The 72089-nt window shown below is 33.8% G+C and overlaps 1 protein-coding gene across 1 annotated transcript; it reads right to left on the reverse strand.

Moving 5' to 3' along the window:
• Positions 1–28016: 28016 nt before the first annotated feature.
• LOC142349370 (uncharacterized) lies at positions 28017–35354 on the reverse strand. The gene is made up of 2 exons (XM_075400858.1): positions 34705–35354; positions 28017–28637 (listed from the first exon to the last, which is right to left on the reverse strand). Exons 1-2 carry the CDS (start codon positions 34830–34832, stop codon positions 28193–28195), a joined length of 573 nt encoding a protein of 190 aa, XP_075256973.1. The 5' UTR covers positions 34833–35354; the 3' UTR covers positions 28017–28192.
• Positions 35355–72089: the final 36735 nt, after the last annotated feature.

Raw genomic sequence — 72089 nt, forward strand, 5'->3', positions numbered from 1 at the left:
ACTAACAAGAGAAGCTAAAATTTTACCAGTCTCAAATCTAAGGGAGACTTCGAAAAACTGTTCTCTTTTGAACAAAAAAGTATGCAAGGAGTTTCGGTCTTGTGCCTTTGCATCTAATGCTTTGACCACTCATCAAAAATACTTTCGACTAAGTTCTGTACCAAATCATTTAGAGACAGAAATTGTTCAAAATTCATGTTTTGAGCTAAAATAAATTGAATTTTTAGCGCATTAGATGACAAAGCGTTCACAAATTATTAAAGAAACAAACAATGCCGCAATTAGCTGAGATACCAGACAAGACGAACAAAAAGAAAAAAAATAAGCATAGCAAATTTTAATCACAAACAAAACTTGATGACTAATTAGAATCTAAACAGAACATATTAATTTTACTTTACAAAAAATGATATGGTAATTGTTCCTAATGAAAATGGATACCTAGCCAACAAAAAATCTGAGTTCAAATACATGGTTCAACTTTTTTGAAAACAATTAAATTCAAAGTCATTAGAACCGTTAACTATCAACTAAAGTCATCATTTATCTCTATAACACCATAGAAAGCGAATGAGATTTTTTTAATTAAGATTTTGTTATAGGAATACAAAAGGCACGACAAATACAAAAGGGATTAGAAAGAAAAACATAAAATGATTGTGCAACGATAAAATCATCAGCAAATCACAGGAAACCTTCGGCATTCCCAAAACAAGAAAACTAGTAATTATAAGCCCGAAAGCAATCAGTTAGAACATAAAAGTGGTTTAAAACAATGCTAATTTTCAATCCACTTAAGGGAGGCGACTTCTCATTTTCGAGACTGTGCTGAGAATTGACAGACTTAAGATTAAAAAGGCAATTTCCGTTAGCCGCTTCAATTATCATAAAAAAAGAGCAACAAAAGACCCTTAGAACGATTAGATAGTCTCTATACTCACGCATCTTAGGCAGGCAAAATGGATCTTTCTTCAGCAAATCTAAGTCATGAGACTATAAACGAAACTTAAAAGCAGGCAAAACACTAGAATTCAATCAAGGTTGATGGAAAGATGTTGTCAAAGGCATAAAATCAATGAGCCTTTCTCTGAAGACATGAAATTTGTTTATTCGGACTTATGTGTACAAAATTAAGATCGTTCAGTAGTTGAGCCTTGATTTAAAATCTTTATGGTCTTTAATTTACATTAAAAATTTTTGGTATAACTTTTGGTTGTATTTAAAAAAAACAGCGTCTCAATATAATCCGGATAGTTTTCGATTGTCAAAATTCATGATGAGACTAAAATAAGCTTTGCTGAAACTTTTTTCATTGCTGTAATTGTTTCATATTCGGCGAAATAGAAAATTTGCCAAAGAAGAAATCACGATATCAAATGCGTTAGATTTAAAGTTTATGCGTAAGATTTAAAGATCACGATAACTATGCGTTAGATTTAAAGAAATTTATTGGCGAGAAACGGAAGCTTTTTTAATTTCGGAAGATATTCATGGGAAGCAGAAATAGAAGTAGTTCTCCTCAGAGTTTACAAAGGTTTTGTCAACGGTATCTAGGTCTGTTTTTACGGCACGTTTAAACAATATGGGCGAAATAATAATATTTGTCCCAAAATCAATGAAAAAAGACTGAATTTTGAAAATTGTAGCCAAAGATTTTGACAGAAATGTCGGATCGAACAATTCAACGTCCACCCCTCTTAAAGTCTTTAAAGTTAATATAATAACAGTATGTTTAAGAATGTTAACATAATTCAGGAGAATGCAGTAAAATTGGAAGAAAGATACGGCAAAAAAGTGAAAAAATTGACTGACATCAGTGAAATGTTCACAAAACTTTTAAACATCATTACGCCTCGGAAAAAACAAAATTAAAAAAAATCTTCTCAATTATATATTCTACGCTGTACGGGCTTCCCAACAATGCCACTCACCACTCTCGTACTAAGATGGGGTTGGAATTATAAATAAAAGCTAATGATTATATTTTTAGATGATAAAAAAGTATTCAAATATTCATATTAATATATCTTAAACCTTTATGAAGCATCGGTACGTTACGTTATTTAAACAAAATACCTCAATTGTCAACTCTATTTTACCTGTTCTAGTTCTAGTTGGAAAGACACAAGATAATTTGATCCATCACTCATGTGAAAATACTCCACATGATATCAGTGTAAACTGTGCATTAATTCTGTTCAAAAACTTGCACCGCTTTTAACGCATTTTAAAAAGCCTTCAGTTATAGGTATTTTTTGCTCATTTATTTGGAAGATTTGGTTTGTGTCCGTTATGAATACAAAATCAAAGATTAAGCATTGCTAAACTGCAGGGATACAAGTATATATTGGTAAAACATTTATAAGGATAAAATACTGAATTTTTGAAATGTTGCGTGTTTGTTGATAAAGTTTGAAATATTAATGAGAGCATTGAAAAATACCGGTTGTGCCTTTTACCCGAGAAGTTATACTTTTGTTCAGTTTTAAAGAGTTTATGAACATCTGAAAATCACGATGCGGACTTGAAAAAACAAAAGAGAATCGGCAATGCCTGAAATTGAAAGTTCAGACCAAATATTTCGTATACATAAAACAAAGAAATTGAAATTAACAATTAATTTTGCGTAAATAAAATGAAAAAGTGAACAAGATTTCCACCGAGTGATTTCCACTGTGCGTGTGCTTTGCGCTGCTGGACTTACATCGTTTAAAAGTAGGGAACGTGCAGGGAAAGAGTAGTTGCTTGGACATTTTAAAACGTGATCATTATTATCAGCCACAACTTTTGTAATGCCGGCAGACAGATTGATAAGCAACAAAGAAGGCATAAGTTTAATAAAAAAATTATTGCAAAACCTGAGAAGCATTTCGGTTTATACTGATCCGGTGCTTATGTATTGAAACGCGAGATTTTAATGAACAAAAAGCCTATATAGGTTTGATTTTAAGTGTTTTTTAATGTTCAATTTTCTTAAAAAAAAACATAAAGTGATGTATCAACTAATCAAATCTTTCATACAATGACAGTTTGATACTTGTTTATCCTTGCTGTACCTCACAGGTAACGGAAACCTGGTGACAGTAAGCTGAGTTTGCTATAGCTTTCTTTCAATCACGTCTTAAAAAGGTATTATAAGACCAGAAATACAATGCCCCAACGATTATTGGTAACCATAAGCAATTATAAATTGAAAAATCTTTTATCTATAATTTTAATGAAATGTATCAAACGTAAATTGTAACTTTGCTCACTCTGTACCAATAAACTACACGAAAGAATGTACTTAAGTCATTATAGAGGTACGAAAGTGCTTTAAGGTGTTGACAAAAAGTTTTAAAGTTCAGTATTTTTTAAAGTTCAGTTTTAAAAATCTATGGAAAAATCTACTCGCAAGCAAGTGGAGGCGGATCACTTCAAAGTTTTACAACTTTTTCTTCAAGGAAAGTTTTCAAAGTTCTTCAAATTTAACAGCCAAACAATTTGCAGTAGCATGATATCCGTTATATTTGGAGCAGCAACATAATTTTTGGACAAATAAAATACAGAATTATTTGATTAATTTCCTCCTGCTTAGTAATTATTTTTTTAACTTACATCTTTACCTGCCATTTGGTAATGACTGTCCATATTTTTTGTCTGAACCGCTTTTATTCTGTAGACTTACTTGATTCCAAGTATTAGGAAGTTACTGTTATATTTAGTCAATTGTTGACAACTTGAAACCTCATATGTTAATTGAAAAATTCCAAACCTGAAACTGCGTTTTAAACAAGAAGGCTCCGCAATGTGCGTGCGCACATAATGTTCCGACCCCGCTCATCCACATTCTTGACTTAATTGTCTACCGAATGATGTAAAGAACGAAATTTTTCGACAACACTACTGTTCATTAAACGAGTAATAGAATAGAATAATTTCAGAGGGCCGATGAAACTTGTTGTTAATAGGACTACATGAAAAAAGAGTAAAAAAAACAAATAATAAATATTAATTACGACCAAAACTCGATGTTTATAATCAAAAAATAATAACAAATGCAAACTTGCATCAGATCAAACCTACACAAAACAAGTTAACCTATACTTCATTTGAAAAGCTAAGGGATCTTTCCTCAATGTGACTGGGTAACAGGTCAGAAAAAACAGCAAAGAGCAAAATTCAAATATGCGTTTTAAAAAAACTAATTTGAAAACAACTATTATGAATAGATTTTAACTCAAATTACTAAAATTTTCATTTATATCTCCACAGTACGTCATACGACTAAAAAAAGAATGACAAATACCAGCAAAAATAAAAATTCAACTAAACCTTGCACAAAAATGGAAGTGAAGTCCTTAAAAGCTTAAAATTGTCACTAAGAGCATTAAAATTGATCAATTAGGCATTATTTGAACGCCAATGGACTTCCAGTTTTTGTTAAAAATTCAAACAAAATCAAAACTTTTTAAATTGCACAAATATATAGAAATCTCCAACATTTTATGAAGTCTTGCAGGAACAGCATTAACAAAGCCAAGAAACAAATTTTACCGAAAAAAAAAACTTAAACCGTTATAAAGAATAAATTTTAACTCACTAGATTTGGGTAGTAACCTGTCTTTACAGAGACAAAAGCTACAAATTGTTCGACAAACGATTGAAGAAAGTGAGGAAGCTCAAAAATCCAAATTATGTTTTGCAAAAAAAACTTTTTCAACAAGATTCCAACAAAAGGAGATCGATTAAATTTCAACAACTCAAGTAGCCAATTGCGCCTGTTTTTAATGAGACTAAGTGACGAGATTTCAAAATAACAACAATTTTAGTCAGAAGTCAAAACTTTACAAAAACAATTTTCCGACACCACAGTGTTCAAGGCACTATAACTATAAGATGTTATCAGCAAGAACTTTAAGTCACAATTTTTTTTTTCCTCTGACCAACAGTGGGTCTTCCTTTTAAAAGTAACGCATACAAATGACAACAAAAAGAAACCAAAAACTTGAACAGTAAAAAAATAAATCTAGAAGTTTTGGTAAAACTGATGGTCCAAGCCATCACCCAAAACACATAATCCAACACAAAAATGACGTTCGAATCAACAAAAGCAGTTGAAACAATTGTTTTATGCAGACTGATCTATATGGAGACAAAAATGAAACCAAGAACAAAAGAGTTGAAAAAAAATTTTTTCAAATATTAATTTGAAAGTCAATAAAACAAACAGCTATATATTGAAACCTTTAAATAAGTCAACTATTTGTACCAGGGAAGCTATTGAGACCCATCTTTATCAGGTATATATCGTATAACAACAAAAAGAAAGACAAACATTAGAAAAAATTGTGAAAAATCCATTAAAAATTCTGCGAGAGAACTGTGTCTCATTCCAAAAGCTTAAGTACTCGATAATAAACAACAAAATTCAGATATGCCATTTTTGAACGCTGTATTTTTCTAAACTATGCTCTATTTCAGGTGAATCTGTTCTACTATGATAATTTGACAAGGAAACAAAATGAGCAAGATAAAATGTGCAATTATACTCAAATATCAAAAAAAATTTGAAATTTCGTAGTATCAAAACCAAGAAACCTTTAGTTTAAAATAAAACTGTTGCATACAATTTTATAGAAATGAGTTTCAGCCTGTTCTTACTGAGACTATAACAGAAGTTGAGTGGAATAAGATAAAATAGCGGCAAAGTTCAAAGATTCGCCGACATTTTCTTTAAGAAAATTCAAAACCATCAGAGTCTTTAGATAACTACTCTAAACATTTGTCTACGCTCATTTACATCTCTGAAAAAAGCAATTGGAGCTTTGATCGCGGAGACTAGGTCATTGGTCTACAGAATAAATAACAAACAAAGGCAAAATATAAGAAGTCGATAAAAGTGTACGAAAAAAATTGGTCAGAGCCATAAAAACCAGGAGCATAACTCTTCAACCATAATAAATGGCCGTTGAGCCATTTATCTGTATATTTTATCGGCCAAAAATAGAGCCCTGATTTGAAATTCTTGTCATTAGTTTACATTAAAAAACTAAAAATGCGGAAACATTTTAAAGGAAAAAGCCGCAACCCATTAAAATGTAAAATAATTTTAACGTATGAATCTATAGATCAGCCCTGATATTATTGCACGGCCACGAAAATACTCAATTATCAAATGGTACCGCATTACATCAATTTTTTAACAAAACTTTTCAGTGTATCAATAATAAATAATGCATTCTGTATAATAATAGTGTTTAACTTCTCAAAAACAGGCAAAATTATAATTCCAGAAGAATCTTAAAGCCAGCAAGAGTTCAACTAGCTCTTTTTTCGAGCTTGCAAAGCCTATATCTGCAGTTTTAGTGTGTCTACCTCCAGCAAACTTATGAAAAGGGCGCAAAAAAGCTTATTTGGTCACATTTCTGACGAAAAAATTCTGAATAATGAAAAAATTGGCATTATTTCTAGCCAAAATTTGGGATTAATTAACTTTATATTTAATGATAAAGTCAATAACACCATCGTTAAGATTTTTAACATAGGTGTTGCAAAATTGGCGAAAAATTTTCTCAAAAATACGGAAAATGTGAATAAAAACAACGCAATATAGTCCACTATTCACAAAACTTTAAACCTCTTTGAAAACCCATTTGAGTATATATTCCCCCCCACCCCACTAACGCGGGTCGGAACAAAAATAGATTGACAGGCGAATGTCAATGGTGTCAGTTTTAAGTCTCTTTGAAAAAGATATTGTTCGGCCAAAACTGGCTCAACAAAAACAATACCAGCTGACATTTTGCGGAAGGTGGGAACAGAAAAGAAAATTTTGGTATGTTTTTGGAAGTTATGTTTCCACAGTTCTATTTTGTTTCATTAGTTCACAATTTTTCAAACTTGATTCAACTGTCCGTAAAATTTCTGCATTGCTTTTTTACTTTTCTGATTTTGTGCATAAACTAATTCACCCTGGTTTTTGGGTAAGGAATCCTCAGAATAATAAAGCATTCGTAAAACAAATCCGCATGCCTCCACAACCATCTGATTGTCTACAAAATTTTTGCCTTATTTCATCTGAAAACCAATAAATGTACGTTGGCACGACAAATATTTGCAACACGTTTATCGGCTTCACCGTGAAACTTTGTTTGCTAAAAAAATCTTCTGGGTTTTTAATTGAACCAATTTTTGTGGGTTGATAAAAAATCTTTCCGTATCTCAATTTGACATTCTTGGCGCGGTGAAACTTACAAAAATAATGCATGGAAAGTCAAATTTGAGGCCAATATTACATTGTATTCATACCTGAATCTTGGAAGAAAATGTAAAAATTGTGAAACTTTTTGTTTATTTACATGTCATGATCATGATTGATACGTTTTTTAAATTCCGAAATGAGCATCCATTTATGATGAAGACCCATTTAGCTCCACTTTAATGGCTTTATTGGCTATATTTCTCGCTTTGTTCACATTTAGTGCTTGATATAACATTTGGTCAGCAGTATTGTTTGCTGTTTCCGTATAAAATTAAAAAGAATGTTTCAAAAATTAGCAACAAAATGAAAATTTTTATGGTTTTCGGGAGTGAAAAATGATTTTGTTCCCATCCCAAACTATGCACGCCATGAGAGTGTATAAAGTTACACGATCATAATTTTGATTCATTTCCTTATGTTAGACTTATTATGTATGCCCAGTACGGAAATTGAGTTAATGTTAACTCCAGGTACCTACTATATTATTTGTATAGCTTTCGTGGTCGATAACACGGGCCAAAGAAATCAAAAAATTGAGTTTTAAATTAAAATTGGAACTGAAAGTATACAAAAATAAGCTCGTATTTTTAGTACTTATCTATGCAAAAAAATAGAGAGAATTTAGATCACTTAAAAATATTTTACACGATGGACATTCGAAAACATTTTATTTCCGAATCCCGGAGGTGATTTTCTATTTTCATCAACATTTCATGAGAACCATATATGGCCAAGGTACAATCGAGTTCATTATTTGGAGAGGGGTGGGTGTTAAAATCAGGTTTTTGTTAGCGGGAGAATTTAGTGCTGACATATGATTGATAGGTCAATAAGATAATGATGGTACCAAGACTGAATTCGAAATGAGTTTAGTTCTGTGGCCATTACTTATTGACAAAGTTCATCGGGCAAGTTTTTCTTTCGTTGTTTGAAACTTTGAACACTTCTAAGTTTTTTGATCCTTGTTTGAAAACATCACATCCTCCCTACTTTTTAAGCAACTTTGTGTGTTCTCCAAATCTGTCCTGCTGTTTTCTGTTTCTTGTTGATGTTCGTGAAGGCTCTGTTTGTTCAAGTTGTTGATGCTCTGCAGATGCTGTGGCTGCAGAAACTTCATCTTGATGTGAAAGTCCAACATCTGTGGTCTGAAGTTGTGGTTCTGATTGAAATATGGTCTCCTCCACTGATGGTTCAGTTTTCAACTTGTCCTCGTCTAGCCTCGCGATTTGGTTGTCGCTCACTAGAATAGTCCGTGTTGAGTTTTCGGGCTGTGTGAAAGATTCTTTCAAGCCCTTCCTGATAATGAAGGTAGCGGGAACTATCTTTTTTATCTCATTGGCCTTGAATAGAATAGGTTCGCACAAGTCGAAATCTGCTATTTCTGGTAGTTCCACTCTGCGTCCCAACAGGAGTTCAACTCCAGTTTTGATCCTCGTGTCTTTGAAGTGTTGCGATATGTCATCAGTGCTCTTTGCAGGAATGTTCTAAAAGACACATTAAGATTGGGACTTCATGCTTGAAGTGCCCGCTTCACTGTCTTAACTGCCCTTTCAACTATTCCAATAGCTCTAGGATGGTAGATGGATGATTCCATTTTCCTAATTTGCAGTGATTCACACCACTGTTTAAGGTCACCACTTACAAATTCAAGGCCATTATCAGACACTAATTTTGTTGGTTTTCCTAATATTGCAAAGATTTGACTAAGATACACTTTATCTGTTTCTGATGTTCTATTTCACTCGGGGAAAGCTTCTATCCAGCTAGAACCAGAGCAAACAATAACTAAGATATTGCCTTGCTCCTTAACATAACCCAAGTCCATGTGGAGCCGTTGTCAGACGTCGGCTTGTGGCCACGTAGAGACTGTATTTCCCAGGGTAGGCCCGTTCATTTGACAATTATTACATTTACTAACAAAATGTTTAAAATCTTGGGTAATGCCAGGCCACAATGCTAACATTCGAATTGATACCTCAGTTGAATTCTTCCCAGGATACGTCTCATGCGACTTTGCCAAAACCAAATGTTGTACTTTGGTCGGAATTAAAGGATCAACAACTCTGAAGACGATTCCATTGTGCATAGTCAGTGCATTTTTCTGTGGTTTGAATCCCTTTTCCGCTTCTGAAAATTTTTTCCAATTGCTGCTTCGGATTCGTTTCTTTATGTCCTGGAAAAGTTTGTTTGTTCCAAGTTCAGTTTTGATTTCGGCTTGGGTCACCAAATCATTCTGAGCGAAGTAGATGTTATTGATTGCGAAGCACACTCGGTCGTTGATGAATTTGTCTTTGTCAAAATCCATTCTCTTCAATGCATCTGCGTGGGGTATCTGCTCTCCTGGTGTGTGCTTCAACTCATTGTCGAAGCCCGTTCGAGCTATTGCCTATCTTGTGACACTAGCTGAGATTGTCTTCGGGATCGCCTCATCTGGTGGAAAGAGATATTTGAGTGGTTTGTGGTCCATTTGCAGAGTAAATTGTCTTTCAAGAAGGAATTGCTTCAACCTTATGACCACAAACACAATTGTCAATACTTCCTACCCTGTATTCGAGTAATTTGGCTCTGCTGGAGTCAACTTTCTCGATACATATATCGCTAGATATCTTTCTTGGGAAAGAACCCCGCCAATGGATTTTTCGAAGGCGTTAGTAGTAACTGTTGTTTCTTTTTGTAAACTATATGGCTGTATAGTTGGGTTAGCACATAACTCAGGTTTTATGTCTTCAAAGGCTTTTTGTTGCTATTCGCCCCATGAGAAATCATTATTTCTCATAATAATTAAGGGTAGCATTATTGTTGCAAAATCAGGACTCATTCTTCCGTAAAAATTAGCTAGCCCAACAATCGACTGGTGTTGTTTGTTGGTAGTTGGTTCTTTTGCAGTTTTTTCCCAAAATATTTGAGATCTAGTGCTATTCCCTCCTTTGAAATGGAATATCCCAAAAAACTAATGCTATCGACTGGTTTTAAGTTAGTTTTTCTCATTAATAATAAAATTTTTCTCACGTAGTCGAACTTTGACTGCAAGCATTCTCTTGTCAAACTGCTCCTGAGTAGTACCATAGGCCAGCTGATTCGATGCAATTCTGGAAGATTGAGGAAGAGTTTTTCAATCCCTGAGGTAGTCGGCACATCTTGAACAGTCCTTGAGATGTGGTGATTATGCATATATCTTTTGCCTCTTTGTCAAGTTCCTCTTGATAGTAGGCGTCTGAGATGTCAGTTTTGCCAAAATATGGCCCCTTTTAGGTTGTGGAAGATTGTCTGCATGTCTGGTAAAAGGTAGTCATCATCCATCTCCGTGCCATTGATATGCATTTTCAAGTCCAGGCAAAGTCTCAGTTGTCCACTCTTCTTTTTCTGTCACATCACTAGAGATGCATTAGTGACTCCTCCTGGCGCTCCCGGTTCAAGGATGCCCAGTTCGACCATCCGTTCCAGCTTCCCTGTGACCTTGTTTTGAAGAGGTAGAGATATTTTCTGGCTTTGCATACCTTGGCTGTGATCCTGGCATCAGCTTTAAATGAGCTTTGTAACCCTTCACAGCAGGTAGGTGCTTTGTTGTGATGTTGTTTACACAGTGCTTGGGTAGAAGGGCTCTACCAAGTAGTCAAAATTCTGTATCAGACTGCACAACTGCTCCACTCAACGTCACCAGTAAGTTATCCCAGAAGCGTTAATTGATGACCATCATAAGCTTCAAGATGTCTTATTATACCATCCAACTGAAGTTTACCAAGTGAGTCCGTGTTTTTGATGACATCATTCAACTGTCTGCACCTGTGTCCACCTGCATTTTTAATTTGCAGTTGTTTTTGAGATATATTCCCATATCGCAGACATGCTAAAGATTTTTTCTTCAGTATAGAACATTCCCATCTCCAATTGTGGAGAAGCTTGCTGTGAAAAAAAATTCTTCTTCGCAAAATTTATTCTGTTTATTGTACCTACCTGAAATTGGTTGAGGTTTGCTTCTACACATTTTTGATAAGCGTCCCACCTTTTCACAGGTGTTGCATTTTTGGTTAGCGTTGGACAGGGACTACTAGAGTGTGGCTTACCTCCACACATAGTGCACATGTTGCTTTTATTAGCCGTAAGTTTTCATTTGGTTTTTGAAAAGTCTTTTTGAAGTTGAACTCAACTTCTTCTTTTACAGTAAAAGGTTTATTACCTGATGAAAAATTTGCAAATCCATTGCTTGACTTCTGAACTGTAAACTCTCAATCATTTCATTAACCAACATTGGTGGTTTTGCTTTAATACCATCTAGTAGTCTAAGTTTTGCTTCATAGTCCCTCAAGTCTGAGATAAATTTTATTTCTAGTTACTCCTTTTCGGAAATGGCCGCTGTTTTGAGTTTTTCGAAGTCACAAAAGCTTGCTTCTTCTCTAAAACGTGCTAGGAATTTGTCGTCTGACTCCCCTAAACCTTGTATTACGGACAAAAATTCAGCCTTTTCTGCCGTTACTACTCTCTCCTTTGGAGAAATATAACTTTGAATCGCCAATCTGATGTCTCTATACCGAGTGTCTATCACATTACTAGGACTAATCGAGCTACTAATTTCAATAACTGCCTCTTGCCCGCAAACACTAAGAAAAAGATTGGTTACCTGTAGGTCCTGTACTGTACCATCAATGTTGATCGTGTCCTCTTTCTTCTCTGCGCATTATTTCGCCACAAAAGAAATAAATAAGGCGTAGTTGATTCTGCGTTCTGTAGATCCAAAACTTGTTTGTCTGTAGCTGGTCTGGACACCATTGTTGTGGTCGATAACACTGGTCAAAGAATTCAATAAATTGAGTTTTAAATTTAAATTGGAACTGAAAATATACAAAAATTAGCTCGTATTTATTGTACTTGTCTATGCAAATTTATAGAGATAATTTAGATTAACTAAAAATATTTTTCATGGTTGACGTGCGAGTACATTTTAAATCCAAATCCTCAAGTTGATTTTCTATTTTCATCCAAAATTTCATGAGAATCATATATGGCCGAGGTACAATCGAGTTCATTAGTTGGAGGTCGGTGCATGTTAGAATCAGGTTACTGTTGGTGGGAGAGTTTACTTCTGACATATGATTGAGAGGTCAAAAAGATAATGATAGCACCAAGACTGAAATAGAATTGAGTTTAGTTCTGTGGCCATTAGGTATTGACAAAGTTCGTCAGGTAATTTCTTCTTTCGTTATCTGAGACTTTAATAAACCTTCTAAGTTTTTTGATGTTTGTTTGAAACCATCACAATGGCAGATAGCACATTTTTCGGGTCTGGATTATTCTCGCAGAGAATAGTTAAAGGTGCTGATAAACTTCATTGAGTTTTTTTGTATATATCTGCTTACTGGTTGCTACTAAAATTGGTTACTACTGAAACTGGTATCTATTTATCAGGTTTTAAAAAAAATTGAGAAAAGTGTTTTGAACGAGAAATTTAAGATTAGATTAATAAATCCTCAGACTGATGTGCATGATTAGAAGCGGCAAGGGACTTAAGAGTACTGGGACGTTTTGCTTATTAGAAATTAACAATTTTATTTGTCCAAAGTAATACTTTTTCAAAGAGCAGAGCCTGTACAATACAATTATAAATCCTTTTTCTGACCCCTAAATTTTTAAAAGATGATAGTTAAGAGATTTGAATTGATGATTTTAATGAATGCTAAAGTTGACACACATAATTGGAAAAAAATAAACTTTATTCACTTAATGCCAAAGAAACAAACCTGAGTTCATGGAAAAAATATTTTAATTGTTTAATTACATTTTGATACAAGAGTATTCCTAATGAATATAACACTTATTTTTTGTGAAGTTTTTTTCCTTTATTTTGTTTGGGTCTTTGCATTCTTATCACACGACGACGAACGTTGGAAAATTAGCGTTACTGAAGTTTGCGCCGTAGTATCTATTATGGTCTTAAAAACAAATTTTCGCATCTTTCACATATCATACTATATACAAATTTTCCGATATTGGTTAAATACTACGTTTCCGACCCCTCTTGAGGGGGGAGGAACTATATAGTAGAACAAACAGCTTAATGGGTAACATTAATTAATAGCCAGAAGTTTGATGTATAATTTTGATTATTTAAATAAAAATTCGTGATTATTCTGAAGGCATGTAAACTTTAAGCTTTCGGTTATATTATTAATTTACATGTTTGGAAAAAAAAAATATACTCAAATGGGTTTTTTTGTTCAGTCATATTTGGCCGATCAAATACTAATCGTAGAGAGTTGAGATTGGCATCATTAGAAAGCTTGTCCAGCGTAGAATATGGAACTAAAAAATTTTTTTTAGTTTTCGTTTTTTACAGGGAGTTATCGAGGTTTAAATTTTGAGAAAAGAGTGTGAATTCCGGTGAGATTTTGTTCACATTTTCCAGAATTTTTGACTAAAAAATTGTTAATTTTTTTAGAAAGCTATGTTGATTTTTCTTTGTAAAGACAAAAGTCTTTACTGCAGGCTATTTTTATTAATTTTTTTGTCAAAAATTCTGGCTAAATTTTTCAAACTAAAGACTTTTTCATCAAAAAAAGCACGAAATAAGTTTCTTCAGTCCAGTTTGATTATATTCACAGGAAGTACAGACCCAAACACCACCAACACAATATTTTGAGACTCAAAATGAGGCTTTCTCTACTTCAGATATCGTTGAGAGTTCTATGTAATTAAAATTTTGCCGTTTTTTGCTAAATTTATTTGTTGATTATCAAAAACGCAGCATCTATTTTTGAACTTTCAAACACACAAAAAATCAATATCTAGATCATTCGAATAATTAAGTGTTCCTAAAGGACAAACAACATTAGCAGGGCTAGTTATAAAATCTTGGACTGGTATAATCCAAAAAAAAATTCGGATTGTAATCAGTCGGTCTTTTTTATTAAAAAAATCCATCTTTTCTACATTAATTAAATAAAAGAACATTTCAAACCAAAGCTCGCTAATGCTAGTCCAAATAGATTCCTAAACAACTCCACATTGTTGTGTCTAGTTAATTACTTGAAAGCTTATGGTCGTTTTGATTTTATAAAAGCATTTGATTTTTGAATAAATATTGACTTATTGAAATTTTTCTCCATTTTTTTTATTATTTTGGTCAACTTGTAGCTTATTGTTAGCAATGAAAGAATGCTTTTTCATTCTATTAAAATCAAATTCAATCTTGTTTGCGGTTTTACGCCTTAAGTTATGGTTTTCTGGCTGATATTACTAGATTTCACATTTTCAAAATATTTTTTAGATATTTGCCCATTTTTCACGTTTTAGTTTTGTCACATTATCTTATTATTGACAGTTCGTATATGACATTATTGGCTTTAAAAATAAAGCACAATTAATAATATTAAAATCCTTGAAGATATAGATTTTGATTTTTACGGCTTCGACACTACTTTCCCGAAAAATTTAATTGACCTTTTTAAATTTTGTCTTTTACTGTCCTTTCTACTTTGTCTTTTCCGTCGTATGAAAAATCCAGTACAAAGAACCGGTTTCATTGGCTTTTCATGGAAGAATAGATGATCCGATATTCTAATATTAGTAGATAGCTGATGGCTTTCATGACTCTGAAAACAATTGTTTTAAAAAATTTAATAAACACTTTGTAGCTTCTCAATTTTGCTCTTTTTATTGTCTGTTTGTAATACAGTCTCGTTAATTACAAGCCAAATATGACATTATTGTTGACGAAGGATATTTTCAGGAGGGATTGGTTCCACGCTATCTAATGTTTAAAGAATTCGTTGACTTTACTGGCTTCGACACGGAAAAAAAAGTAATTTAATTTTTTGATTTTTGTCATGTTTGACGTTCTTTCTGTAGACGTAAGACATATTCTGGTTAATTTCAATTCTTAGGGGCTTGTTTTGGAAGAATAAACGAACCCATTAAGTGTTACATAATATTGCATATTTTTTTTTCATTTTTGTCTACTTGTTACCTAGCTTGGTTGATGAGAAGTTACTTAATATATTAATGGTGCTCGCAAATGCAGTCATATTTTGATGGCCATAGTATGGTTTTGCGGTTTCGAAAGCGTTTTCTGCCATGTTTTAATTGAATTTTTGTTGGTTGTCTATTTGTTGTTCTTTTTGTAATCGCACCAGAAAAGGAATACCGGTAGTTCTTAACTCTTTCTATAGAAGCATTGGTAATTGTACAACTATGGGATATTTTAGTTGATTTCTGTTGGTTTTCATTACTTTGAAATTAACTTTTTCTTAAAAAAAATAAGTGAACTTTACAACTTTACTGTTTTTGTTCTTTATTGTCTAATTGTTACCAAGCCTTTTTATTGAGTAGTCCCATATGTTTTCTAGTGAATTAAAAGTTATTTTGTTTAATACCAGTTTTATCTGAGGCCATTTTGACTGTGTTTTTAAGTTTTGTTTTTTAAAAAGGACAAGAATTTTTTGATGTAATCAATTTTTGTTGTTGTTGTTGTTGTTTGATTTTGCTGTTCGTCTTGACTTGCTTTCTTAATATTTGCACATCAGTCTAATGCGCCATAACTCACTCCACCCCTGACTTAATTGCTTTGAAGGCTATCTTTTCGTTCATCCGCCAATTTAAAAAACATACTTGACTTTTTGTGTTTTTCTATATTTCTCATTTGGTAGACAATCATGCCAAAATTCTGGATGAGCGGAGTCGGAACCTTATGTGCAATTGCACATTACCGAGTCGCCTTGTTATCTTAAAGTTTTTAATGAGCTAGGATAGTTACAGAATAATTGGCACAATTATAGATACCGAAAGAATGAAAATGAATTCTTTTAGATGGTCTCCATGATGCTTTAAAAGTGTTATTATTATCTATCATTTCAACATTTACTTTAAAACACTTTAGAAAACTGCAAGTTAGTTTAAAAATATAACTTAACGAGTTATCACAAAAAGTGACACTTAAGTTTTCACTTTTGTGGTAATTTTTATTGTTTGTGGGCACAAACGTGCATCCGGTTTAAACAGGTCTATCTTTATGAACGGCTTTTGCTTTTCAATCGTTTTTTTTTAATCGTTTTTTTTTTTTACTTTTCATTAGTGGTACCAATGGACCATCTTTTTTGGCTCAAAACAGCTGAAATATTTTCCTTCAGATCGCTTCCAAAACCTCTGCCTGTCTATACAGCATTGGCTAACTCTTTTTGTTTCTTCATTGAGTAAATGTGATTAGTCTAAACAAAATTCGGCATTCTTGTCAAAAATTTTTGCAATTTGGATCTGCGAATACGAAATCTGTCAAAATAAGACAATGACAGTTCACACTGATTGCCAAAAAAGCGATACGATATAAATGCCCAGAATCATCTGATACCTTTTTCTTAAATTATCAAAAACTGTTCGAATTTTTAAGTGGCACCATTTTAATTAAGTCGCTTTGTTTTTGCAAGAAAATAGAAAAGAAACAAGAAGGCTGGTTAATGTGCGTTCGAACATGATGTATCGAACCACGCTCATCTACATTTTTGACTTAACTGTCTTTTGACTTAAATATTTGACAAAGAGATGAGTTTGAAAAAAGCTTTACGCAACCAAACAAATGATTTAATTAAATAATGCCATGCCTCATTATAACGAGAAGATCTGTCGTTAAACAGACTGCGAGAAAAGAAACAACAACAGCATTTACTCTATGCCAATGCAACAGTTAATATTAGGAAATTATGTTAACATTCCAAAAGGAACCAAAATTACCAAAACATATTCAAATTTTTTAAAACAAAATTATGAAATCTTGTGCATCGAAGTCTTTACACCAATAGTTAGAAGATAAAACCCTTAACTAGTTTAAATCTGGTTGAATTAAAAAGCAAGGGCTCCGGCTATTACTGAGACTGACTTAGAGTTCACGAAAAAATACTTAAGATTGGTTAATTTTCACAAAAAAAAAGATTTCGAATTTTTTTAAGTCTAAATAGCCATTAAAATCAAAGGCTTTCAACGGAAGTCAATAAATACGTCCAGTTATGCTTTGATTGGAGAACAAGGATACTTGTCCTGAATAGGCTATCATTAAGACATTATAATAAGTCATTGACTATGAAAACAACATCAAATACAGGAAAAATTCGAAAATTAGGGAGAAAAATGCAAGAAGAAAGTGTCGACGCCATTTAAAGCATAAGCTTTTCTCTGAAAACTTTGAATATGAACCATTGAACTTCTTCTCGATGCCAAGTCAACAGTTAATATTAGGATAATATGTTAAGATTCCAAAAGGAAACAAAATTATGAAAAAAAATCGAAAGTTTTTTTTTTAAAAAAAATGAAAACTCGTGCATCGAAGTCAGAACACCAATAGTTAGACGTTAAAATCGCTAACTAGATGAAATCTGATTGAAACAAAAAGCAAGGGATCCGGCTATTACTCAGACTGAATTACAGTTCTCGAAAACAAGCTTAAGATTGGTTAATTTTCAAAAAAGTATTTCGAATTGTTTTTAAGTCTTAATAGCCATTAAAATCAAAAGCTTTCAACGGAAGTCAAAAAAATCCTCAGTTAAGCTTTGATTGGACAACAGGGATACTTGCTCGGAATAGGTAATCAATAAGACATTACAATAAGTCATTGACTATAAAAAAAACAACAAAAACAGGAAAAAGTCAAAAATTAGGGAGAAAAATGCGAGAAGATAGTGTCGAAGATATTTAAAGCATAAGCTTTTCACTGAAAATCTGAAAAGTGGAACATTGACCGTCTTCTTTATGCCAATCCACCAAACAATTTATATTGGGATATTACATTAAGATTCCAAAAGGAACCAAATATTGATAAAATACCCAAACATTTTTTAAAAAATTATGAAAACTCGTGAATCGAACTCGTAACACCAATAGTTAGAACATAAAACCACTAAACAGATTTATTCTGGTTGAATTAAAAAGCAAGGGGTCCGGCTACAACTGACACTGACTTACAGTTCTCGAAAATAATCTTAAAATTGATTTATTTTCAAAAAAATAATTCAAGTTTTCTCTAAATCATAAGAGCCATTAATATCAATAGCTTTCAACGGAAGTCAATAAATACGCCCAGTTATGCTTTGATTGGAGAACAAGGATACTTGTCCTGAATAGGCTATCATTAAGACATTATAATAAGTCATTGACTATGAAAACAACATCAAATACAGGAAAAATTCGAAAATTGGGGAAAAAAATGCAAGAAGAAAATGTCGACGCCATTTAAAGCATAAGATTTTCTCTGAAAACTTTGAATATGAACAGTTGTACTTCTTCTCGATTCCAAGGCAACAGTTATTATTAGGATAATATGTTAAGATTCCAAAAGGAAACAAATTTATGAAAAAATATCAAAAGTTTTTTTTTTTTTAAAAATTAAAACTCGTGCATCGAAGTCAGAACACCAATAGTTAGAAGTTAAAAGAGCTAACTAGATTAAATCTCATTAAAACAAAAAGCAAGGGGTCCAGCTATTACTCAGACTGAATTACAGTTCTCGAAAACGAGCTTAGGATTGGTTAATTTTCAAAAAAGGATTTCGAACTGTTTTTAAGTCTTAATAGACATTAAAATCAAAAGCTTTCAACGGAAGTCAAAAAAATGCTCAGTTATGCTCTGATTGGACAACAAGGATACTTGCCCTTAATAGGTAATCAATAAGACATTACAATAAGTCATTGACTATGAAAAAAAAACAACAAAAACAGGAAAGAAGAAAAAATTAGGGAGAAAAGTGCGAGAAGATAGTGTCGAAGATATTTAAAGCATGAGCTTTTCACTGAAAATCTGAAAAGTGGAAGATTGAACATATTCTTCATGCCAATCCACCAAACAATTAATATTAGGATAATATATTAAGATTCCAAAAGGAACCAAATATTGAAAAAATAACCAAACATTTTTTAAAAAATTATGAAAACTCGTGCATCGAACTGGTAACACCAATAGTTAGAATATAAAACCGCTAGATAGATTTATTATGGTTGAATTAAAAAGCAAGGGGTCTGGCTATTACTGAGATTGACTTACAGTTCTCGAAAATAATCTTAAAAATGATTAATTTTCAGAAAAACAATTCAAGTTTTTCTATGTCATAAGAGACATTAAGATCAATAGCTTTCAACGGAAGTCAATAAATACGCTCAGTTATGCCTTGATTGGAGAACAAGGATACTTGTCCTGAATAGGCTATCATTAAGACATTATAATAAGTCAATGACTATGAAAACAACATCAAATACAGGAAAATTCGAAAATTAGGGAGAAAAATGCAAGAAGAAAGTGTCGACGTCATTTAAAGCATAAGTTTTTCTCTGAAAACTTTGAATATGAACCATTGAACTTCTTCTTGATGCCAAGGCAACAGTTTATATTAGGATAAAATGTTAAGATTCCAAAAGGAAACAAAATTATGAAAAAATATCGAAAGTTTTTTTTTAAAAAAAATGAAAACTAGTGCATCGAAGTCAGAACACCAATAGTTAGACGTTAAAACCGCTAACTAGATTGAATCTGATTGAAACAAAAAACAAGGGGTCCGGCTATTACTCAGACTGAATTACAGTTCTCGAAAACAAGCTTAAGATTGATTAATTTTCAAAAAAAGTATTTCGAATTGTTTTTAAGTCTGAATAGCCATTAAAATCAAAAGCTTTCAACGGAAACCAAAAAAATCCTCAGTTAAGCTTTAATTGGAAAACAGGGATACTTGCCCGGAATAGGTAATCAATAAGACATTACAATAAGTCATTGACTATGAAAACAACATCAAAAACAGGAAAAGTTCGAAAATTAGGGAGAAAAATGCAAGAAGAAAGTGTCGACGCCATTTAAAGCATAAGCTTTTCTCTGAAAACTTTGAATATGAACCATTGAAATTCTTCTCGATGCCAAGGCAACAGTTAATATTAGGATAATATGTTAAGATTCCAAAAGGAAACAAAATTATGAAAAAATATCGAAAGTTTTTTTTTAAAAAAAATTGAAAACTCGTGCAACGAAGTCAGAACACCAATAGTTAGACGTTAAAACCGCTAACTAGATTAAATCTGATTGAAACAAAAAGCAAGGGGTCCGGCTATTACTCAGACTGAATTACAGTTCTCGAAAACAAGCTTAAGATTGATTAATTTTCAAAAAAGTATTTCGAATTGTTTTTAAGTCTTAATAGCCATTAAAATCAAAAGCTTTCAACGGAAGTCAAAAAATCCTCAGTTAAGCTTTGATTGGAAAACAGGGATACTTGCCCGGAATAGGTAATCAATAAGACATTACAATAAGTCATTGACTATGAAAACAACATCAAAAACAGGAAAAGTTCGAAAATTAGGGAGAAAAATGCAAGAAGAAAGTGTCGACGCCATTTAAAGCATAAGCTTTCCTCTGAAAACTTTGAATATGAACCATTGAACTTCTTCTCGATGCCAAGGCAACAGTTAATATTAGGATAATATGTTAAGATTCCAAAAGGAAACAAAATTATGAAAATATATCGAAAGTTTTTTTTTTTAAAAAAAATGAAAACTCGTGCATCGAAGTCAGAACACTAATAGTTAGACGCTAAAACCGCTAACTAGATTAAATCTGATTGAAACAAAGCAAGGGGTACGGCTATTACTCAGACTGAATTACAGTTCTCGAAAACAAGCTTAAGATTGATTAATTTTCAAAAAAGTATTTCGAATTGTTTTTAAGTCTTAATAGCCATTAAAATCAAAAGCTTTCAACGGAAGTCAAAAAAATCCTGAGTTAAGCATTGATTGGAAAACAGGGATACTTGCCCGGAATAGGTAATCAATAAGACATTACAATAAGTCATTGACTATGAAAAAAAAACAACAAAAACAGGAAAAAGTCAAAAATTAGGGAGAAAAGTGCGAGAAGATAGTGTCGAAGATATTTAAAGCATAAGCTTTTCACTGAAAATCTGAAAAGTGGAACATTGGCCGTCTTCTTTATGCCAATCCACCAAACAATTAATATTAGGATATTACATTAAGATTCCAAAAAGAACCAAATATTGATAAAATACCCAAACATTTTTTAAAAAATTATGAAAACTCGTGCATCGAACTCGTAACACCAATAATTAGAACATAAAACCACTAAATAGAATTATTCTGGTTGAATTAAAAAGCAAGGGGTCTGGCTATTACTGAGATTGACTTACAGTTCTCGAAAATGATCTTAAAATTGATTAATTTTCAAAAAAATAATTCAAGTTTTTCTAAGTCATAAGAGCCATTAAGATCAATACCTTTCAACGGAAGTCAATAAATACGCTCAGTTATGCCTTGATTGAAGAACAAGGATACTTGTCCTGAATAGGCTATCATTAAGACATTATAATAAGTCATTGACTATGAAAACAACATCAAATACAGGAAAAGTTCGAAAATTACGGAGAAAAATGCAAGAAGAAAGTGTCGACGCCATTTAAACCATAAGCTTTTCTCTGAAAACTTTGAATATGAACCATTGGACTTCTTCTCGATGCCAAGGCAACAGTTAATATTAGGATAATATGTTAAGGTTCCAAAAGGAAACAAAATTATGAAAAAATATCGAAAGTTTTTTTTTTAAAAAAATGAAAACTCGTGCATCGAAGTCAGAACACCAATAGTTAGACGTTAAAACCGCTAACTAGATTGAATCTGATTGAAACAAAAAACAAGGGGTCCGGCTATTACTCAGACTGAATTACAGTTCTCGAAAACAAGCTTAAGATTGATTAATTTTCAAAAAAAGTATTTCGAATTGTTTTTAAGTCTGAATAGCCATTAAAATCAAAAGCTTTCAACGGAAACCAAAAAAATCCTCAGTTAAGCTTTAATTGGAAAACAGGGATACTTGCCCGGAATAGGTAATCAATAAGACATTACAATAAGTCATTGACTATGAAAACAACATCAAAAACAGGAAAAATTCGAAAATTAGGGAGAAAAATGCAAGAAGAAAGTGTCGACGCCATTTAAAGCATAAGCTTTTCTCTGAAAACTTTGAATATGAACCATTGAACTTCTTCTTGATGCCAAGGCAACAGTTAATATTAAGATAATATGTTAAGATTCCAAAAGGAAACAAAATTATGAAAAAATATCGAAAGTTTTTTTTTTTAAAAAAAATGAAAACTCGTGCATCGAAGTCAGAACACCAATAGTTAGACGTTAAAACCGCTAACTAGATTAAATCTGATTGAAACAAAAAGCAAGGAGTCCGGCTATTACTCAGACAGAATTACAGTTCTCGAAAACAAGCTTAAGATTGATTAATTTTCAAAAAAGTATTTCGAATTGTTTTTAAGTCTTAATAGCCATTAAAATCAAAAGCTTTCAACGGAAGTCAAAAAAATCCTCAGTTAAGCTTTGATTGGAAAACAGGGATACTTGCCCGGAATAGGTAATCAATAAGACATTACAATAAGTCATTGACTATGAAAAAAAAACAACAAAAACAGGAAAAAGACAAAAATTAGGTAGAAAAGTGCGAGAAGATAGTGTCGAAGATATTTAAAGCATAAGCTTTTCACTGAAAATCTGAAAAGTGGAACATTGGCCGTCTTCTTTATGCCAATCCACCAAACAATTAATATTAGGATATTACATTAAGATTCCAAAAAGAACCAAATATTGATAAAATACCCAAACATTTTTTAAAAAATTATGAAAACTCGTGCATCGAACTCGTAACACCAATAGTTAGAACATAAAACCACTAAATAGATTTATTCTGGTTGAATTAAAAAGCAAGGGATCCGGCTATTACTGAGACTGACTTACAGTTCTCGAAAATAATCTTAAAATTGATTTTTTTTTCAAAAAAATAATTCAAGTTTTCTCTAAATCATAAGAGCCATTAATATCAATAGCTTTCAACGGAAGTCAATAAATACGCTCAGTTATGCCTTGAATGGACAACAAGGAGACTTGCCCTGAATAAGTAATCATTAAGATATTACAATAAGTCACTGACTATAAAAACAACAACAAATACAGGAAAAATTTGAAAATTAGGGAGAAAGGTGCGAGAAGAAAGTGTCGAAGCCATGTAAACCATAAACTTTTGTCTGAAAACTTTATATGCAATCAATTGAATACCTTATCGATGCTATTGCAACAACCAATATTAGGATAATGTGTAAAGATTTCATAAGAAATTAAAAGTAGGGGAAAATATCCAAAAGACTTAATTGTCGTTTTAATTAAATATTTGACAAAGAGATGAGTTTGAGAAACCTTTACGCAACCAAACTAATAATTTAACTAATAAAACGCCATGCCTCATCATGACGAGATGTGCAGTTAAAAAGACTGCGAGAAAAGAAACAACAACAGCATTTACTCTATGCCAATGCAACAGTTAATATTAGGATATTTTGTTAAGATTCCAAAAGAAACCAAAATTACGAAAACATATCCCATTTGTTTTAAAAAAATATATGAAAACTTGTGCATCGAAGTCTTAACATCAATAAGTAGAAGATAAAATCCTTAACTAATATAATTCTGGTTGAATTAGAAAAGGATGGGTCCGGCCATTACTGAGACTGACTAACAGTTAACGAAAACAAGCTTTAGATTGTTTGATTTTAAAAAAGAGATTTTGATTTGTTTTAAGTCTTAGTTTGATTAATTGTTACTGAGATTGACTTACATTTCACAAAAGTAAGTTTATGATCGGTTAATGTTAAAAAAAACCTCTCGGAATTTCATTTTTAAAGTCTTAATAGCCGTTAGCTTTCCACTCAAGGCTCTAGATAGGCTCGCATAACGCTCATTACGAAATCTATTGACCTTTCGGTCAACAACTCTATGGCATAGATTCCAAGAAAATAGTAAAATCTCAAAATCTTATTTGAAAATAGAAATTCAGAGTCGAAGACAAAAAAAAACACTAGCGATTCCTTGAAAACTTTTTCTTTGTTCATGGGGCTTAATTTGGCTGTAAACCAGGTTTGTCATCAACGAAATTTCGACATGAAAAAGGACTAGTCTCCAGGTGACTTAAGAAAACAAAAAAAATATAAGTTTTCTAAATAAGAGCTCTCACTCTCAAATAGAATTCGAATTTTTTTGATAGTATAATTCCCAATGAGACCAGAACTAGTCTTTTTTCATCAACTTTTTTCCATGAGGAACTTTAAGTTGATTCATTTTTGGCGTGAAATGTAATCTTGAATTAAAATATTTACAAAAATGATTTTAATTTGAAGAAAAATTTCACTAAAAGTGAACAAAGTCATGCCAAATATCCTGTGTTCACTCAAAACTTCAATCTTCGATAACTCCTCGAAACAATCGAAATTCAAAAAAAAAACTTTTTAGTTTCGAATTCTACAATGGACGAGCTTCTTAAGGATACCACTCACATTTCTCTACGATGAATATATCGATCGCCCAAAGTTGACTGAACAGAAAAATCCCATTTGAGTACACAAATCCTACTACACTAAAGTTTTTTTCGGAACAACAAGCAAAGTTTATTAGCAGCTCTCTATAAGTAATTTTTCAATTCTTTTGTCTTTGCACGGTTCAAAATCAATCGGTTATTTTGCTAGAATCTGGCAGATTCTACCAGATTCTTGAAAGAATATGCATATTCTTGCAAAATTTCTGCCAGAATCTTGCAAGAGTACTATTTTTCTGCCATAATTTTACAAGATGGCCATTCTTTCAGCACGCTTGAAAAATCGCGCCAAATCCACCCCCAAGGTCCTTAAAATTTAAGCTAAAAATATTTAAACATGGCAATATTCAAATGTACACATGTTCTGTGCATTGACAAAAGAAAAAGAAAATAATAACATCAGAAAAACATTAAGGCAAGGCATCAGAAAAGAATTCTGCTATGCTTTATTCATTTTTAATTCCTAACATTACATGCCTTTAAACTATGTTCTGTATTTTCTAGTTCATACTCCAAGGAATTAACAAAGTTTTTTCCTCGCTTTCACTATTGTCCGCTCACGATTACAACTCTTTTCTTAAGACAGGGACTGTGAAAATGCCGACATTTTATTGAAATATTACACGATAAATAAGTGAAAGGCTTGTAAAGCCTAAAAAGACAAATTTTTATCATGATCTTGACGTTATTTTAGGCACTTTAAATATCTTAAAGTCCACAAAGGCAAATATCGGCAATTATTCATAATTTTATTATCATTACTCTACAGTTTCTAAATGTTTTGACCCGAAAGGTTTTTGACCCCTAGACCGACAGATAAGACTTCTCAAATTTTCTACCTCAACGGGCGTCTTTGAGAAGGTTGCGTGAACAACGCTTGTGTTCTAAACGAAACTCAATAAAATTGGTGAGTCAGTGCACCCAAGTGTACGCTTTGCGCGACGTCTGTTGTTTTATCAGCTAAAACCCTTAACTTAGAAGGTTGCTCCCACGTGACCCCTACAAATCAAATATATTAATTTTTGGAAACTCTTGTCTTTGAAAGGTTGAATGGAATGATGTGAATTGCGTCTCGCGTCCTTTTTTAGCTCTAGGGGGCATGAGTACCTAGACCTCAAATGCTCTTGAAAAACAATAGCAACAGTAATAAATATCATGAAATCGGACGTTGGTTTGTTCGTTTAGTGAGTGTTGTCCCTCCTATAGTTGTGTCTACGAGGAGAGAAGCCTCTGCTTAGAAGCGATAGGGGTGTCTGCTTAGGTGTTAAAAGTGTATTTATTTAAGAGTATTTATGTGTATTTATTTGTTTATGGAGCTTAAAAATTTAGTGGGGAGTTGAAGTTGCATGAAAAGTCGGAGTATTGTAATCACAGCTATTTTGTTTCAAAATTGTTTTTGTTTAATGATGTTGTTCAACTTACTTTCACTGGTATGTGACAAACAATTGTTTTTCCTCTTCAAACGCCCAACTCAGAGACAAAGGTTTATTAGAACATTAGTCTTAAATAACATGCAAACATCATGGACGAGAAAAACAACAGAGAAGAGGCAGTCCAGCGCTTGCTTTATCCTAATTATCTTCAGTTTGTTTTAAATTAGGTTTGACCAATCTTCTGGTCCAAAAAGTTTCCTTACTGTTGAGCCTAGCTGAAGTTCAGACGGCAACCATTGTTGAGATGAACTGAACCTATCAAACAAAGACAAAACTGAATGAGAAATTTGAAACATTGAGCCTTCATGTTTCGGGAACTGATTTTAGAAATACGAGCCACATAGATCGAGATTTCCGACAAGTTGCGTGGTTAAAAATATTTCGTCATAGTTGAAACCTGTCATCGCCGAGATATAAGAAACAGATCTGTTTTTCTCAAACTTTTTTGATCCCTGGCTACATTTAGTGAACTCAAATTGCCTGTCTACAGTTTTTGTTTCCTTAGTTGAGAAGACCGAACAAAAACGACGCAAGAAATGTTTGGTATGTTCGGTTTTCTACTTAAGAAATGCTCTCATGTTCGGTTTGCTCGGTATGTTCGGTATCAAATGTAAGAAGTTGTCGATATGTTCGGTCTGGAACGTAAGAAAGCTTCGGTATCTTCGGTTTAGTCAGATTCGGTAAATTCGGTTTCAAACGTAAGAAATTGTCTTTGTTATGTTTATAATACCGAACAAAAACGACGATACCGACGAAAAAATCGTAAGGGCTTTTGTCGTTTTTGGCTAGAAAAAGCGACGATACCGATGGTTTCTGACGTTTTCTAACCCAAATTTCTCAACTAGGGTTGTCTGCCTGTTTCTTTTTTAAATTTCACTGTTCTCTTCAAATGTACCCAGAAGAAAGGTGCCCTAAAACCATGGAAGGAATGGAACGTTTTTTGTATCGGACCGTACGAGCTGAAACGCCCCGAGTTCAATCAATTTTAGAGGTATATGGTCAATATTTCAGACCCCTCTGACGTGTGCAATTTGAGAGCCCCAAAATTTCGCTAGCTTCATACATCGAGGAAGAACTGGCAAGATCCCTGCTCTTGTCGAAATTTTGACATTTGGTTTTGCATCGGCATCCTAAAGTTTGGCTCTTCTACGTTCATCACTTGAACAGGTGCATAAGAATTGACTGTGTGGCATTTATCAAGGTGCAAAAGTTGCGCACTGTTATAAATTTGTGTCACAGAAGCTCAAAGGATTTCGATAAATTATTAACGTTGATTTTGAGCATTTTTGAGCAAGCAGCATGATGATATTATGTTCAATACAACGTTGGGATCATGTATATCAAACTTTTACGTATAAAAGCCTGAAATATCCGAATGATTTTCAAACGATACTACGCCATTTGAATTTTATGGATTTAAATGTGAATATTTAACCTTTGTTCATAAAATTAGCAAAAATGACAGTTTGGCAGAAGAAGTAAATTCAAGAAAACTATATCAATTTTCACCCGAGAGGCTATTTAAGTACTTAAAGTGGACCAGAATGATAAAAAGTTAAGAATACGTTTGATAATTTATTAACAGCTGGCTAATTATATGTACAAAACGATTGCTTGTATTTTTAACAGAAGAATCAATTTATTTATCTACAAGATGATCAGATCTGCAGATCCCGATGAGTGTAAAGGTCAAAGATCGCAGCAGGAAAAGCAAAAATTATAAATGGATAAATCGAACTGGACGGAAAACGTCTTGCCATGCAACCAATCAAATCAATGCTTGTTTGCCTCTCTCCTCTTTTGGACACCCACTTGAGGTGTAGCATTAGGGGCCATAGCAGAAAATGATGGGACACGTCAGAAAATTGGGATATTTTCCGTTTGTGCCCCCCCCCCCACTATGTCCCCCCACTATGTTATGCCCCCCCCCCTAGTTACAGAGTAACCTGCCATTACATAGTAATTCCTTATGTAAAAATATGGCACGTGCGTCTGGGGGTGCAAATAATATGCGCCCACTAAGCTGGTGACACAAACGGAAAAGATCCAAAAATTGTACAATAATTTTTGAAACAAAGACAACTTTAGTTAAAAACTTTTTCAAATAATCTTTAAACGAATGTGATCAGACATCTGATCCTGCCCTCTCGTATTCTCCGTTAACCATTGAAAACACAGCTCCCATTACTCCAATGTTGACCAAGTTCAGGATAAACGCAACCCACGCACAAATTCCAGCCCACCCGAACACTGAATCGATCCGGGGTTGTCCAGTAATCGTCAGGAACCGTGTGACTTGCAACCTCACCCCGCCTTCCATAATTGGACAGGCCAAAAGCAGACACAAAAATGCCAGACCTGCGAAAATCGGCAACACCAAACTGGTGCTTTCGACTTTGACAGAGTTTAAAACTCCTCCAATGCAGAGTATGACAAGAATTGTGAGAAGTATGCAAGCCAGAATGAAGAAGAACCGGGCTGTGTACAGTGCTGGGTTGTAGCCGTATTGGGATTCGGTTATTGGGTCAGTGCACTCTTGCAAGTTGTCGTCAAAACAAACATGCCACAGGCTGAAAAAAAAATGAAATAATGCAGTATTTCATGGTTACAAAATTTAATTAACACAAAAATAGAATTCCTTAGCTTGTCACTTATAATAGTATGTATTCATTGTAATGGCTAATCGCAACTTTCATCAAGCCAAGCAAACCATAATATTTGAAAAGAGCGCAGTATGTCCCGGGCTGAGGTCTCAGACCCAAATCAGACTCACTTGAGTGCATTCTACGCTGGAAATTACATATTCTGGACCGACCCCAAGAATACAGTGTAGTCTGGTTAGAAGGTAATTGGAGCGCACTTGATCCTGGTCAAAAACGGCTTCGAGCGCAGGATAGAATAATCAGACACGGCTTCGAGTGCAGTAGTCTGATCAGAGGTGAATTTGAGCGCGGGATGGTCTGATCATAGACAATTTGGAGGACAAGTGGCTCTGCTCAGAGACGATTTCGTGTGCACACAGGTGTAATAAGACCACAAACACTTTCTTCAATTAAAATAGACCTCAGGGAAGTCTATTGGCTCTGATCAAAACCAATTAATGACAGTTATTGAGATTTTGCAGTATAGTTTGGTGGTGTTCCGTTCTTCCTTCGGTGGTGTTCGTCGTGCAAGGAAGTAGTAAGAAAGGCAAAATATAATCATAGTAGAATACAAGCGAATCATATGACTTGACTTGCTAATTCAGTTGAATCTGCTCAGTTCAAGTGTACTTGGGTCTGCTGAGAATTGAGACGGTTGCGAGCAAAATTGAGTCTGATCAGAAGTAGATTACAAGCACAGGTGAGTGTGATCAGAGGTCATTTTGAGCACACGTGAGTGTGTAACAACTGCTCTCCCCACTTATAACAATGAAAGTTTCATATCGAGCAGTTTGTTCAAGTGGTTACAAATATTTCCGGATGTCACGTTTTTGCAGTTAGCTTTTGTGATCTGTGATATCCGATATACTATAAATTAACATGGCATTGATCCTGAATCAGATCCAATAACTAGACGTCCTGTATTGCTGTCCAACAACTTTCTTTCGCTCTGAATATGAAAATAATTGCAAGTTGAAACGATCGCAACATGCATGACATTTGATGAAAAAAGTAAAAAAAAATTAATCTATAAATTTCAACTCCATCGTAGTTGATCTTTAATGTGACTACCGCAAAGTTACAAGTTTCTGTGAGTTCTCTTAATTAAATCGGGAATAGAACACAGCATAGATATAAAAAACCTGAATTAATTAACAGCATTTTTTCTCAACTGGCTCCAATAATGTCTAAAATGAAACCAATCAAAAAGTCGTTGACGCAAGAAATAACCTAATTTTGTACTTTCAAAAAAATGCTTCTTCTCGGGAAACTCAGTACTCGAAGATTTTTTGAGGGTATCGGAGTTACTTTTCTTTGTAGCAAGTCATAGTTACCTAAGCTGTACAATCACAAAGTTGAATTACAGAAACCAGACACAGTATCCAGTAACCTGCTCAAGAACTGTGCTTCAATACCATTGTATTTCAGTTTAAAATTCTGAGCTTGAAAAGATTTTTGTTACTCTTTAAGGCTCTATTTTTACTTATAGTCAAGTTGTTTTATATGTAAAAATAGCAATTTTGAATGTTGCAGACAAAGATGTCGACAGAAAATGAGCTCTTTTTCATCTTTTGCTAATCAAAACAGACCGCAATCTTGATTTTGAACAAATAATTGAAATATTTGATGAACCATAGTGCCATATCGATTAGGATGTAATCAATTGTTTAGATTTTGGTTTGAGCTAAAAAAATTTGTTTTTTGATTCGAACTCATAACTATCGTTTTTACTCAGCAAAATACAAGTTTCCAATAGCTACTAGTGATTTAAAGTTTTGGTCATATTTTTTATGCCATGATACCTTAAACGTAACAGGCAAAAAAGACGCACATCATAATATCAAAATTGCCTCAATTGATATCCATAATTCTTGTTGTTGCATGACAAGAAAGAAGGCTGATAATTTCGAACAGTTTTTGCAAAGCAAAAAAAATTAAAGAATAAGATACAACATATTGTTGGAAACAAGATCAGTAGAAAGAACAGTTTCTGTTGCGTTAACCGTACAGAAATAAATTAGTTTTTTTACGTAAAGCTTTTGTAAAATGAAGACTTCTTGAAAAATTAAATTAATAATAAAATTGGTTATATTCCGCAATAAATAATACAATTTATAAACAGTGGTGTACGTACTTTCAACAGTGCTTAAGAACGTGCCTATTTCTACCTTCTGAGTTAAATTGAAGCTTCATTCAGACCTAACGTAATGGGGAACATCAATTTTTTTTAAACTCGGGATACCGAATAACTAGACGTCCTATAACTGGGACGTCCTGTATTGCTGTCCAAAAACCTTCTTTCGCTCTGAATATGAAAATATTTGCAAGTTGAAACGATCGCAACATGCATGACATTTGATGGAAAAAGTAAAAAAAAATTAAACTATAAATTTAAACTCCATCGCAGTTGATCTTTAATGTGACTACCGCAAAGTTATAAGTTTCTGTGAGTTCTCTTAATTAAATCGGGAATAGAACACAGCATAGTTATGAAAAACTTGAATTACTTAACAGCATTTTTTCTTAACTGGCTCCAATAATGTCTAAAATGAAACCAATCAAAAAGTCGTTGACGCAAGAAATAATATAACTTGGTACTTTCAAAAAAATGCTTCTTCTCGGGAAACTCATTACACAAAGATTTTTTGAGGGTATCGGATTTACTTTTCTTTGTAGCACGTCATAGTTACCTAAGTTGTACAATCACAAAGTTGAATTACAGAAACAAGACACAGTATACAGTAACCTGCTCAAGAACTGTGCTTCAATACCATTTAAAATTCTGAGCTTGAAAAGATTTTTGTTACTCTTTAAGGCTCTATTTTTACTTATAGTCAAGTTGTTTTATATGTAAAAATAGCAATTTTGAATGTTGCAGATAAAAATCTCGACAGAAAGTGAGCTCTTTTTCATCTTTTGCTAATCAAAACAGACCGCAATCTTGATTTTGAACAATTAATTGAAATATTTGATGAACAATAGTGCCATATCGATTAGGATGTAATCAATTGTTTAGATTTTGGTTTGAGCTAATAAAAAAAATTTGTTTTTTGATTCGAACTCATAACTATCGTTTTTACTCAGCAAAATACAAGTTTCCAATAGCTACTAGTGATTTAAAATTTTGGTCATGTTTTTTATGCCGTGATACCTTAAACGTATCAGGCAAAAAAGACGCACATCATAATATCAGAATTGCCTCAATTGATATCCATAATTTTTGTTGCTGCATGAAAGAAGGCTTATAATTTCGAACAGTTTTTGGAAAGCAAAAAGAAATTAAAGAATAAGATACAACATATTGTTTGAAACAAGATCAGTAGAAAGAACAGTTTCTGTTGCGTTAACGGTACAGAAAAAAAATAGTTTTTTTGCGTAAATCTTTTGTAAAATCAAGACTTCTTGAAAAATTAAATTAATAATTAAATTGGTTATAATCCTCAATAAACTATACAATTTATAAACAGTGGTGTACGTACTTTCAACAGTGCTTAAGAACGTGCCTATTTCTACCTTCTGAGTTAAAATGAAGCATCATTCAGACCTAACGTAATGGGGAACATCAATTTTTTTTAAACTCGGGATACCGAATAACTAGACGTCCTATAACTGGGACGTCCTGTATTGCTGTCCAAAAACCTTCTTTCGCTCTGAATATGAAAATATTTGCAAGTTGAAACGATCGCAACATCCATGACATTTGATGAAAAAAGTAAAAAAAATTAAACTATAAATTTAAACTCCATCGCAGTTGATCTTTAATGTGACTACCGCAAAGTTATAAGTTTCTGTGAGTTCTCTTAATTAAATCGGGAATAGAACACAGCATAGTTATGAAAAACCTGAATTATTTAACAGCATTTTTTCTTAACTGGCTCCAATAATGTCTAAAATGAAACCAATCAAAAAGTCGTTGACGCAAGAAATAATATAACTTGGTACTTTCAAAAAAATGCTTCTTCTCGGGAAACTCATTACACGAAGATTTTTTGAGGGTATCGGATTTACTTTTTTTTGTAGCACGTCATAGTTACCTAAGTTGTACAATCACAAAGTTGAATTACAGAAACAAGACACAGTATCCAGTAACCTGCTCAAGAACTGTGCTTCAATACCATTTAAAATTCTGAGCTTGAAAAGATTTTTGTTACTCTTTAAGGCTCTATTTTTACTTATAGTCAAGTTGTTTTATATGTAAAAATAGCAATTTTGAATGTTGCAGATAAAAATGTCGACAGAAAATGAGCTCTTTTTCATCTTTTGCTAATCAAAACAGACCGCAATCTTGATTTTGAACAATTAATTGAAATATTTGATGAACAATAGTGCCATATCGATTAGGATGTAATCAATTGTTTAGATTTTGGTTTGAGCTAAAAAAAATTTGTTTTTTGATTCGAACTCATAACTATTGTTTTTACTCAGCAAAATACAAGTTTCCAATAGCTACTAGTGATTTAAAATTTTGGTCATGTTTTTTATGCCATGATACCTTAAACGTATCAGGCAAAAAAGACGCACATCATAATATCAAAATTGCCTCAATTGATATCCATAATTTTTGTTGCTGCATGAAAGAAGGCTGATAATTTCGAACAGTTTTTGGAAAGCAAAAAGAAATGAAAGAATAAGATACAACATATTGTTTGAAACAAGATCAGTAGAAGGAACAGTTTCTGTTGCTTTAACGGTACAGAAAAAAAATAGTTTTTCTCCGTAAATCTTTTGAAAAATAAAGACATCTTGAAAAATTAAATTAATAATTAAATTGGTTATAATCCTCAATAAACTATACAATTTATAAACAGTGGTGTACGTACTTTCAACAGTGCTTAAGAACGTGCCTATTTCTACCTTCTGTGTTAAAATGAAGCTTCATTCAGACCTAACGTAATGAGGAACATCACTTTTTTTAATTTCAGGATACCGAATACAAACTCAGCGGAACAAAGGAATCGAGCAATTGATACTACAAAAACCTGGAGGCCAGCCGATTAGGATATCAAGGCACGAAGCATCAAAAATGGAATAAACAGCCCAATGTTTCATTGTACCCACAAACAGTTACTTGCGTTTTCAAAAAGATAACAATGTTTTTCAACAAGTTCCATTACACGACTAAATCCACGGGTTACTGAGTATATATACACAGCATGATCGCTGTTTTCCGCACATATCTATTAAGATCAAGAGAGCGAGCGAGTGGGAAAAAGTCTGGCACGCTCAAACGGTGGTATATACGTCGGTAATTTTCACACTCTAAGTGTGGGTAAATTGGCGACAAGTCTATTGATCTCGTCACTCCTTTCCTTACGTTTGATTTCGGCGGCTATCACTCTCTATGAAATTGTTTCCGAATAGTTTCGTTTTAACTGAGGGATTTGTTGGAATTTATTAAGTCGGATGAAAAATGACCAAAAATGACCAAAGAAATGGCTCAAATTGGCGAGAGCATTAGCAAAGAAATTTGGGGGGATTAGTCGCCAATTTAGGTATTGCTACTTTCGCTAAAATTAACATCATGGAAGTAACGAATTTAGCTTCCGTTTATTCACATTTTGTCTACAATTTTATTTTGTCGCCGATTTCGGCTAATATGTTTTGCAAACGTAATGTTAACTCGAGAACGCTTCAATGAATAGGCACATAGGATAATTAGAACCTAATTTTTAACTACAAAACAAACCATCGAATCGATGGTGAATTCACCCTCCGCAAACGATGCAGAGAAAAATTTCATTATGTTAATTTAATTTACTGATTTTAATTGGAGAAGATGTAAATATTTAACCAATTTAACCAAAAAAAGTTGGAATAAAAACTTAATAACTACACAAAATATTTGTAGCTGTTCAATTTCGTGAAGAAAATTGCTGATTTCATAACAAAAACTCTTATTTAGAAATAAATATTCACGCAATGTCTTTTTCAAATATTAAACCAAGGACTCTTATCGTAACTTATGAAATTTGTAAACTTTGCCAGTGACCCTTACCTGAAGATGGGTGAACGAAGACCCCCTGGAACACTGAACCAGTCCTTCATGTTAGCCAGAAGGGTGAAGGCGAAGGAAGCCACTGCTGAGGTAAGACCCACAACTTTAACTATAAACACTTGATCCATAATGACCCGTGTGATGTTGTTTGTTACTAAAAAGCGTATACTCAAAATTTGGCTCAGTTCAATAAACGCTACCAAGTGAAAAACTATTTAAAATGAAATATGCAAGAACGGTGTGCTTAAAATATTATGTGAGAAACGTTCAAATTAAATAGATAATTTGACAACAGAATCAGAAATTTAAAAAAAATTATAAAAATGTAGAACAAAGTTGTCGAAATAAATTAATAATCAGTTTTTAATCGAAATGGGAAAATTGTTTGCAATTTCAACTGTATGCAGAAGAATAGTTATTGGAGATATAATTAATATCAAGGGACAAGGGCTTTGTGTTAGCTAATATAAAATGTACAAAAGATCTTTTGTTTTTTGGCTGAATATTTTTGTATGGTTTTGAATGAGCAATGCGTTTGTTTTTGCTCGTGTGTGTAAGTGTTTTATGAATGCAAGTGTACAATATATGCTTATAGTCTTAATTCATACAGCGCGTGTTTTAGCGTATGCAAAAATGAAGTCTGAATGAACGTTTTAGTTGTGATCAATGTGCATGAGCTTAAAACGCACATGCTGTTATAGAAGCAAAAAATTACAAACATTAAGTTTTTTTCAGTGGAAGGAAATATTCCTGCATCCAGGAATCATAACACTGTTAAGCAAAACTAATTAATTGACAATAATTTTGAGAATGGCGACTAGCTAGGCGCAAAGGCTATCTCGCATAATCTTATGAAAAGCCATTCTGCTATAAAACTTTGAAACCGTCTTACGAGATATATATCTCAAAGTAATTTGAAAGGGATTTTGAAAAGATCCTCATTTACTCAAAGACACTAGAGAACTCAAAACCGTGTAAATAAAATTATGAGTAAAACATGCACGGCTTTTTAAAAATTCACACTGATAGAAAGCCTTCTAATATTCAAAGTTTGAAGTATAACACACTCGCTTTTTTGGACTAAAACTGACTCGAAACAAAAGAATGACTGAAAAAATAGGTTATGGGCAATGTAATTGCTCCATGTATATCTGAGATTGAAGAGGAATATAGCATTTTTCTTTGTCTGTATAAAGTTGTCTAGATATTTATTTTTGTCAAAGTTTGCAAATCATCAGAGATAAAAGTTTTGACTTTTCAATGATTTTTTAATTACCATTGGAAATGCCAAAAAGCAGAAAACGAGTAACTAAAATAAGCAATTGAGGGCGGGAACTGAATAAGAGGTTTAGAAAAAAGTGTAAAGTTTTGAAAGTTTAAGAGAAAGTGTCCTCCATCTGAAAATCTAAAAGAAGCTAATACAATGTGTCCTTAAAATTGAAAAAAGAAGTTGCAACGGGTGAGTTATAAAAACAAACAAATCATGCAAACTATTGAATACTTACAAAATTGAGTACTTACAAATTATTTACAAAAACTTAAAATTTTTTTGGCAACTTCAGTTGCAGATGTTAATTGTCATCCCGAGATACAATGTAGTTTAATAGATAGCAACGATACAGCAGAAACTAATACTCAATTTATCTCGCTGTTCTGCAACTCTTTGTGATTTTACAGGGAAGCTTGGGTTAGCATTTTTCATCTGCAACTGCCGAACCCAAAATAACTGTTTTTCGACCTTTAAAATGATATTTTCTTAATACTGAAAGATATGAGTTTCACAGATACCTTGCCACAATTTATAAATCAGCAGTCTCTAGTAAGTAATTTCGACTCTATTAACTTGCAGTGTGTTCAAAAATATTGTCATTGTCTTAGAATTGAACTACTCGTACCTAACTGTAAAAAAAATCCGACAGCTTGTCGGATGTCACAATAGATAAATTTCGATTTTTGATTTCAATTTTTGTGCATAATTTGTTGAAGCTGTTCTTTTTTAAAACTTTTTAAAACGGATTTTCTCTAGTAAGCGATTCAAACCAATTTAAATTGAATTTCAAATAAGCACTTTTGAAATAAGAGAAATTGTTATAAATTGAGAAATGAGTCTAATTTTTGAAAAATGTAAACAAAGATGCTTCTTCAAAACAATCACCGTGGCCGTAAAAACAGTTTTTAATTACTCATTTTCGACAAGTAATTGAAAAAATGAGTCCTGTCAACTGATAATAACAATTCACCAGAAAAATTGCGCACTGTTTTCTCTCCTTTAGTTAGGACAAACTTCACTTGCTGAATTCAGACCTCTTCTAGATATGACAAAAGTCAGTTGAAATAAGTCTGTCGGATGATTGTTTTGCTTCCCGATTTTATTTAACGAAGTGAAGATTCAAATTTTTTACTAAACTGATTACCTACATTTTCTCATCTGAAGATATTTTTTCTACTTTTCGCTGTCAAGCGGCAGCTATTATGAGCAAAATTAAAAAAAGTTTAATTCATCTTTGTATATGTATTGATTGTTTAAATACAAAGTTTTACCCTTGCCTATCAAAAATCACGCAAATTGAGTGTGAATCTTTTGTGCGGACGCATATCACTGATCTTCTATGTTTCTCGCACTAATTCATTTTTTATTCTTTCAGACTAGTTTTTTGAATAATCTATGCATAAATTGACAATTGATGAAACAATAGCCTGTTTTCTTCAAAATAACCAAAATTTCCTCTATCAATAAAATATTCACAATTTTTATAGCTCATGAACCAAATTTGACAAAAATGTGCAACTTCTTGAAATTGCCATTCTTGATGGGTAATAAAATAGCAGATACTTTTGAACTAAATTAACTTAAAACGACTAGAAGACGTTCCTAGTTTAAAGCTTATCTAACAGTGAAAAAACAGTAACTGAGTGACACGCAGGGATCCGAATTTTTTTGAGAGCTTGTTTATCATTTAATGTCTAACCGCTGTTCCTCCAATTTAAGCAAAACTTAAAAACTTCCCAAGCTTAACTAAGATTACGTTTCATGGTTCCCATATATATGAATTGAACGCTGTCGGCCATCAATTGTTTTCATCACGAAAATTCAGAATTTATTCCAATGATCGATAGTCGGCAAAGAATCAAAATTGAACTATCAAACGCTTTGGTCATTTCCCAGTTAGTGGTTATCAGACTTAGCACACAGATCCGATGGGCAAGCATCAAACGTGTCCGGAACGGTTACTTCAAAATTACTTCAAATTAATTCTCAGAAAATTATGGTTGAAAAAAGAAATTACATGAGTTTCCTAATGATACCTTCAAAATGCAAATTGTTGACATAGGCATAGATTTTTCATGAACTTTTGAATGATACTAAACTTTCATTCAAAGTTACTCAGAGAGCCTTAAATATCCTTTTTGACTTCTCATCTGCGCAACTGGACCCTGTTCTAAGGACATTTCAGTGCTGAAACCTTACATTTTTATAGTTACTGGAGAACTAATCTCTGAATAGTTACACAAGAACACCATTCAATGACAAATTAATGAGTCTGACAAATCCAGAAAAAGTTTTCAAATCATGAGATTGTACCTGACCCCTTGACCACTTCTTTTTCAAATCCCTTAGAGGGTCTGAACGCTTTGTTCCCCGAGTGCCCCCATGTTTCTCAGAACTGTAATTAGACTGAGTATTTTTATTGGAATGAAAACTTTTTTATTGTTTATTGTAATTCTCATAGTTAATTCAGACTTTTTACATTCGGAGCTTCTTTCCGCGCACTTTTTTCAGGTCGACATATGTTTCTGCAAAGTTATTTTAGAGTATGATTTTGGTATGTAGTTCAGAGAAAAAGAATCTAGTTTACCATGATAATCTGATCATTGTAATTGTTGACATGATCTTGATGCTTGATAGATCAAAATACAGAATAAAAATTCGATTCAGCGCTGAAAAATTGTGAGCTCGGTCTCGGCACAGAACTTTATATCAGAAACACCCAGAATCAAAAAAATTTTTTAAATGCACGAAAGGAACTGAAAAATTGAGATGCAAGGAGTTGCAGTATATGTATTGGTTGTTTAAACATGCAATCTTTCTCTTGCCTATGAAAGATTGCACACGTTGAGAATGAACTTGTTGTGCAGACGCATATCACCGATCCTCTATGTTTCTCGCATTAGTTCCTTTTGTTTTTCTTCCAGACTATTTTTTTTGAATTCTATGCATAATTGATTATACAAAAACCTGTCTTCTTCAAAAAAACCAAATTTTCCTCTATCAAGAAAATATTCACAATTTTTATAGCTCATGAAGAAAACTTGACAAAAATGTGCATATTATTGCTTTTCTTGATGACTAATAAAATAACAAATACTTTTCGACTAAACTTAACTGAAAGCGACAAAAAGATGCTCTTAATTTACAACTAAACTGATAGTGAACAAAAAAAATCAAATGAGTGACAAACAGAAAACAAGGATATGAAATTTTTTAAGAGGTTGTTTATCACTTAAGGTCCAATCGCTGTGGCCCCAATCTAAGCAAAGCTTTACAATTTCCCAAGCTTACCTAAACTTACGCTTCCCGGGTTCAACATATATGAGTTGAACGGTGTCGGTCGTAAATTTGAAAATCTTTTCCTAAATTTTTCTATTTCAGCTGAGTTACTCTAAAAACGAAGTTAAGCTGGGTAATCTTCTCTGGGGATTAAAGAGATTAAATTGCTGTTATTTCACAAGCGGTCTTGCTGATTACTAATTCAAAACCTCTAATTCTGTTTTCAGTGATGTGTAAATTCCTTCAGCAAGGAATTTGACTTTTTTATTCGTTTTGTTTCTCTCAGAAAACTGAAGTAATTAGGCAAAACTCAGTTTCAATAGAATTCCATTTTTTCATAATTCTGCCTTCTCTGATTCCTCTTACATTTTTTTGGTGCAGTTAGCATCACCATAATTGATGAGTTGTCATTGCACTTTAAGCGTTTGCTGCCACGGTCATTTTAAAATACACCAAAATAAAGAACTAGCACAAAAAAATCAGATCTTTTCTCCAATGACCGATAATTGCAAAAAATTAAAATTATATGAAAAGTGAACTATCAAATTTTCCAATTTAGTGGTTATCGGAGTTCGCACAGAGATTCGATGAGCAAGCATCAAATTTGTTCTGAACCGTTATTTCAAAATTATGTCAGGATTCTTCTTTCTTTATTAGACCATTAAGTAAAAACTCAGACATTAATGGCTGAAAAGAGAAATCACCTGAGTTTCCTAATTGAACCTTCAAATGCAAATTGTTGACAAAGGCATAGATTTTTCATGAATTTTTGAGTGATACTAGATATTCATTCGAAGCTACTCAGAGGTCCTTCTATACCCATTTTGACTTTTCAGCTGTGCAACCGGACCATATTCCAAGGACATTTCAGAGCTGGAGTTCTTAAATATACATAGTAACTTGAGAACTCAATTCTGAATATGCACACATGAAGTCCATTCTTAGACGCATTTATGAGTGTGACAAATCACCAGTAGGGGAGGGCAGCATGATCGTGGGAATCATGCTGAGGCCTTGATACTGGCCCCATGCTCTAACTCCAGGGCACCAGTAAGGGAGGGCGGCATGATCGCGGGAATCATGCTGAGGCCTTGATACTGGTCCCACACTCTGTTCGCGCTTGGGAGTAACCACTCACCCCCGCAATGGCGAAAATAACCGCCTCAATTAGAGGTATAAACTACGAGCCTTTGTACTCTCAGTGCACAAGTCGGCTGCTCGTCCCCTGAAAGGAAGGGCTGGGTGTCAGAGTTGCACTGAGGGTGCATCTCTTTCTCTTTCTCACTATAAACATCAAAACCAACGACAAGTCACCGTACTCTCAGCGCACAAGCCGGTTGCTGATTCCCTGAAAGGGGAGACTGGCTGCCGGAGGTGCACTGAGGGTGCCTCTCTTCTTTCCTCCTTCTTTTTTTTCTCTTTATGTTTTCCTTCGTTCCTCTTCTCTAAAGACCTTACTCATTCACTCTCTTCCCCACTCCCTCTCTCCCAAACTCCCTCTTAAACTCCCTTCCTGACTTCAAATGCCCCCTCCGGTCTTCCACAAAGCATAACAAAGACCCAAAGAACTCCACAGCCAAATATTCCATCCGAACCAACCTCCCTGCCTCCTTCCCTCAGACAAGTACCTAATATAAACCACAAGAAACCAACGAAAATACCAAAACCAAATGCAAATCAAAGTGAAAGCGCGGTTTAAAAGGTGGTGCAAACTACCACCTGAGAAATCGCAATTAGCAGTTCACTGCTAATTGAACACATTAGATTTGCGATTTTTTGCATTCATGAGTGTGACAAATCAGAGAAATTTTTCAAATCATGATATTGTATTTGACCCCTTCTTTTTCCAACTCTTTAGGGGGGGGGGGGTTGTCTGAGTGCTTTGTTTGTCGAGTAACCCGATATTTTTAAGAACTCTTTTGAGACTGAATATTTTTTACTGAATTGGAATGAATACCTTTTATTGTTTATTGTGTTTCTCATAGTAAATTCAGACTATTTACGTTCTGAATTTTTTCTGTGCATTTTTTTTCGGGTTGAGTATGATTTTGGCATGTAGTCCAGAAAAAAATTCAAAGAATCTAGGTTGTCCTGATTTTTTACTCTGATCATTTTAATTTTTGACATTATCGTGATCCTTGAAAGATTAAAATACAGAAAAAAAGTCTGATTCAGCGCTGAAAAAAATGTGAGCTCGGTCAGGGCAAAGAGCTTTATATCAGAAAAACCAAGAAGCAAACAATTATTTTCAACAGCACAAAAAGAAACAAAGGAACTGAGATGCAAAGAGTTCTCTCTTTCGGGGCCCATCCTAAGTACATATCAGCAGAACGATGATATGAACTAGATCGCTCAGTTTTGCCTGGCTTCGCGTTTACTATTAACTGTTTAAAAAAAGCGAATGAGCGCCAACGACAAATATAACTTAAACTTAATCATTATTGCTGACAAGGTAGAAGCAAGGGAAAAAGGGGAAAGAATAAACGTTGCTGTCTTCATTTAGGCAGATAACAATTTGTTATAAGCTCGTTAAATTTGGTGCCCGCATTGATCACTCACAACACCTTACTGTGAATAAATGTATTACAAAAGCCTTTTCAATAAAGCTCACTTTGGTTTGAGAACTTTATTGATATCTGTGTCAATTCAAGCTTATAAGGAATATCTGCCAACCTAGATTTAAAATGATTATGTTTTATCACCTATGCTAATGTAAATTCAAAATGTCACATTTTTTCCATTATACATAATTTGAATCTCCACAAACTTTTCCGAAATCCCTCTTTAATGACATTCAAAGCTTCTTAATTCCAAAACAAGATGCAGACAATCCAAGCATAATGTCTACAAGAATCTAAATGCTATAACAAAAATTTCAATAAGGAGCAAGCAATCAGTTTTAAAAATAAAAAATCAGTTTTTTCATCAAACACTTTTTCCGTAGATTTTCTGAAAAGGCACAAATAAAGCACAATAGCTTTTTACAATTCTCAGATTCTTAAGAACAGTCAACAGAAAAGTTCATGCAAGCAGGCATTTTCAAATATGAAGTTATCAGAAAACCTACGGAAAAAGTTTTTAAACTGAATGTTGACAATTTTTTAATGTTAATTGGTAAAAGATCATTTACTAGTAGAAAAAAGGCTATTTTAATCCAATGCTCTAGAGATTTTCTGTGTAATAAGGACTTAACTTTTGATGTTTTTAATAGACCTTTGAAGCTACTCATAGTACGAGAATCTCTTTTATCAAAAAACATGTGTGATAGAAAAGTTGAGAGCTACCCCCTAGTTTGCTGAAAAACTTCTTTGAATGTTTCCACGAAAAACAATTCAAACACAGTGTGAATTTTTTTTGGAATGTAAATAGCCGATGTACTATCATTAACATTTCTATGAAAAACTGCCCTAAAAAGGCGTTTCTCAGCCAATAAAATCCTGTTTAAGTTGGTTTTTGTTGTCGCAACATAAACAATCAGAGCATAACGTTTTGTTGGTTCAACCTTACTTCGATAAAAACCTGTGCAGCTGCATTTTCGCCAAAAATGTTCAACTGAGATGAACCACTCCGCAGAAACTGTTCAATTTTTTAACCACATGACTGATGTGATTGCTGAGAACCATCTATTTGTCAATAAAAACACCAAGATATTTTAACGCTATTTTGCCACTTCAAAGGATATCCAAAAACCAAAATGCTTTCTTCGCGATACCTTTCAAAATTGACAGGTTCGCAATTGCTTTTGGTTCACTGACAACCTGTTTTCATTGAACCATTACTTACGACTATTCAAATCATCTAAAAATTGTTGGACATCAGAAGAAGTTCGCGATGAGAAAAACACTGTTGTATCATCCGCAAAAAAACAAACGTTTGAATAATTGCAATTAGAGGGCAGATCGTTAAGGTATAACAAAAACAAAAGGAGATCCAGCACGGATCCTCGAGGGAAACCACAATAAATATAACGAAAATTTGACGAACCCAAGATTGTTGCAACGTATTGCTTTCGGTTCATGAAAAAATTTTGAAATCAACAAAACACTTTGCCTCTCATACAATAAGGTTCCATCTTCAGTAATAAAATATTATAATTCACGGTGTCGAAAGCTTTCTGAATCTCAACAAAACAGGCTAAGCTTATTTTTTTACTGGCTATTGACCTTCTAATATTTTCGGAATAGCGGAGAACAGCCATGTTTAGGTCGAAAACTATGTTGTTCATTGCTTATCAGGCTACGTTTGCTACAAAAATTGAGAAGTCGTCGCTGCATTAGTTTTTCATAACAATTGCTCAAGGATGATAGTAAACTAATTGAACGGTAATAGTTACAGTCATACTTTGCTCCTTTTTTGAAGAGAGGGAAAACTTTTGCTGTTTTAAAAAATGCCTGCTTGCACACATTCGTTGAAAACGTCTGCCAACAAATCACTTAATACAGCAATAAAATAACTGAGAGCATTGCCACTAATGCCATCATGACCACTCGAACTTTTTTTGCCTACTGACTTTAGTATATCAATTTTCTTTTTCATCCGTCGGAAAAACTGCAAAAGTTTTATCATTGTGAGGAAAAATGGGCTTGCAAGAATGTTTTGATGGAAAATTTGATGTTCTTTTAAAACCAATGATGACAAAATGGTCGTTAAATTTTTGCAAAGCTTTATTTTTTGCCAAGTTTTTGGTAGATGAGTTGAAATCTTTCACCAATTTGAAAAATATCCTAGAGTGCGGATCGTGTTCAAGTTTTTTATCTAAATAGTTCCTTTTACTGCGACAAATCAGTAAATTAACTTGATTTCTTTGTTAATGACGCTTTGCGGAATTCTTTAAAATCTGCATTAGGTTTGCTTTTAACCATTTTATGATGCAGCTTATCTATTATTTGGATTGTTTTCCGGATTTTTACAATTATCTCAATCCATCCTGCCAAATCTACGTTTTTTCTTCATTTTTTCCGGAGAAAATGTGTCTAAAACAACCATTATGGCATCAACTTTGACAACCATTTTTTCGTTAGGGATCAAATGGTGATCATTTTTCGAGATTTTGAGGTGAAGATTGTACAATGCACAGAGATGCGTATCCAGATTTCTAAATATTTTGAAATCAGGGTGCTAAATATATTCTGTTTTCTTTTCGCCACTTTTGTTCTGAAAAACTTCTGCTTTTAAGGCGTAATGATCAGTTAAGGATGTTTTAATAGTACTAATTTCCACTTGATTTCTACAAATAATGTAGTCAATTGCGCTACTAGATGACGCACAAACTCTTGTAGATTAATCATTGTAACTGCATAAACTATACGACTCAGCAATCTCAAACAATTGTTTGGGCTATCAAATTGGGTTTTCAGAGCCCAATCAAATAAACAATAAGAAAAAAATAATAGAGTAAACACGCAGGTGCACGTTTCAAAATGCCTGAAGTCTGCAGTTAAGGAAGTTAAATAGAAATTCAAATGTACATAGCCAGAAGTTGACTTCCATAAACATTGATTATTATAAACGCTGCAATATGTGTGCTTTCAGCAATATTTCGTGACTCTGCAGCAGTCAATAGGAGTCGAAATTTTTCAATACGAGTCACGTAACCTATTCTTCCACCGCACGTGCTTATATATCTAATTTTCGGTTCTTTTCCATTATAGCCCAACCCCCCCCCCCCCCAGCTTAGTTGTCAGAAAACCCTTGGCCTCCTACATCATGGTAATTATACCATAATGGAGGGCTATAATTTCATGAGGGGGCTATAATGGGAAAGACCCTAATTTTCCAGTAAACTAGGTAATCGTTCAATTTTTGTTTTTGTTTTTTTTAGATTTGAGCATTTCTGCGAAAAGCAAAATCAGTAGAATCGGTGACGGATGATCGCACATATTGTTCAAACACTTCAGATAAACTTCAATACAATTTTTTAAATTGAAGCTTACGATCGCCGTTTTGGTGTTGACCTATACCTACAGCTTTTTTAAGTTGACCTACACTGATTGAACGGTTTGTTTACTTCCCGAATGATTTTGGTTCTGGCCTGTCAAACATAAAAGAGAACAATTTTCAAAAACTTAGCACTCTATCGCGAATTGTCATTTGCTGCTACCCATACCACTAAACCTCTCGTCACTAAATGAAAGAAATGAAATAAAGGTAAAGCGAACAAAAAAACATAGATGTCCGATTGCAAGAAAAAAGGCTACGATAGCTTCAAAAGCCTGTAGTTTAAAAGCACAAATAAAAAAAAAACATGGAAAAATATCAAAAGATATTTTTTTTTCAAACCGTCCAGATATCAGTGACTGATTCCAACCATAAATGTGCCTTAAAAATAGCCAAATAGGTTAATGTATCAATTGGCCTCAACTGCATTTAAAGTTAGACAAATTCAAATGAAGGGAGATAGAAGCAATTTTGAGAGTGAGACATTTCACGTGTGATCGAAAAAATTTAATCAAGCAAAAGAGCAAAAACTCAATTAAATAAATCTGAAACTGAAATCTTGCACGCAAGCACGCAATTCAATCTAAAAATTAAATCAATGAATTGACAAAAACTGATTTGAAACGAGAGTGGCCTCATATTACACCAACCAAAATCTTGATGACAAAAAAAAGAAAAAAAACGACTTAGGAGGTTAAGTCCTGATTTAAAGGCCAAACAAGTGGACATACTACTAAAATATTCTCTGAGCTAAACAGCAAAGCGACTGAACATTGCCAACCAACTTTTTTCAAAAGCTACTAAATTGTAGACAATTTTGGGGTTTGCCTATTGAATACAAGTATAACTCTCAAATTTGGGAGAGTGAAAGGGAGAACTGAATAATTTTTGGCTCAGAGAAATCTTCCTGAAAAATTTCAAGACCAGCAGAGGCAGGCAGAAAAAAAACAGAAACTATCAATGAACATGAAACCAGTCAAGCAAACGGCTGAACCCTCCGCTAAAAGTTCCTGTTTGTTATAATCAAAACGCTCGAAAACTTTCAATTGTTTTCTCAAAACAAAAAAAGAAAACCTAATAATAGTTTTTGACAATTTTAATAAAATTGCAAAAATCAGTGCTTAATTGGATAATTAACTTAAACTTTAAACTACAGTCATCAAAACAAAAAGTTTCTTGTTGGAAATTTCCAAAAGAAGCAATTAGCTGGAATGAAGAAACGTTGTAGAAAAAATAAAAGACATTTTGCGGAACAGAATTTTTGAATGTTCTTATTGGAATTGTTGAAGTCCTGGAGAACATTATGCTCAGAACCAAATTTATGCTGCTCAAATCCAACCAAAAAAATTAATTCTTTGCTTTGAAAAGACCTAATTGACCACTGATAGTTAAAAATTAGATGACTGACAGCAAAAAATATTAAGAAAAACGTGAAACTCACTTTTTCTGTCATTGGGTTTTCGACATCAATACGAATACTTCAAAAGAACAGCATAAATGTCAGTTTCTAAAACTCTTTTTGAGTTGTGCCAATTTTCGTTTGGAGATCCAGTCAGCATAAACTTCGAGAATACATGAAAACTGCATAATTATGGGATCTTAAACTTCACGAAGAGACTTTTTCTCTTTGAAAACACGCCTTCCCATAAACTGCAATCAATAAGAAAAATGCTACGTCTGTTTTGGTACTCTAACACAAAGTAATCTTCTCAGATAATTGTCGATTTCTCCATTTTGAATGCTGAAAGTAATCGAAAAAACGAGTAAACCTGTTTTACAAAAAACAGACAGAGCACAAAACAATGAATTCAAATCTTTTTGCAGCTGTTAATATAAGTTGAAGAATTCAGAGTAAGGAGATAATTATACATGGACGCGTAGAAAAAGCAATAAAATCAAACTATGAAAGTATGCAAGAAACATTCATTTTTTTAACCTGTTTTGTAATAAAAAACCCAATAGAAATGAGAGAGAAGTAATTTTGAGAGTGAGATATTTCACGTGTTGCCAAAAAACTATCATCAAAGAAAAGAGAAAAAACTCTCTCCAATAAAGGTGAAATTGAAGTTTTGCACGCATGTGCGCAATTGAGCCTAAACATTAAATCAGTGAATTACTAAAAACAGATTTGAAATGAGAGTGACCTCACATTACCCAAACAAAAATCTTAGTGACAAAAAAAGAAAAGAACAACATAGGAGGTTAAGTCCTGATTTACATGCCAAACAAATAGACATATTACTAAAACATTCCCTGGCCTAATCAGCAAAGCAACTGAACATTGTCAAACAACTCTTTTCAAAAGCAACTAAATTTTAGACAGTTTTGGGGTTCGCCTATTGGATACAAGTGTAACTCTCAAATTTGGATGAAAGGGAGAACTGAAAAGATATCGGTTCAGAGAAATCTGCCTGCAAGATTTTAAGACAAGAAGAGGTAGGCAAAAAAAAAGTTATCATTGAACATGAAACCAGCCAAACAAACGGCTATTTAACCGACATTCGCTAAAAATTCCTGTTTGTTATAATCAGATCAATCATTGAAAGGTTATACGCGCAGAAAAGTTCAAATCCACGCTCGGAAATGTTCAATTGTTTTCTCAAAACAAGAAAAGAAAAACTAATAAAAGATTTTGACAATATTGATAAAATTGCAAAAATCAGTGCTTAATTGGATAACTATCTGACACCGTAGTCATCAAAACAAATTTTTTTTTCCTGGAAACTTAGAAAACAACCAATTAGCTGGAATGCAGAAACCTTAGAGAAATTATAGAAGGCATTTTGCGATATTTGTAAAAAAAATCATTTAAGTTTTTCGCGCCGGTAATACAAAGTAGTTGAAGTCGATACTAAATCTTACTCAAGAACTTCGAACATGTCCTAAATTTCAAATCAGTAATTGCTGACAATGAAAGACAAATTGTCATTGGAACAAACTATTTGAAAGATTACAATGAACAAGCGGAAGAACTGGTTGTTCCTTCCAAGTCAAATGTTTTCTACAATTCTGCACTTAAATTTCTTTTTAGTTTCAGCCAGCTAATCTAAGGCAAAGTTAACGAATCTTCTCCTTTTGTGGAGGACGGGGGCTTCACATTACAAAAATTACAATGTCATCTTTATGAAATTGTCTATTTAAAAAAATGCTTATGACATTCGTAATTTTAAAAAGCTTTAAACGTGAAGACCTTTGAAAAATTACAGCCTCAATATTTCTTCAGGAAACGAAAATTTTAGTGACACCTTTTCAACAGCGGATTGTATTTCAAGGTTTTTCCATTAATAACACTATTGTATCACGTCTCTCCGCAAATGATATTGGTTGGCCAGAATTGGCGCAGCAAACAAAAAAATTTGTGATAGTTTAAACTCGCTAACTTTGATTAACTGAGCTGAAGATCGGTTAGAGTGAACAAAACTTTTCAAAAAATTCTATATAACAGTGGCTACCATGATCTGAATAAGAAGTTTTTTATTTACAAACAAAAGAGCCATGCAGCAAACAGTCAGTTCTTCTTTCGTTCTTTCTTTGAAGCTTACGCTATAGAAAACAAACCACTGCTTACGTCAGTTTCAATTTATATCTTATAACACGTATGACCAAAAAAACTTCAACTTGAAAAAGTTGTAGAACCCATTGAACATTTTGAACATTTATATCAACGAGAGGCTACCAAAGCATGAAGCGCAAATCAACAGTGAAGCTTAAAAGATGGGCATGATTACTTCCACCAAAAGTTGTGCAGTAACCGTTATGGTTCGGAATTCTCAAAACGAAGCTTCGTTCCAACCCGTTAACTATGTCAACGACCTCAATAAAGTCAAAAATGCCGTGTTGAGAGACTCGGCCAGAGAAGAACCACAGTTTGGCACCAAATGTTATGGAACGTTAGCATCAAACGAAAAAGAAGAATTTTCTCCTAAAATGAAAATGCAGAGGAAACACTAAACTGGAAAAAAACCTACCAAATTTCTAAAATTCAATAATTTTTGTTTATAATAATTTGAAAATTTGAAGCAGTAACTTTGATTGCTATCCAATACCAGTACTTCACTTTATTTAAAAAAAGGGGCATAATTTAAACGTGACATTTGGTGCCTTCCACTAGCTAGTAGCTGCAATAAACGCAGCTTGACTTTTTTCGGCTAGTAGTTTTTTTCTTAATTGAGCTTCTTTTTATTAAACTTTAGAATGTTCCGCCTTACTGCTCGCGATATCCGCAGCCTAAAGTAGGACATAAATTTTCAACAGCAAATAGAGCATCAAGAGGAACAAAAATCTTGCGATATACGCAGATTAGTTGTTTACAGCTCGAGATTCATTTCCAGTCGTTTGGAATTTGCAATATTCGCACATAACGAATAACAACTGATAATGAATCCTCGGAAAAACCAGAAAAGTTTATCCAAATACCGACTGGAGACAAGTTTTTTGTGATATTTCGGAAAAATTCTCAACCAGTTGGTCTTCTTACGTTTTGATTTGATAAACGTGTAAAAAAAAGAATGCACAAGGAGATTCATTTTACAGTAAACGAGTGGTAAACGTGTTCTAATTCAGATAAGAGCTTGTAAAAGTTTAAACAATGAAAAATACTATTTTATTACAGAAAATCAGATCAATCTATAAAAATTTAAAAGATTGCGAGGTTTTTTGGCGCAACGAGAAACATAGCCATTGGCTATATGCCTAACCGAAACGCGGCTCAAAGATGACAGCAACATCAAATGTTTATCGCTTTGTGGTTACCAGCTGCTTGATACAAGCAAACGGCAAATAGCAAAAGAGGGAGGCGTTGCAATATTTGTGAGGGAAGGCGAGGTGAAAAGGGTTCTGCAGAAATTTTCAAGTAGGAAATCTCAATTGCAAACAATCAAAATTAAAAGCAAAAATTACGAAACGATCTCGTTTTGACTGTTGTATACCTCAAACCTAATACAAATTGATCAGAGTTGTCAAAATCTTTCGAGGAATATTAGGAATAATTTGAAAAATTGACACTCATGCCAAAACAGATGCAACTAATGTGTGGAGATTTAAAGATTGATCACTCAAAACCAAATGCGAAATTTTGGACTTTAGTTTTTAACTTTTTTTTCAATAATATGTCTCTGATAGGATTCATCAGGGAGACCATCATTTCTCAAACAAGAATTGATATATTAATTTGCTCACAAGAAGTGAAAGTTGAAGTTCTAAAATCAACAATAACTGATCACTACACTTTTCAAACTGAACTAGATGAGAAAACGAAAGAAACAGGTATAAAAGATACAACAGTACTACGGACATTGGGCTATTTTAAAAAACAATTCTGTGTTGGAAAAGCTAGTGTTCAAAGTGAAACACAAATTACAAGGTTTCCAAGATAATTTTTGTCTCTTGGACTGCGACTCATCATTTGAAAAATTTCAACAAACTATTATTGACTAATTGAAACATTATGTGCCAGAGAAGAAATCAAATACTCTCAGACATAAGTTATGAATTGATAACTCAATTGAAAACCTTGCAGCAATAAAGTAGAAACTTTATCAAAAATACATGCAACAGAAAACAAATGATAATAAAAGGAGATTTAATAGAATTAGGAATTTGCCACAGAGAAGAGTGCTCGAAAAAAGGTGAAACTTTTTATCAAAACTTTTTGGTTAGGCACGCCTAGGGAACTACCTAAACATTCTTCAATACTATCAAAACTTTAGGAGGAGACACTCAAAAAAACCACAATCTACTTTAACGCAGGAAGAGACAGAAAAGTTCAACAAATTTTTTGCAACCATAGGAAAAACGTTAGCTGATAAACTGGTTACAGAAGGAGAAAACATCAGAAAATACAGAAGCGTCAATAGCACGTTTCTACACAAAATCAGCAAAAAGGAGCTATCCGTGGCAATCTGAAACCTGAAAAAAAATACAGCTCAGGTTTTAATGGACTCAACAATATTATACTCAAGAAAATACAGTTTGCTATTGTCCCGACTCTTACCTATTTGGCCAACAAATGTTTTGAAAACAGCGTTTTCCCGAACTGCTTAAAGAAAGCCGTAATTATTTCACTGTATAAAAAAAAGATCCTAAAGTTGCTGAAAATTACAGACCAATCAGTTTGCTGCCAACAATAAGAAAACTGATTGAGAAATTGGTTCAGAAAAAAATGCTGAATTTTTAGGAAAAATTCAAATTTCTAAACAAAAATCAATTTGGTTTTAGGCCAAAAAATGCACTGTTGAAGCCTTGGTATCTTTTATTGAGAGCGTCAGGCAAGATTGGGAGGATGGTATTACAGAAACTAGAGCTGTGTTCATCGATCTCAAAAATGCATTTGATACAGTTAAACTTAGTATTCTTTTGGACAAACTAAACAACTTGGGATTGAGGGGTCACATGCAAATTTTTTTGAAATCTTATCGGAGCAAAAGGCAGCGCTGTGTAAATTCAGGAATTGTGTACTCCAATTTTGCAGAAGTCGATTATGGGGTACCACGAGGGTCAGTACTTGGGCCACTTCTTTTTCTTGTGTATATAAACGACATAGATGATAACTGTGGTCAGAACTGTTTGACCTTATACGCTAACGATACTGTTGTTCAACAAAAAGGGGAATCAACAACTGAAATTTTTAGCCAATCTTTGAACCTGGTTAGTGATTACCTCATAAAAAACAGACTGACTATGAACTACGAAAAAACTTCTATTATGAACATGAAAGCCAGACGGAAAAGTTCACAGCGACAAAAAAAGATGAAAGAAATAAACCTAACAGAGATATCATCACTGAAATACTTAAGTATAGAATTGGATGACAATGTGAATTTCGGCGATCACATTAAAACCGTTGCTCAAAACTGAACAAATTCTCAAGAATTTTTTACCGTATCAAATCGATTTTAACTGTTAAACAACTGATATTAACATACAAAGTTTGTTTCCAGCCTGGTGTGAGCTATGGCGTACTAGTCTACGGAACAAGTAACAAAATAATAATTTTGCCACGTGAGTCGAAAATAAAACAAATTACGCGAAGTATTTTTAAAAAACCTAAATCAACCTCCACTTGCCTGCAGCGCGAATTGAATCACATTTATTCGATTAGAGTCATGCATCTTTTTGAACTGTTGAAAAAATTAGCTGAAATTTTGAGAGCAGAATGCCATAATGATTGTCTTAAAAACGTAATTACCAGCAGAGAAATTGAAACACTGCAAGTAAAAGAAATCCAATCAAAGCAACTTAAAACTGCAAACAAAAGCAGCGGCATAAGTCCTAAAAGATAAGGAGTAAGAATACGAAAATTGGTTAACTTCATCTTATAATTTTATCCTAATTTTGTTTTAGAATTGAAACATCTGAGTGTAAGAGAACTTAAGCAATTCTAATCTAGTTTCAGTAGCAATTTTTTCGTAGACAACTTAGAGCTTTTTGCTTTGTTTTTATAACAAAAGCTCTATAGATCTCATAAAGTTCAGAATAAGCTTTTGAGGTTTCCCCCTATTTTCACTTAACATGATACGCCACGCATTCACACCTTGATCATAGTAATGGCACTGGTCATCGCTAGACTAGGACCTTTTGGACCTATTGATGACCTGTCGAGTAGATTTGTTATTTTGGTACATAATTTATACCATATGTGTTGCAAACAAGTGTACATCCTACTCGAGAATAATTTATTATTACATTATTTGAAAATCAATTTCCATTATTCGAAAGCCTAGAATACACAGTGTTGTTAGTTGTGCACTGTTCATCAATTTTGTAATTGTTTCAGCCTCGGTTAAAAATCAGTTTAAGCTTGTCTGAATAAAAAATAGAAGACATGTTTTTGTTAATTCGATCTAATTTTGGAGTGTTTTTGATGCATATTCATGTTTTGAATCTATTCTGCACCCACCACTCAGCTTAGTATACAAATTTATATCAGGCGAATTTTCGCGCCTATGCAACGGAAAAATTTACTCTTCCATCTCTTCCATAGATATACTAGAAAAATTCTGTCAAAAACATACAATGAGTAGAATAAACAATTAACAGTACACAGGTGCAATTGCTTTACGTTTGGTTTTTCAATCATAAACAAAAGGTCTATACATAAACGCAGCAATTAACAGAAAAACCACCCACTTCAATTTGTTCAGTTGTTTCAATAATTCTTTAGAAATAAGGCGATATTTTTGCGCGGAGTTCTTCCCCAAACCAAGTCGGAGAATTTAAATTTTATGCGCATACCAGAAAAATTGTGAAAGCTCCGGAAAAACAGATAATTAAAGCTACCTAACGTCCATTTCTCAATGATTTTATTTAACAAATTTAAGTTCTCTTATTGCCTAAAATTGTTCTACCGAATTGATAAATATAATACTAATAATAATAATTGTGGTTTCTGCGTAATCGCAGCGGAACAGCATTAGGCCTATAGTAGCCTGTTTTCAGCTGCCCATTTTCTTATTATTCTCACATTTCAGACTGATCTTTTTATGAGCAGCGTTGCTCTTTTTTGGTGACTATAGCCACACTTTTTTTGCGTCTGAAACTTTCACGTGGTACCATCATTGCAGCCAACATTGGTCAGGCTATGGTCAACCTGAAGCTATGGTTAAGTAAGAGCTCATCCTCACACAGATAGCTTCACGGAGGCAGAGGATTGAACTCTCAATCATTGGTGTGTGAACCACACACCTTACCTCTCGGCTATCACGAAACTTGCACGTGGTACCATCATTGCAGCCAGCATTGGTCAGGCTATGGTCAACCTGAAGCTATGATTAAGTAAGAGATCATCCTCACACAGACAGCTTCACGGAGGCGGAGGATTGAACTCTCAATCATTGGCGTGTGAACCACACACCTTACCTCTCGGCTATCACCTTACCTCTCGGCTAACACTGAGTTTTTTGGGGCGGGGGATCATATTAGTAGACATAGTGGGCAATCTCAAAAAAATTCTCTCTCTGACAACTTTTAAAATATTTCTGCAATATTTAATAGTCGTCTTCAGTTTCCCAGCTGGCTATTTTTGGCGGCCCTTTTGCATTTCGAGGAAATTGAAATATATAGGGGCGCTGTTTTTGTTTCTTGATCTCTTACCTATTTTTTTTACTGTCAATCGGCAACAAAACGTTGATTGTTATAATCACGTACAAGTACAGAAGAAGCTAACAGTGATTTTTTAAGGCATGAAATTTGGTCAACGGCATTTAAAGCTCATCAAAAAATGGTGAGAATAAAATTGCGGGAGTTCGAATTTCATTTTTCACTGTTTTCTCCAAAATATGACTGTTTTCAATTGTACGGAACTTTTTTTAACAATACGTACTCTACAAAACGCATTTTTAAGGCCAGTATTAAGGCAACTACCTATTTTAAAAGACTTTTAAGGACGCTATTTCTTTTTCTCTAACTTGTCTGTATTTTTTTGAATTTGCTCGTTTTTATAGACCGTTCTGTGGTTTTGTCAATTAAATTCATCAATGTTGAAAGACATTGACTCAAAAAAATTAAGCTAACTTGAGTTTTCTTAGTGAATGATGTTCAATTTTAACGATTTCAATCACTTTGACATCTTTTCTCATAAAGTATTGCTAAGTTTTTGATTTTGCTTTTTTACGGTTGTTTTTTCTTCTGACATTAAGTTTTGCCAATAAAAACTTTCTCTGGCTCCCTGATAACTCCAATTTTAATTTCTTTCATCGTTTTCACTTATATCTAGCTATATCAACGATTTGATGCAAATTATTTTTGAATAAAATTAGAGATTTTTTGGGGTTTAACCTTTTGCTTAATTGACGCGATCAATAAATTGACAATAAATTGGACTTTTTGCAGTTTACTCAATAAATCAACTCAAATCCAATAGTTTTTTACTGACTTTCGTTTCGCATCTTATCAGAAAATTTTTGCAAAGTTTAGCCAGTTTTGTCATTCGTCTGTCGTTTTGTTCCGTTGTCTTTATTAGGACAGGTCTCATTGTAACTGAAATGTAAAATCTTTGGGTTGACCCACTGATTTAAGATTAAATCTAACCCTTTTAACAACTGGAACACACACCATTTATTTGAAAATGTTTGAGTAAGTTTATGGATTTCTGCAGCTTTTGTAGTTGTTTATTTGTTGTTCTGTCACTTAGTCTTAACAGTGACAGACCTCACTTGCTTTATAAAGGAGCATATTTGATTTGAAATAATTTTGAGTTTCACCAATTTTTTGTTGTTTTTTTTGCTCTGTCAGTTATCCTCACTAATGATTAGTCTCATTGGTTTTATATTGACTGAACTGTTGTTGTGTTTGAGAGTTTCCATTCATATCTAACTGTTCTGAAAATTTTGGTTGTGATCTTCTGGATTTTGCGCCCATTTTGAAGTTTTTTCTGCTTAGTTAATATCATCAATTTTACAGCTTTGTGGGTTGTGCAATCATGCACTTTGAGTTACCTTAAGGAGTTTATTTTAATTTCAACTGTTTTGCAAACTTCAACATCCCTTGTTCTCAAACGCTTTAGTGAATTTGTGGTTCTTGACCACATTTTGTAGATGTTTTTTGATGCTTCATTTTAGTCTTAGGCATGCCACTTCTCACTATTTCTTACAGGATTATATTTTAACTCATTGAACGCTTTGGTTCCTTTCATATCTTTTTTCTAAACGGTTTTTACTAAAATTATATTAGTGTACTTTTGTGCAAATTTTTGGATTTTGCTGGTTTTTCTTTTTTTTGTTCTGATTTCTGGAAATTAATCTGACATGCCCCTTTAGCTGTCTATTAATGCCAATAAATGAATGAATTTAATCAATTAAAATGAAAATTATCTGTTGAGATGTACTTGACGTCATTTCGTCATTTGTTTTCAAAAAATTATATTGGTAATGTTTGGCTCTCTAAAGACTGTTTTTAAAATTTATTTGATATTATCTAGTAATGTGGTAATTGGTTACGATTTCGGCTATTTTGTGGCGAGTCCAAAAAATAAGAGCTATTTAGTTTACGCCTTTTTTTATTTTTTGCTATTCTGTCACTTACTTCGTTTAGTTATAGGTATCATTTGATCACTTTTCTGACCTATTTGATTTTCTTTCTGCTTGTGTTACGTTGTCACGTTGATCAGTAATTGTTTTTTCTAACAAAATGCTGAATACATTTTTGGAAAATGGATATTTTAATTGTATTTTTGTTCCGACCCCATTTGTTCTTGCCAGCCCCTGTTCTCTTCTTCTTTGCAACTTTCTTCCGACACCCACTGCCCACGATTATCTTGTTATAGATTATCTCTTAGCCTAGCTTCAACCGTCACATCAAATAGATAAAAAATCATTCGATCAAAATCAATACCACCTTACTGACCTGAAAAAAATATACTCAACATTAACTTCTGATAAGTATGCAGCGGTTTGATTTTTAACTATTAGCTGTTAATAATGCAATCTTGTTGTTCCAACCCACTTGAGGGGGGAGGAACTATATACTCAATTGTTTATTTGTTCAGACAATTAGGTTCGATTGATGTATTCATCGTAGAGAACTGTGAGTGGTTTCATTCAGAAGCTCGTCCAGCCTAAAATCCAAAATTTAAAAACAATTTTTTTTTGAATTTCCTTTTTTTTGAGGAGTTATTGAGGAAAAAAATTTCATGAACACGGGATATTTGGCATGATTTCGTTCAAGTTTAGCGTATTTTTTGTTCAAAATAAAATTTTTTTGTTTTTTTTTCTTTTACTAAGATATTAATAGAAAATTCATTTTAAAAATGCAAATAAATCAATTCTTCGCACATATTAGACGAAAAGCGATAAAAAGGCTACTTCTGGTCTTATAGGGAAGTTAGTTATGAAAAAATGTCCGAAGTCTAATGGAGAGCTCTTTTTTAAGAGAACCGATCATTTTTTAAAATTTATCTAGGTCACTTAGAGACAAGTCAGTTTTCATATCAATATTCCGCTAATGAGAAACCTCATTTAGAGTCAAATGATGCCAAATGAACAAAAAATTCGTTTTCAAGGAATGTTTTATGTTTTTTTGGCTTTAACTCCAAGTTTTTGCATTTTCAATGAAGTTTTGATGTTCTTTTTGAAATTTTATAAAAATTGTTTTAGTCCTATGGTAAAAAGTTGTTGACTAAAAGTCTAACAAGCTTCCTAATGAGCATAAGGGGAACCTATATAGTGCTTTGAGTGGACAGTTAGTGGCTGTTTAAACTTTCAAAATAAATTTTCGTGTTTTTCTTTTCTACTGCAGCAAAAATTATTGTTAGCAGTTTTATCTTATAACTGTTGTTTTCATGACTTTGATGCCACATATTTTCGGATAACTTTTTTGATATTTTCTAAATAATTTTGGTTCCTTTGGAAATCTTATCACAATATTTCGAAAATGATTGTCTCATTTGCTAAAAAAAGACGTTCAATTGATCATAGATATAGTTAGTTAAAAGAGAAAAAAATATGGTTTAAATGGCTTCGAATCCTTCTTCTCTCATCTTTTTACTAAATTTGTTTGCCTATATTTGATTTTTTTTTCATAGTCATAAGACTTTTTGTTAAGTCGTATTGATGACATAGGATTGGAAAAAAAAACATGCCGTTGAGGTCTAATTTAGCGTTTTTCGACTTCCGTTGAAATCTATTGTATTTAATGGCGTAGACACTACGGATTTTCTCAAAAATCTTGCGGCTTTAGTATATTTGTTCATGTTTGTTGAATTCTTGAAGTCATGTTGTTAAAAACGGGAACTCTAACTTTGCTGTCAAAAATTAGGTAATTATTAAACAACTGAAAAAAAATTTTACAGTAAAGTTCAATATTTTAATGCCTTCGACACTTTTCTGTGCTTTTTGCTTTTGCTGTTTTGGCTGGTTTTTTAATCTTTATGTAGCTTTACAATGCTGAGAGGTTTCAGAATCGTCTAACCGACGATTAACAGTGTCGAACATAATCCCTTATTTTAGTGCAGTAAAATTATGGTACGATGTACTTATGTACTGAGTGTACTTAACCCTGAAGGGCATGCGTTAAAGTCAAGTTTAGTTCACTTATACTTGTCTGTTATCTTAATTCCCGCATTGGGAAATTATTGTTCATGTTTGCTGTGACTTCTGAGAACCAACTTTGCTCTCAGTTTTCATTCTCTCAGTTTTGCACTTCGCGTACAGTTGCATAATTTAATTTATTCCTTGTCAAGCGTATTCACTAGCTGAGTAATTTGGACAAGTATTGGTCAAGCGATTCCTAAGCGAATACAATTATAAACTGTGCTAAGTGCACTCGCCGTGCAAGTTAGCAAAGTAGAAACATAAAAGTGATTTGCAACTGGAGATCGAGTACACAACAATATTGCATGTGTACGACATAGCGCGTCCAGCAACGCAAAAGCGGACCCCACTTGGCATTGAGCCCTTCTGGGAAAAACCAAGTGCTGATCCTCCATTGAAGTGGGAGAAATGTCAGATGCAGGCTAAATTGGCTCTTCTTGCGAAAAAAAACATTGCTTTAGACATCTTACTAGAACCGAAACCCGAATCAGTCCAACTTCCGTTAGAACCAAATTACAAAAATACAATAACAGGATCATCAGCTCAATCGGAAAGGGAAAGATTAGCAAGAAATGCACAGCTGAAAATGAATTGGGACAATCGATGCCAGAAACAAATGGAGATATGGATCATGTGTGGAGACAAACCGTGGGCACACGCAGACCGAAAAACAGTATCAATGCTATAGCTTAGTTTGGGCACCGAGGGGAGACGAATCGTTTGTAGCAGGAACCCGCACCTCAAGATGGACATTTTGACAACAGTAGAGCTTTGGAACATCATGGAAGCAACATTTAGCCGCCAACAAAACATTACCTTTGATAAGTACATGCTCCTCACTACCAAACAGTCGAAGGGAGAATCCGTTGAGCATTTGTTCGGCAAATTGAAGGAATTATCCGAGAATTGCGATATCGGAAACCAGGAGGACACTCTGATTAGAGATTTGTTTATTGCAAACATGCAAGATCCGGAAATTCAGAGGGAGTTACTTAGGGAAACTCTTGAACCAGCTCAAGCTCTACGCTTGGCCATAAACATCGAACTTGGACAAAGAAATCAACTGCAGATCTCAAATGCACAGCCCGTATCGCATGTTAACGCTATAACTCCACAACGATCTTTTCGACAACCAAATCAGCGGCCAACTACCTCAAACTTTACCCGACAATCAAATCAGCTATGCCAAAATTGTGGCTTGACTTGGTCGGCAAATCACAAGGACAAATGTATTGCAAAAGTCAAGACCTGCAATAATTGTTGTTTACAGAATCACTTCTCACGAGTGTGCCGCGAGCCGAAGTCCTCATAAAAACAAAATCCACTCGCTCGAATATCAACTCAATCGAGGAAACTACAATTGATCAGTCTGTGAATGCGATCCAAAATACTGATTACCACCCCAATGCGAAACTGACTATAACAACTTAGATGATAACATGGTAGCCAGCATTGCCAGTAACTCTATTCAAATCTAACCAAAGAATACTACTTTACAGATCGGGAATACTAGAGTAAGGCTACTCATTGACTCTGGAAGTGTGTGTAGTATTTTGAACGAATCCCTCGCTTCGGAGATAGTTGATAACTCGACTCTTGCACAATGGCTGATGACAGCACCCACCCAGGAACTCAAAACATTCGCTAATGAACCCATAAATGTTATGGGAATGATACAAGCACCGATAGCAAGTAATGGGTGGCGAATCGAAGACGCTGAACTTGTGGTGGTTAAAGAAGGACTAAAACCACTGCTTGGTAGAGATTTATTTGAAGCCCTCGGAATCTCCGTTACTCAAACTCCCTATCCATATGAAGGTAGTATGGTCAACACAATCACAACTCAATGTTCATTTAAAACTCGCATAGTAAATCAATTCCCTCAACTTATTACACGTATTGGTCGATCAAAAATCCACATTGTAAAATCTTAGTTTCATAAAAAATTTCAACCCAAACATCAAAAGGGTAGAAGAGTAACCATTTATTTACAAGAACGAGTTTATAGTGAAATTAAAAAACTTCTTGAAGAAGGACACATAGAAAAACTGAATAATTGTTCTGATATTTTTTTTCCCTATAGTAATTACAGTCAAACGAGATCAAACAATAAAATTAGCATAGGATTCCAAAATTCTTGAAAAATCTATACATAAAAATAAGTATCAGATGCCGAACATTGAAACACTTATGGACTCTATATCACAAATAATAACCGATTATAAAACAGAGCCAGCAGATAAAATCTATTTCTCTACTATAGACCTTAAGTACGCGTACAGCCAACTGAATCTTCACCCCGAAACTGCTAAACACTGTAATTTCAATATTGTGAGTGGTGATATGACTGGCACATAACCGTTTTAAAACAGGGTTTTGTGGACTTACCGATATGCCTGTCGAGTTTCAGAAGGCGATGGACTATACGTTAATCGGTCTTAAAAACACATTTTGTTTCTTGGACGACCTTTTGATTGTATTTAAAGGTTCAGAGGAAGATCACTTAAACTTGTAATAGATTGTCTGCAGAAACTGGACGCAGATAAACTCCGAATCAATGTTCTCAAATGTCACTTCGCGAAGCAAGAAATTTCTTGGTTAGGATATAGTATTACCCAAACAGGAACATCACCATTAGAAATTAAAACCTCGGCAATTCGTTCATTACAACCACCTAATACACTTAAAGACTACGTTCATTCTTAGGTTCGGGTCATTATATTAGTAAGTTTATTCCCATTCTAGCCCAACTCTACCATCCTCTTAGACCCCTTCTTCGTAAATCTACAAAATACATCTGGGCTGACGAACACACTAGACATTTCAATGCAATAAAACCTAAACAGCAAATCAGACAGAAAATATCCACCATAACCCGCAACTCGAAACACGCATTAAATGCAATGCCTCTCGCTGCGGTCTTGGAGCAGCGTTAGAACCATTGACAGTCGATGGTTGGAAACCAATTTCGTTGGCATCAAGATTTTCAATTAGTAATGAAGAACGTTATAGTCTTAACGAACTCGAACGTCTAGGAGTTGTTTGGTCTATAGAATATTTTAAAAATTACCTCAATGGTAAAGAATTTTCTATTATTACTCATCATCGAGCGTTTCTTTCGATTTTAAAAGAACAAAGATCGAATAAAAGTTACAACAGTCGTTTATCACGATGGGTTGATCGACTACTGCCTTATCAATTTAAAATAGAACACTTTCTAGGCGCAAAGATGGGAATTGTTGATTATATATCTCGCAACCCTTATCAACCGGCAGAAAGTATTTCTAAATATGACGAGGAATTTTTAGTCGCGACGTTATCACGTAATTATTTTGATGCAAAATTACTCCAACAAAAATACAATATTTCAGCCAATGCACTTATTAAACTATATCACGAATATGAATGTGAAGCACAAAACTCCAGCAAACAATAAACAAGTATTGAGTATAGATTTCGCTAAGCCTAAATTACTACCAAACGATTATAAGCCACTCGTTCTGCAGAGTCATAGTTCAAAATCACTCTTAAAACACAACTCTAATTTTATTAGTGATCCCGCAAAGCTTGTACACTTAACAAATAATAATCCAGCACTGGCTACCCGAAAGTACCGTTCTAATCTGCTCTCTTTTAATATTTATAATCCGCATAGTGAACACGCATCGCGCGTACGTTTAAACCAAAATAATACATCACTGGCAGCTCAAAAGTTTAATCAAAATTTCATTCACTAATTGCAAGTGCACTAAATCAAAATCAATTCGCCTTTGCCCAATCATTTCATACTCCAAAAGTAAACACTTTCAATTATACCAATTCTAATCCTGATCGCGAGTACGCTTTACTCATAATAAGTTAACACCCGCTGGGCATAATCCCCTATTCATTGATAAGCAGTACATTTCACATAACTTAAATGCTTCTTTTGCAACTCACACTAACAATTACCGAATTAAATCTAAATTCGCGTTGCAGAACCAACATACTGTAAATACACCACAACAAATTGAGCCTCAAATAGCCTCAAATACCGGAAAGGCGCCACTCGTTTACCAAAATCAGTCTCAATTCACTAAATTAAACCACTTTAACTTGTCAATCAACAAAAAGCCCCAAATTCCTACCTTATTTAGCACTCAAAAGTCACATACTTTAAATAATTCACGTGCTCAACTGACAATTAATAAAAATTGCTTTCTGCTCAAACTCAATCTGAAATTCAGTTGTCTTCTCCTTTCTCAATTAATTTAATTCAAAAATCTACAACCTCAACTAAAATGAGTCAGAGTCAGCAAGTATCATCAATGAAAGCTAAATCAGCTTCATCTCGATCAAGTAGGACTTCGCCTCGCGTCTCTTTCAACGACAATCCAACACCGAACACCACGCTGTGCCGATCTTCCTCAAACTCCAACCTCAGTGCCCAACTCACGGATAGCCCTCAAGTACTCTCATTTGAAAAAGTTGTAGGCAAAGTGTTTAACAAAGGACTTATTGCTTCTCTGACAAGCAAAGATGCAGTTCTTAAAGATGTTAGGGACTGCATAATCCGGTCAGATGAAGAACAACTCAAAGCCCTAAATCCCTACCTACACAGTTATTGGCGGGATCTTCATGTCAGCAGCGGGTGTGTATGTAAGGATGAGAAGGTGGCCATACCAAATGCCCTCAAGGAAGCGCTCGTCGAGGACCTCCATGCCAGTCACCCGGGCAGCTGGGGGATGGTATGTATGGCCCAACATTGCTGGTGGACATACATGAATCGCGACCAGCTGGTCAAGGCCATAGAGTGCAAATCTCGCACTGCCATCGGTAAAATCTTAAAATCTGTCATTCCTGCAAAGCAATTCCAAGCACATACACCATGTATAGTCCCAAATCAAGAAATACAAATAGATTTTGCAGGACCTATAATTAATGAAAAAGAACATGAAATTTATATTTTAACATGTATTGATAGATTTTCCAAATATCCTTCTGCAGAAATTTTTGAAAATGCCAATGCTTCCAATGTAATAAATGTTTTAGATAATTATATACACGCTCATGGAGTTCCTCGTTCGTTAAGAATAGATCAGGCTCGTTGTCTCATAGGTAATCAAGTAAAAAATTTCTGTACAAAAAACAATATCACTTTAATACCAGCACCGGCAAACGACCATCGCGCAATAGGCTCAGTGGAAAGCCTAATTTGTACAATTAAACAACGCTTAGCATGTACAAAAGAAGCAAACAAAGAATTAATTTCGTTCACCATTAAAGCAGCATTAAAATTAATCATATACCAGCTCTGCATATGCAAACATAAAACTACTAAGCTTTCGCCATTCGAATCACACTTTGGGCGAAAAGCAAATACCCCGCTTAGCAATATAAATACTAAACCACATTCATCCAATTTAAGTTATGAAAAAGTTTTGAATCATTATCTAGATGAAGAAACGGTCACGCCCCATGAGTTGTTGCCTGAAGAGCATTGGGGAAATACTCGTAGCGATGATGAGGTCCAACGAAAGATGTGCAAGGCTAAACACAATGCTTCCACGCGTGAACGACTCGCCACTGATAACGAGTCTCGGCTCTTGCGCACCACCAAAGTTTATCGACCAATACCGCTAAAGGAGCATGCAGTGCAAATCAATTTTGCCAGAAAGAAGCACGCTCATAGAAGTTCAAAAATTAACCTCGATGGCCTTTATGAGGTATTGGCCCTAGGACCGGTAGTTCAGAAAACTAATCAACATACCTGTTATACGCCAGCCCAAAAAGTTAGAGGTGACAGTTCGCAATAGTGATGTCGCAAAATTTGGCATCGGCATTGAGCGCAAAACGAAACTGATGGACCATGTAGATCGTAGAGGGCCACGCATACATGAAAAGACGACAGAGGCTAAAATATTTAGCCACATTAAAGAATCGACACATGTTCAGAAAGATGAGCGCAAAATGAAACACCGAAAACGAGAGACGGGAAGTGGTGTATCGTCAAACAGGTCAAACGTTGCTCGTGCAATGCGTGTTGGCATGCCTAAAGTCCCTGAGAATTTCGCGCCACTAGAAACACCCTCTCAACCAGAAGCTGCTCCTGAACCGCAAATCATCACTTCTGAAGTACTAATTGCTCCTCCTCCGACAAGCCAACATTCAGAATTGACCCTTCCATCTACTTCGGCTCCAGCAGAGGCCTTACAACAGATTCCACCACTAGCAACGAAAAGGATGAGAAACTGTTCAAAAAATGACGGATACGACAAAGACGATACGTTTGGCGAGTCAACTAACTCTTGTCCCCCAAATTTTCTGCAACCTCGGAGAAAGCGACGGGCAGGCGATGTGGAATCAGTACAACAGTCCATAGTCCAAACTATTGTAGATACTGCGTCTCGAGTGGAGCCTATTCACAATCCATTCACCTGGCCCATCATAGGACAGGTATTTCCGACTGATCGCCGTATTCAAGCAGCAGACCGCAGTTTTTCTATTGAACGGTTACTTGATAAGGAAGACTTGTAGAAAAAGTTTGAACGCCTAAAACTTGATATATTATTACTTATGACTAGCTATGATAACCAGTAAATATATTGTTGATAACTATTTAACCGGTGAATAAGTACTAATTTTTATCAATATTGTTATAAAAAATCCTTTCTCATGCAATTTTAATTTTCATCAAACAGGGAGAAATGTCGTGTATAATCTATTATTTTAGTGCAGTAAAATTATGATACGATGTACTTATTTATTGAGTGTACTTAATCCTGAAGGGCAAGCGTTAAAGTCAAGTTTAGTTCACTTATACTTGTCTGTTATCTTAATTCCCGCATTGGGAAATTATTGTTGATGTTTGCTGTGACTTCTGAGAACCAACTTTGCTCTCAGTTTTCATTCTCTCAGTTTTGCACTTCGCGTACAGTTGCATAATTTAATTTATTCCTTGTCAAGCGTATTCACTAGCTGAGTAATTTGGACAAGTATTGGTCAAGCGATTCCTAAGCGAATACAATTATAAACTGTGCTAAGTGCACTCGCCGTGCAAGTTAGCAAAGTAGAAACATAAAAGTGATTTGCAACTGGAGATCGAGTACACAATATTGCTTGTGTACGACAAACTGAATGATGTTAATTGTAGCAGTCTACCGCAAATAGTTATAAAGTTTTTGATATTATTCGTTTTCAGGTTTTCTTTAATCAAATTTTCAGTTACTGTTGACCTTTTTGTCGACTTAAAAGTTATTCTCATCAAAGAGAGTTCTCATCCAATTCGTTGTTGTTTCAAAATTAACCGGCTTGTGATACTATGTCGTAACTGATGTTTTGTTTGTTGGAAATTGTGCATTTTTATAAAGTTTTGTGCGTGGTCATTTTTTGTGCTTCTTTTTCTCTTCTTTTAGCACATTCGCTTAATAACAGAACCGAAAGACTTTCAAATAAGATGAATTCATTTAATCTTTCAGTGTAATTTATATTGAGTAAAACAAATGATATAAAATAGATGGCTTCGTAATCAGTGTTTTCGCCAACTGTTTGTAATTATTTGAGTTTTTCTGCATCTTTAGTCCGTTTCTGTGGTTTAATTCACCAGAAGGAAGGTCGCATTCGTTTTGTAACGATTTCTTGGTTCATTCATCTAGAATAAATTTTTTAAAGGCTTATTATTTTTGAGACGTTTGATATTATTTGGTTTAAAAGATGTTGATTGCTTTTTGAGTATCGCCTCATTACTTCTTCATCTTGCCAACGTGTTACCTAGTCTCATTAAGGAATAGTCCCATCTGCTGTGTAGATAAGACAAATAATCTCTTGCAGATAAGATTTTACCTGATTACATTTTAACGTTGTTACTAGGTGCTTTTAGACTTTGATAATGATGTTTGCGGTTAATTTTTTTTTGTTTTTGCTCATTTAATTTGTTTATTTTTTCTTGTAGTCTTTTAAATGGCAGATCTCGTGAGCGCTGTAATGAGGCACGGCATTACGTAAGTCATTTGTTAGTTTTGATTATCTCTTCATTTGGTTGACAATTATGTCAGTCAAAAATATAGATGAGAGCGGGATGAAACATTAATGAAGAGCGCAAATGCACATTAATGAGCCCCTTTGCTTGTTTCAAATTTTAGTTGTGTTTGTGTGTCAATTACTTTGGCGGCATCTGGTACAATTCCTCAGTTGCAAAAAAATGTTGTGTGCATTACTCTGTCAAACTGATTTTATTTATGCAAACTTATTGTTCGCTGATTGAGTTTTGATAATGGTTGGGTTTTTATGATGACTTTCCTGGACCGTATAACTTTCTTTTAACTTTCGTATACAACTTTCTTTTAAAAAAGGAAAAAAACAAAAAAGTTTATTTTATTATTTCTTAGATTTTCGTCCCATTTTGACAGTTGTAGAACATGATTACTATCATCCACTGCTCATAGGAAGCCTATATCTTGTTCTTTCAATTTCTCATTTATTTCATCTGATGTTCAAGACTTCTTTTAGGTTTTTCGCCTAGTCAGAAATTGTAATATGCTTCGTTTTATCGGAACTTGCCATTTTTCTGACAATTTGTCTTTACACCCATCTGATTGCTCCAGTCGGGCTTTAAAATTTACCCAGGCTGCATGAGGTGCTTTAGCAACTTCTTAGCAAAAAACCCGTCAAAACATAATCAACAACAAAAATTATAGACCTGTAAATTATTCACTCCTGTTGTCTGAAAATAAATTTAATAAAATGTTGAATATTAGGGAAATGGGATTTTCAATTGTTTTCCATAGTGGAGTATTCTTTGTTTGAAAAACCATGGGAAAATCAATCAATTTCAAAAAAATCCTTTCAATGATTTTTTTTTTCTAAATTTTCAAATTTTCGTCTGCAATGCATTATGGTTTTTAAACTGTTTCTTGTGAAAATTTTTCTATGTACTGTTTTGGTAGTTTTTTGGCTGAGTGTGCTATCAAATCAGCAAACGTTAATTTTGGTATTTCCTTTGCAACGTTGAGTACTAGGCGAGCCCTCTTGTCATTGCAAACTTCATTAAGAAATCGACTTAATCCCGTACATTGGTGTCAAGGCAACTCAGAATTGAATCATTTTATAATATATATTCTTCTTGTTCCGATCCCACTTTATTGGGGAAGAACTATATACTCAAATAGGTTTTTTGTTCAGTCAATTTTTGCTTATCAATATATTCATATATATTCATTGTAGAGAGTTGTAAGTGGTTCATGAAAAAGCCCGTCCAACGTAAAAAACAATTCTTTAAAAAATCTTTTTTTCCTGAAATACATTATGGTACCAAAATGCTACGTACAGCATGATTTCTGCTTTTAAGGCATGATTTGTAAGCTAAGGCATGAACAAAGGCGTGAAATTTAGAAGTTTTAAGAAAAGATGGTAAGGCCGTCTGCCAAATTGTTACGCTACGAGATTTCGGATATTCATGGTCTAAAACACAAATGCAACTCATTTTGAAGTCAAGATCAGGTACACCGTATACATACAAACGTTACTTAAAAAATAACAGTTTCGAGCCCCAAAAATTGAGCGGAACACCCCAAAAACTGTCAAAAAAAAATCGGAAAAAAAGTTAGTTACTGATGTTTTTGAAAGCCCCCAAAACCTCACTGTGGAGCTCAATAGAGCGGCTCATAACACTTTCTCTTGCTGCGATAGAATTTCCAGAGGTACAATTAGACGAATTCTCAAAAATTATGGTGTTTTTCTAAGAAATGCTGCAAAAAAAGTCAGTATGAAGAAGAGAAACATGTGTTTTCGTTCAAAATGGTGTATCAATATGCTGAAGAAGCCGATGCGCACGCGCTCAAAATTTCAGATTTACTTCGGTACAAGTCGTGTAAGAAAGTATCCTTTGCAGTTGTTCAAGTCATAATCAGTTACCGTTCTCAATGAAAAAAAATAAGTAATAACCTGATTACTGAAATACAAAATGATTCAAATATTGAATCAAAAATTAGACATTTATTTTTTCACGGGGGCATTTTATTAAGTCCAAAAAAGTTCCCTTAATACCGATGTTCGACCACTGATATTCAAGACAACTAAGTATTTGGATTCTCAAGAACGAGTAGCAAACAAAGAACTGCATCGAAAGCCATTTCAATGAATATTTAAAACTCAATAACATTCCGCAGAAAAACAGTTAATAAGAAAATGCAGAATCCCTTTAGTGTTTTTCCGATTGTGAGCAGCAAAGCTCAGATTTTTTCGTCCTTGGAGGTTTTTTCAAAGACCCAGAAACCGGTAAAAACTGATGTTAGTTAAAGAGTTTTAACGTATTGTAAGTTTAATGTATTGAGATTATACTTAAACACGATAATGATTTGGTATCCTTGAAAATTTTTTCCGGTAGAGTAAAAATTGTTGTACAGCTTTGCCCGATGAGAGCCTTTTTCTAAAATTCAGAAAATTTTCTCCTTCCATATCCATTATGCTATAAAGAAGTTTGTGTACTATGCGCAAGTGCTTAATATTTTCAGAGTTACTCCTGTAGAAGTCGTGTAAGAAATTATGCTTTGCAGTCAGAATCAATCACCGATCACAATGAAAGGCAAAATAAGTAAAAACCTAATTAATGAAATACAAAAGTTCAAAGATTAAATCGAATATAAGGCAAAGTTTTTTTCCACGGGGGCCTTCTCTTAATTCCACAAAATTTACTTTCAAATCGATATTCGACTATTGTTATTCAAAACGAGTATGTATTAGGAGTCTCTCAAGAACGAGTAGAAAACTAACACCTGCACTAAAAGCCACCTCAATAAATTTTTGAAAACCAACAGCACTCCGCAGAAATTTGGTTCATAAGAAAAGGCAAATCCCTAAAGTGTTTTCCCTATGAGCAACAATTCTCTATAATTTTTGTCCTTGGAGGCATTTTCGAAGAACCAGAAAACGGTAAACAATTATGTTAGTTAATAGTTTTAATGTAATTGTGTATTGGGAGTATACTTTAACACCATAATGACCAAGCATCCTCCAAAACTTTTCCGAATTGAGTAATCATTGTACGATAGCTTTGATCGATGAGAGCCATTTTCTAAAATTCAGAATAATTTCTCGCTCAATATCCATTATGTTGTAAATGTTTTGTGCACGATGCGCAAGCGCTCAACATGTTCAGGTTTACTCCTGTAGAAGTCGTGTAAAAAAGTATGCTTTACAGTTGTCGAAGTCAGAATCAATTACCCTTCACAATGAAAAGCAAAAAAAGTACTAACCGACTTAATGAAATACATTGTTCGAATATCTTATCAAATATTAGGCAAAATTTTTTTTCACGGAGGCCTTCTCTTCAGTTCAAAAAGGATGCCTTGACATTCCATGTTTGACCATTGATATTCAAAACGCATAAGTATTAGGAGTCTCGAAAACGAGTAACAAAACAAGAAATGCATCAAAGGCCACTTCAATAAATTTTTAAAATTCAATAACAGTCCGCAGAAAATCAGTTAATAAGAATATGCAAAATTCTTTTAGTATTTTTTCGATTGTGTGCAGCAACACTCAGATTTTTTCGTCCTTGGAGGTTTTTTCAAAGACCCAGAAACCGGTAAAAACTGATGTTAGTTTGAAGATTTTAACGTATTGTAAGTTTAATGCATTGAGAGTATACTTAAAAACGATAATGATTTGGTATCCTCGAAATTTTTTTCCGGTCGGTAGAGTAAAAATTGTTGTACAGCTTTGCTCGATGAGAGCCATCTTCTAAAATTCAGATAATTTTCTCTTTCATTATCCATTATCCTAAAACATTTTTGTGTACGATGCGCCAGCTCTTAATATTTTCAGGTTTACTCCTGTAGAGGTCGTGTAAGAAAGTATGCTTTGCAGTTTTTCAAGTCAGAATCAATTGCCGTTCATATAACGAAAGCCAAAATAAGTAATAACCTAATAAGCGCAATAGAAAATTGTTCAAATAATTCATCAAATACTAGGCGAAAGCTTTTTTCAGGGGGTCTTTTCGTCAGTCCAAACTTCCCCCAAAACATTGTTGTTCGACCATTGATATTCAAAACAAATATGTATTAGGAGTCTCCTAAGAAAGTGTGAAAAAATAAGAAATGCACCAGGGCCACTTCAAGGAATTTTTGAAAAAACAATAACAGTCCGCGGAAACTCTATTAATAAAAAAAGCAGAACCACCTAAAAATTTTTTGTTTTGTGAGCAACAAAGCTCAATAATTTTTATCCTTGTAGGATTTTTCGAAGACGTAGAAAACGGGTAAAATTGATGATAGTCAAATAAGTTTTGATGTCGGTATGCATTGGGAGTACACTTAAACACGATAATGATTAAGTGTCCTAAAAAATTTTCCCTAATTGAGTAATCATTGTTCTATAGCTTTGGTCGATGAAAGTCACTTTTCTAAAATTCAGAATAGTTTCTCGCTCCATGTGCGTAATGCTATATTTTTTTGTCACCGGTACGCAAGCGCTCAAAATTTCAGAATAACTACTGTAAACTGTAAGAAAGAATGTTTTGCAGTTGTTGAATTAGAATATATTACCGTTCACAATGAGAAGCAAAAAAGCAGAAAACGTTTTTACCGTAAAACAAAATTGTTCAAAGGTTTAATCAAATACATGGCAAAATTTTTTTGTCATGAGGGCATTATCTTAAGTCCAAAATTTTACCTTAATGTTGATGTTCGACCATTGTTATTCAAAACAAATATATATTAGGAGTCTCCTAAGAATGAGTAAAAAATTAAGAAATGCAACAAAGGACACTTCAAGGAATTTTTAAAAAATCAATATTTCTCTGCAGAAGTTCAGATAACGGGAACAGGCAGAATCCCTTAAGTATTTTTCCTATTGTGCGCAACAAAGCTCAAAATTTTGTGTCCTTGAAGGCTTTTTCGAAGACCAAAAAAGGGCAAATAAAGATTTTAGTGAAAAAAAAAATTGATATCAGTATGCAATGGGGGTATACTTAAACACAATAATGATTAGTTATCCTCTAAGTTTTTTCCCGATTGAGTATCGATTGTTCTATAGCTTTAATCGATGAGAGCCATTTTCTAAAATTGAGAATTTTTTCTCGCTTCATATCCATTAAGCTATTAGGTTTTGTTGTGCACGATGCGCAAGCGCTCAACATATTCAGGTCTACTCCTGTAGAAGTCGTGTAAAAAGTATGCTGTGCAATTATTGAAGTCAGAATCAATTACACTTCACAATGAAAAGCAAAATAAGTACTATCCTAATTACTGAAATGTATTGTTTGAAGAATTTATCAAAAATTAGGAACAATTTCACTCCACAGGGGTTCTTTTTTAAGTCAAAAAAGTTCCCTTAATATTGATCTTCGACCACTGATATCCAAAACTGGTATCTATTAGGAGTCTCTTATGAACGAGTAATAAACTATAATGCACTTTGAACTATTATGAACTGCAGCAATGAACTATTATGAACTGCAGCAATGGCCACTTCAGTGAGTTTTTAAAAAATCAATAACAGTCCGCAGAAATTTATGAGTTTCAATGTCAGTGTATATTGGGGTTGTACTTAAACACGAAAACGATTAAGTATCCTCGAAGACTTCTTTCTGATTGGCCAAACATTGTTTCATAGTTTTGGTCGATGAGAGCCAACTTTCAGAACATTTTTTAGCTCACTCCATATCCACTATGCTATAAATATTGTGTGTACGATGCGAAAGCGCTTACAATTTTCAGAATTTTTCCTCTAGAAGTCTTGTAGGAAAGTACGCTTGGCAGTTTTTCAAGTCATAATCAGTTACCGTTTACATAAGGAAAGCCAAAAGAAGTAATAACCTAATTATAAAAACAAAAATTGTTCAAATATATTATCATATATTAGGCGAAATTTTTTTCACGTAGCCTTTTTTTCAGTTC

This window comes from Convolutriloba macropyga, chromosome 11 (genome assembly GCF_964194025.1).
Source record: "Convolutriloba macropyga chromosome 11, txConMacr16.3, whole genome shotgun sequence".
NCBI classification, from domain to species: Eukaryota; Metazoa; Xenacoelomorpha; order Acoela; family Convolutidae; genus Convolutriloba; species Convolutriloba macropyga.

Coding starts and splice junctions, on each gene's coding strand:
- LOC142349370 (XM_075400858.1), bottom strand. CDS start 34,832: ATGGATCAAGTGTTTATAGTTAAAGTTGTGGGTCTTACCTCAGCAGTG. Junction 28,638..34,704: donor CTTCGTTCACCCATCTTCAG/GTAAGGGTCACT, acceptor TTTTTTTTTCAG/CCTGTGGCATGTTTGTTTTG.